This window comes from Hemicordylus capensis, chromosome 3 (assembly GCF_027244095.1).
Source record: "Hemicordylus capensis ecotype Gifberg chromosome 3, rHemCap1.1.pri, whole genome shotgun sequence".
Lineage (NCBI taxonomy): Eukaryota > Metazoa > Chordata > Lepidosauria > Squamata > Cordylidae > Hemicordylus > Hemicordylus capensis.
The window spans coordinates 225,888,789-225,960,877 of NC_069659.1; the positions used below are offsets into that span (position 1 = coordinate 225,888,789).

Here is a 72,089-nt window from a genome sequence, read left to right on the forward strand (position 1 = left end):
CATTAACCCAGTTAACCAAATATGGCTACATGAGATGTCATCATTAGTAGGAAGAAAAAGAACATAAGAACAGCCCTGGTGGATCAGGCCCAAGGCCCATCTAGTCCAGCATCCTGTTTCACACAGTGGCTCATAAAACAAAATGACAGATCCTAATAATGTAACCAAAAACAACAACAAAGCACTAACTATATAAATGTAAATTTTATTGAAAGTGAAACAATCAAATGTATATGGTGATCTGGATGAATAAAATGTAATAACCAAACATCTACAGCACTAAATACATAGGAACAACAGAGCAGTGTAATATCATGAACTATGGAAACACAACAGCTCCCCAGTAATGTTTGCTGTTTTGATGTGCTTTTTCAAGTGTCCAAAAACAGTTTGTTATAAACCTTCGAGGAGGCAGAATGGACATATGATGGGAAAAGACTGATGGATTCCCATTGAGAAGGACTTATCATTCAACATAAGAATAGGAAGACAACACTACTGATATTTATCGAAGAACAACTGAACTTTTTTGGACACTTGAAAAAGAAGGTTCCAAGTTCCCTCCCTGGCATCTCCAAGATAGGGCTGAGAGAGACTCCTGCTTGCAGCCTTGGAGAAGCTGCTGCCAGTCTGTGTAAACAATACTGAACTAGATGGACCTATGGTCTGACTCAGTATATGGCAGCTTCTTATGTTCCTAAAAACCCCTTTCACAGCAAAAATGTTGGCTGGAGAACATTCTGTGAATTTTTGCTGTGAAAAGGGGCAAGTCCCCAAATGCTTTTCTGCCCTAATTCGAACATATGATTCCTTATCTACACTCTGAAATAGTAGAGTCTAAGGGACTTTGCATTATGTGATGAACTGCATGCGTAGATGAGCTGTCAGATGCAAGATTGTTTTGGCTCCTGAGGCACCTTGAACATGGTCTGCCTTTTGCATTCTGAATAGTGTGCTTATAAGATATCGCCTGCTTTCTGGAACCACACTTGTACATGTCTCTCATCCTTTCCTTCCTCTTTATGTCTGAGTGTGTGCCAGATTCACCACTGTTGCAATGTGACCATGCCAACATTTCTTTTTGTGAATAATGCACCCACTTAGAATGGTGATGTGCAAACAGAGGTACTTTTTCACACAACAAATAATCAACATGTGGAATTCTCTGCCACAAGATGTGGTGACAGACAACAACCTGGATGGCTTTAAGATGGGTTTAGATAACTTCATGGAGGAGAGGTCTATCAATGGCTACTAGCTGGAGGGCTACAGGCCACCTCCAGCCTCAAAGGCAGGATGCCTCTGAGTACCAGTTGCAGGGGAGTATCAGCAGGAGAGAGGGCATGCCCTCAACTACTGCCTGTAGGCTTCCAGCGGCATCTGGTGGGCCACTGTGTGAAACAGGATGCTGGACTAGATGGGCCTGATCCAGCAGGGCTGTTCCTATAGCTTTGCACAATGTTTCATTTTTAGATTGTGAGCCCTTTGGGGACAGGGATCCATAGATAGATAGATAGATAGATAGATAGATAGATGAAAGTTCCCCAAATGCTATATATGTATGTATGTATGTATGTATACTGCTTTGGGAATTTTTGTTGAAAAGTGATATATAAATATTCATCATCATAGTAGTAGAAAAGAAGCAACTGCAAAAGGTTTTTTAATCATCATAACAGTAAGCACATGTTTACTGCTTTTGAATGTTTAATGTTCTTCATTTTATATATTATCTCAATAATCCTTAAATATATACAGAATAGCTGAGATTGTATTATCTCTATATTGGACCAAAAGGTCTCCAAAGTCTCTTTGGACTCTAAAATTCAAACGGAGTATCTAGTACACCACTCTGGGCTCCTTGGAGGAAGAACGGGATATAACTATAAAAATAAATAAATAAAATAAAATTATGGGATTCTTTGAGTAGCTCATTCATTACTACAGCGGCTCTTTGAATGTGTAAGCCAACCAAAAAACTCAGTAATTTTCCACCCTGGTTTGCTCAAAGGACACGTCTGTTCACTTTATCAAATCAATCCTCTGATTTCTATTCCATTTCATCAAGCAGACATTTTGTACTTGACATGTTACTTGAGGAAGCTGTTTACCAGCTCCTTTACTACTCAGCATTGTAGATACCACCTTTCCTTTAAAGACTGCTGAGCTTCGCTCCAGCTTTGAGCATTAACTGGGCCAGCCTCCTATCATCTTAGGTGCTTTACCTGCCTTCAGTCTATGATTCTGGTAAGATAATATCATTGAAATGAAATGTCTCCTCATTTCTTTATGCACCATAATTGAAAGATGTGCGTACCTTAACAGAAAGTGATATGCTTTGTATGCTAGCATTGCACAAGCACTCAACGACTCACTTGAAGAATCATGAAGAAACTCCTTAACAGTGTGGCTGCTGTCGTTTGAGACATTTAAGTGCACTGCAGATGGCAATAACACGTCTGTCTTTATATCACAGCATAATAGGGGATGAATGGTGCTGAGGAAGTAGATAAAGGGAGTGCAGCTACTGGAGAAATAATTTAGTCGAAAGGAATAGGTTTAGCTCAAGCTTCAATTTAAGTCACGTAGGCCTGAGCCAAAGTGTGGAGGCAGAGGCGTGGTTAGCAAAAATGTTTGGAGTCTTTGAAAATGCATCCCTTCTCGGGGTGAGGTGGGGTGGGGGGGGTGGGCAGCAAACAATAGTTGCTGGGGATACTGCGCTGGGGATGGTTAGGGCCAGTTGCTCTCCCCTGTTAAATAAAGAGAATCCCCAAATTAAAAAGGTGCCTCTTTGTTCAGTTAGCAAATCGTAACCCACCCGTCTCCCAGTTTAAGAGCTAGGTATTTTGCAGGTGTCAACCACCCTACTCCACACCTCCTTCCACTTCCCATTCGCTGCCCTCTGCCTTTTCAAGAGCTTGCAAGCACGGGCAAAATGAGGAAAAGGCAGATCAGCAGTGGCAGTGCCGCCACATGGAAAAGGGAGGCACTGAGGTGGGATGGCACAGGCAGCAACCAGCAAGTGTAAGGACATCCCCCCAACAGCCTCTGCCAATATGCTGTCTGAGGCAGTTGCCTTATTGTGCCTCATGGGAGGGCTGGCCCTGGGTCTTGGGGAAAAAATGTCCAAGGCCAGTCCTCCAAGGTGGGCCGATGCGCCAAGTCTGGGGCAGAGGCCTGGTCTGCCTACTGACCCCAATCAGTAGACCAGCTCTCACCAGAAAAACAGCCCTCCAAAATGGCGCTCAGAATACTTGGAACACTCAAAACATTCTGAGCTTGTTCCATTGGAACAACCGGCTTGCTTGGTTGTTCCAACGTAACGTTCTGGTGATTTGCTTTTTGTTTTGAGCTTGAAACGAAAGATAAAATCTGTTTTGTGCACATTCTTAGTCACCTTCAGCAGAAAGATTCAAGGTGGGGCACAACATTCTTAAAAACAAATAAAATGTACTCATATAAAATTTTTAAAATGCAGTCAGAAAGAAATGTACAGTTCACTTCAGATATTCCAACCTCATCCAGAAAGCCTGGCAAAATAACCATATATTGGGAAGCCAGAAAAAGGTCAAAAGGGATGGGTTCCTTCTCTGCCTCTTCCTCTGCATCTGAACTATTCCGACCTTTTCCGCACATTGTTCCAAAATATTTTGATACTGTAATGTGTTTGCTGAGATTTCCATTAACTGATAAATCTATGTTCACAGAACTTAAAATGTGCAAACAATGTAATAAGCCCCAATTAAAGTATATATCTTGGCAAAAAGTATATATTAACCAGGTAAAGCCTTTTTGCAGTTCAGGGTTAAAGGTAAAACCTTACCTTTCATTAGATCAATGTATGAATCCAACAGACAACAGACTAAAGGAGCCCCTGGTGGTGCAGTGGTAAAACTGCCGCCCTGTAACCAGAAGGTTACAAGTTCGATCCTGACCAGGGGCTCAAGGTTGACTCAGCCTTCCATCCTTCCGAGGTCGGTAAAATGAGTACCCAGAATGTTGGGGGCAATATGCTAAATCATTGTAAACCGCTTAGAGAGCTCCGGCTATAGAGCGGTATATAAATGTAAGTGCTATTGCTATTGCTATTGCTAAACAAAGAGCAAGATTTATCTGTGCTAAAACCTTATGATATGAATCAGGATATAAATCCAACCAGAAGTGTTAATTATGCAGTCTTTAAGCAATTCCTTTTAGAAGGAAAGAGTAAGGAGTCTTTTTTTAATTTCGTATCTACAAACTAAACTATAAATTTAAACAAGGAGCAAGACTTAACTTCACAGAGCCATGTGATATATCACAATATAAATCCAAAAAGGAGTTGTTTCTCTTAGAAAAGTATTTTATAATTGCTTCCCTTATAGACAAGAAGAAATATTATCCTGGTTTAACTAAGGCTTTATTCAGAAGCAACTCCATTTTTTCTCCTTCCCCTCCCTTTTCTTTCTGATTCCACCTTCCACACTCTCTACAGAATTTGCACTGTGACAAATGTCCAAACAACAAAACACAAAAGATTACTAGATAGAATACAACAAAAAGAAAAAGGAATGTCAAGTCTCTTGATTCTGTGTGCTTGAAATAAATCTAAATCTAAATGGGGAACAAGAATTAACTAGACAGTCTTACTATAAATCAAAATAAAAATCAAGCTAAAAAGAGTTAACGTTACAAAATCTTGAAATAATTCCAACTGGGGATAGGAAATGAGAGTATACAGTTCCTTGATTCTGTGTGTCCAAAATAAATCTGAACAAGAAACAAGAGTTAATTAGGGTGGAGACTACTATAAATCAAAATACACATTCCCCCTAAATATTGAGAATTAACTATTCAGAGTCCTGAAGACACACATAATCCTTATGGTGGAAGAGAGAGGATATATGGATTTCTTAATTCTTTATTAAAGTATAAATCTCAACAAGGAGTGAAAGTTAGCGGGGCAAGGTTTTGCAATAAAACAAAATGGCAGTCCAACCAAAGAGCAATGGCTAATGATGCCAAATAATCAGTTGTACCTTCCAGGAGGAGAAGGGTAGTGGATACAAAATCTTCAACAAATCAGACCACATGGTCAAAGAACATGTGAGCGTTCTCAATTTCTATCTACAAAATGGATCATCAAAAGCCCTCACTGAATAACTAACCACCCAGCTATATCATTCCCAATTTAAAGTATGGGGCCACACGGTGAATATAGGGTAGCTAGGTGAAATCTTTGAGCTGTACCAGCTGATGGGTACAAAGACATATAATGAAGTCTCTTTTGTTAAACCATTCAAGTCATTAAAATGTTCATACAAGATGCATGATTCAAAATTCTGTCAACCTACATTGAAATAGGCTGGGGCCATGCCACTCAGGGGCAGAGCAAGTTTGGAGTGGGCCCCGGGACAAAAAGTGAAGATGCCCCCCTCCCCGCCTTCTTCTTTGGACAGGCAGGAAGGGGGAGAGTGAAGAGCAAGCTGTCAGTTAGCTGCAGGGCCTCCTAGGAGGGCTCCCTTTCCCCGTGGCCCAGGAACATTGGGGCCACTTCCGGTTTAGGTGCTGAAATGGCGACAGCTTTCTCTTAGCGTTCTGCTAGAGAGGGGCTGAGGAAGGTTTTATGGAGGCTATTCATCACCATAAACCTCCAAATTGCATCTGGATTAAATAAATAAAGGCTATAATCCTGATTTAGTTACAGAAAAGCCCCTGATGCCATGGCCATGTCCATCTCTAAGGACAATAACAAAGACATCCTTTGCCTTTGGCACATGCCTTCAGACACCCTTAGAGAGGTCTTCTAGAGAGGAGGGAAAGAAACTGCTTCCCTGATGGGGAGCCTAGTGAAAGGGCCCTGCTTTCCCCAAAATTTGGAAGATAAGGTCTTTCCTGCTATGGTCTCGCAGCCAGAAAGTTTGGAAAAGGCCTAGGAAAGGTTTGGATGATCCAGCAGGCTGTTGGTCTTTCCAGAATGTTGGATACATATTTTGGCTGGAATGTTGCACTCTTCAGATCTACAATTTCAGATTTTTGACACTACAGCCATCTTCTTGAAACTATCTTTCTGAAAGAATTAGAACAGAAATTAATATCACAATATACAGTACATGTCTGTGGCTTCAGTTTACCTTACTCTTATGACTATCCTTTCATGAGGACATTTCCAGTCTCCCCTCCCCCTGAAACCTTTTATCAATCACAATTTCTTTAAAAAATATATTATGGTTTTTGTGTATTATGGCAGATGTCTTAGGTGCCTATTTCCAGAGAGAAAAACAGTGTGTGTGTGTGTGTGTGTGTGTGTGTATAACACAAAAATACTGCAAATCAGATCAAGAAAGGTTAAAAAAATGGCAGAACAACATTAAAGATTATACAACATAAATGGAAGAGATGTTGATTTTTGAAACATACACAGGCAAATTCTGCCCTTGCTTCAGCTCTGTCCACTCAAAACTTTTAAACTTAACAAGTGAGATTTCAAAGTGCCTGGAAAACATTTTTTTTTTAAATGAGAACTGGACAAAGGGAAAGGAAGGGTGAGATTTGGGTGTAGATCATTGGATTTCTGGGATTTGGTAGAATCAAGTGCTGGAAGGTCTACTCTAATTCGTTGTCTCTGACTCCTCCCACAGCCTAAGGAAGCCTATAGCTAATTTCCACCTATTTAATTTCTTTCACAAGCTTCCTGGCATCATTTCGCCTATTATTTTCATGGTACAGCTTCTACGGGCAGTAGAAATTAAAATGGTTTCCCTGGCTTAGGCTTATGGAGAGGCAACAGACAACACCAGGGGGTTATTCGCACGTGGCTTCATGCTTCGGGGTAAATGTTGAGCGAAGCCACTTCGAACTACACTTGCGGCATTGAGGGAAGCAGCCCCTCCCCTCTGCTCTTGGATTTTGTTTTGAAACAAGTACACATGGCATGCTCCATATTTTTCTTCTAGCCAATGGCGAGGAGAGAGAGACAGAGCTTCCTAATGAGCGATATCTGCATTTCTAAAGAGAACATCCCTCTTATCATGCTAATGGTTCAATGTAAGTGACTCTCCCTATTTGCTCTGGTGTTTTCAGAAAAGTAGCTTAAAACCAGCATTTTAAAAATCCGGAAATACATCGAGATAAGCTAAAATTCACATCACAAAGCCCAATTTGTGTGTGGAATGGGTCCAAGAATCCCGATGGGACTTCGGGGTAAGTTTGGCTGGTGTGTGAATGCACACACTCTTTTCTGAAGTCGATTTGGGGTAGAAGTCCTTTGTGTAAAGCTTCCAGTGGGCGGGAGCGGAGGTGATCCAAATCCTCAAGAAAATATTTTGTTTTGTAAACAGGGGTGGAGATCCCTGCTAAGCATCAAACCTAATAATGATATTTTCATCCCGAAAATACATTTTCTCTTCCAATAGCATATTTCCTCTCCCCTCAAAAAATTTGTGGAGTTCCTTCTCAAGCTTTACCTGTCTGCACCCTGTTTATAAATATTTTATTTATTTATTTATTTATTTATTTATTACATTTATAAATAAGCTCAGGAATTAATATCCTAGGCCTGCTTCACACCTGTTCAAATCGTACGGGGTGCTACACAAACAGGCCCATTAAAATATTTCGCTGCAAACCCACCTGAACTGTTTTCTTTAACTGTGGACTTACCACATCTTCAGCAGCTGGCACAGACACTAACAACTTTCTGCTGGTATCAGCATTTTCTAAATGGAATAAACACAAAGCAAGGGCGGCTGGCCAGTAAGGCTTGGTGAGAGAGAGAGAAATGAAATAACAATGGTTGAAGAGAGAGAGAGAGAGAGAGAAAAGAAAGGATTGGAGGAGGGGAGCACAATTGGCTCCACCTCTCACTATCCCTGGCTCTGTCCATCACCTGCCCGGCCTAGTGCCCCCCTCATCTCAGGAGCCACCAGCTGCCACTGATACAGAGTATAACTACAGTGTTGGAGCCTAGTTTAGTAAGAGCCAAGCCAAGCCAGAATATTTTGCCTCCACTCAAGAGGCATATTTTGAGGAGGTATATTTAAAAAGTCCCTACTGTAGAATTAGACCCATTTCAATTAGCATCAAAACATGCAAAAACCTAGTATGTATTTCATAGAACCAGAGATGAACAGATGGCTTGCCTTTAAGTAATACCCGCCCATATGGGAACAACTTCATATATGAATAATCATGCTAATAATAATAGTTCTGCACCCACCACCAAAATAAGCAGTGGACGGTCCAAGGGCCACAGGTAGTCATTGATGTCCTCTCCTCTGGCCTTGGAAGTGAGTATGAACCTTTTTTTAAAAAAGTGTTTTAATTGTATGGTTTATTCAATTGTTTTATTGTTTTACTTTGTGATCTGCCAGAGACAATTGTTGGGATGGCCAACAAATAAAGAAGTAGTAGTTGTTAACAGCAGAAAATAGTTGCCATGGGCTACATGGCATGTTGCTAACCAGGATTGCCAACTTTCCTTTAAAAAAAATAATTGGGCCCCTGTGTGGGGCCAGGAGTGGAGCCAAGGAGACAGAACCTAGTATTTTGCGGGTGGAGCCAACCATAGCACAGCCCACCATAACAGGGATGGAAGCAAGACAGATCCAGGTAGATTTGGGAGGAGCCTGCTCTAAAGAGCAGCCTAATGCATTGCATAGTTTGGTTGCTTCTGTCTTGTTGCCAAGCTGGAGGAGCTCAGAACTGGGCCTGTAGGACTTCTCACAATACGTTTTAAAGGCAGAGGATGATTATGACACAACTGCAAAGTTAAACAGATGTTTCTGAATGAGTCATGCATATGACTGGCTCCTCCTAACCAGCCTAATTAACTGCAGCCCTCCAAGAGTGATTCACAATTGATATTTTGAACTGGGAATCTGGCATGTGTGGGGTCCATCTTAATAAGGCAACTGCTTGCCTTGGTCGACTTGGGACTGACTCTTGGGGATTGGCTGTCTCTTTAGATCAGACTGTGAGGATAGGCCTGGATTAACCAATAGGCTACATGAGCTAAAACAGAGGTTGCTGATCTAAAGCATGTGCAGAGAGAAAAAACCTAGGCTGTTTCATCTGCTTTAAACCCCCTCCCCCCACATTTCAAGAAAGGGTGGAATTTTGAGAGATAATTAGCTCACAATAATTGTGCATGGGATTCCTCAGTCTTGGGAAAGCAGTATATAAATACTCATATCTGTAGAGCAGGGCTGCACAACATTGATTCTCCAGCTGTTGTTGGACTACAACTTCCACTATCCCTGACTATTGGCCACTGTGGCTGAGGATCATGGGAGTTGCAGTCCAACAGCTTCTGGAGGCTGAAGCTCTGCAGCTCTGTCACAGAGGAAGGGAAAGACACCCGAGTGCTTGGGTACAGAACAGCATCGGCAGCACCAGGTCTGGGGGGCAAATGCTCCCCCAGGCAAGTAGCTTGCCTCTGCAACTATCCTGAAGTTGGACCCTTATGGTAACTTGAAGGAAAGGCACTTTTGACATTCTCAGAGTACTTTTCTTTATTATCTTCATTTTATATAAAGAGCAGTACCTCCACAGGCTCATTTCCATTTATGTTTAGGATGGGAGCATTCCTATGAAATGCACCCTATTTTTTAATTTCAGAAATCCAATATGTGGGACAGCATCATACTCCTCACCTCAAAATGTACTTTTCCCCTTTCTAGGTGTCCCTCCCCGCTGATATTTTTTCTGGTACTGTCACTGGAGGAAGGGCATTCAGTATTATAACTCCAAGGCAAAGCTTCCTGCACTCTGAAAGCATATTTATATCACATGCACAGGTTACTGAAAATCTCGGCTTTTCTTTTTAAAAAAGCTACTAGCCATTATGGTTGGATCTTAACCATACTAGAATGCAACCCTCTTGAGTGCTAGAAAATGTGAGGGCAATGTCTGCAGAAATCTTGGAAACCAGAGGGGATGCTAAATAAGATTTTCAGAGGTTGGGGATGAGAGTTTAGAGCCTTGCATAGTTCCTTGTCCCTCCCTTTGACCAGTAAAATCAGAATAAATTATGCAATGCAGTAACAATAGCAGAATAAATTATGCAAAATAAGACAATGAGGTTGTTTACATGACCAAAGTGGGGTCAGCTGGGAGGAAGGCAGGCTCCTACCTGCCTTCCCCCAGACCATTGGAGCCTCCTCTGGGCTCTGCTGCTTGTGCGTCCACACAATAGATGGCAGGGGCGTAGCAAGGTTGGAGTGGGCCCAGAGACAAGATTTTAAAATGGGCCCCCAGCACCTCAAAGTCCAGGGCCTCCGCACACCCCAGGCCCCCAAGGATTTAAGTCTGATATTCCAAAATAAGTATGCTGCCTGCAAATACATTTCACTGAATACACACACACGTCACAATATATAGTGATAGACATTGAGTACTATACATTTGTATTACTTTTAATGCCTAGAACACACTAGAAAGATGAATTATTAAAATGGGCCCCTCGCTGCAGATTAGCAAAGGAGACTTTCAACCATGCAGGGTGAACCTATGTTTGTTTTCTCAGAATTCTGAACCAATTCAGTCAAGTTTGATTGCAGGAGGTTTTTCACAGGAGGCTTTTAAAGCCCTTTAAGACACATCTCCTCTGGAATGGAGGTGCTGCATTCACATGTTGGCCAGATTTACCCTGAAGTCCCTGCAAGTTATTGGGGAGCAGTTCACACACAAGAAAAATAAAATAAAAGCACCACACATGCTTCACAGTTCTCACTCAGACCTTCTGGGTTGCAAAACAACTTGAACATAAGTGCATTTATAAATGAATGACTGAATAAATAAAATTAATAAAATACTGTTCCAGAAGTTTTTGCAATTTTCTGCCATGAAACAAGCCACTTATAGGACTTTTTAGATAGCTTTTTTTAAGTCAGCAAATTTTCCAAGCTGTTTCAAAATAAATATTCAGAGACTTCTCGGTCCCTCCCCCCCCCATATCCAAGCCCTATGGCAAGCAGATCCCTATATATGGGGGGGGCGGGAAAGGTAACCACAAAAAGGAGTTCACACTCTACCTGGCAAATGCTGGTCTGGGTGAAGCAGGGCAGCAAGGGGTCTTCTGCTGCAGAGAACACTCTGGCTGCCTCCTCCTTCCTGGCTGGCTTGGGCCCTACTCGAGTTCAGGCTTCACTGCTGCCTACACGGAGGCCTCCGTGGAAGCCCCGCCCACCCGCTGATCAGCTGAGAGGCGGGAGAAAAGGAGCTCTTGGCAGCTTGCCTGCTGCTTCGATTGCGGCCAGCAGAACAAGCAGGAGAGACGGCGAAGAGGGCAAGTGGCTGAGAGGCTATGGGGCTGGGCTGGGCAGGGGGCAATGGGGAGTCACATGAGGTGCCTCTGGGGTGCCCCTCCAGGTAGTGGGGCCCCCAGACAACTGTCTCCCCTTGCCCTATCATTGTTACGGGCCTGATAGATGTGGTGGTAGACTCCCAAAGTGGGATCAGAAGTCCTCCCATATCTCACAGTGCACCACATGAGTAGCAGAGAGGTAGCCTGTGGCAGTACAGCAGTGTTCCTCTCCCTAGCCTCTCTTTCCCTAGCACTCTATGGCCACACTCCTGGAAGCCATTTTTACTACCATGGTGTCTAGATGACCACAAAGTGAGGTAGGATGGGCTCCGTTTTCCTCCTACCTCACCTTTTACCTGAGTTGCCAATCTGGGCTGCCCAGGTCTGGAGCATCTGGGTTGGGAGGCCTCTTGATGGCCCAGACAACAGAAGCTGCCTGGGTTTACTGTCTCCTACCCAGACTGCTCGTGTTGTGAGAATGAGCTCAATATATGCAAAATGGTTTCATCTGTAGAACACAGGTTGCAGAATTTTGCTTTTCTTGGTGCAGAATTTTAGGGTTGGGTTTATTTGTTTGTTTTTAGCACACACAACACAGGCAGCACTTGCCAGTATAACCACAACATTAAAAAAAACAAAAACCATTGACAGACAATTTACCATCTCATTGGATAATACTTGTACCATTTTCATATGCTTTTATGTTGTTACTGTTTCCCGCACACTGAAAACCTGCTTGCAAGAAAGTGGATGATTGGGGCTATGTTTCACTTTTGGATGGTTGATCACTAACAAGGAATTTTTTTGGAGAGAACTGTTAAGGGGGAGGTTGCCTGGAACTGTATTCTGCAGACTGTGCTTTTGTTGGCTAGTGCCCAGTGAGCACAATTTAGCCCAATTTGGTTAGCTTTTGTAGAACTAAAGCCAATGTATTAAGCATAAATGACTGCCAAACTTAGTTGGAATAATGTAACAGTCTTGCCAGCCAATAGCCTGATCATCTGCAGAGTTAGGCAGGCCTAAGCCCATTGAAATCAATTAGCATGGTCACTCCTAACTCTGCATAGGATCAGAATGTTGAGCTTTCCCAGATCTGCAGCCACTTTCTGGCTGCATTTCTAATGTTATTGGGAATAAAAGCAAATATATTAATTACTCTGGCAAACAGGCATCATTTACATTTGGCAGATTAAGGAGACTAAAACGGGCTGTGGAAGTGATTACCAAGGCTGGCGGGGGGAGAGGGAACCTTTGCGGACACACCCCCCCCGCAGCCTTAGGAAGCCCCCTGAAGGGGCTAGAGGTAAATCAATATATTTTTAATTTTTTAAAAAAATCATGAACTGGCGAACTAAGCCCCTTTTAAAGCCATCCAAGCTAGTGGCCATCACCACATCCCATGGCAAAACATTCCATAGATTAATTATGGGCTGTGTGAAAAAGTACTTCCTTTTGTCAATCCTAAATTCCCCAGCCTTCAGTTTAATGGTTGACCCTTGGTTCTAGTGTTGTGAGAGAGGGAGTGTCGGGCTCCCCCACCATTGTTTAAGAGGAAGGCCCTCCCAGAGGCCAAGGTGGCAGGATGACAGCCTGGCTGAAGAGGGAGTAGCTGGGGGGAAGTAAACATGACTGCCCTGATTGTAACTGACCTCCACATCCTTGGCTGCCTGACCCTTAAATTCTATCTATCACATTTATATACCGCCCCATCTAAACAGCTCTGGGTGGTGCCAAGGATGAGGTCAGTTGGGCAAAGGGCTGTCAGATCTAAAAGGCTCCCAGGGAGCAGCAAGACCACCACTGGCAGTTGGAGGAGGACAACGGTGAAAGTTAACTGAGTCAGTACTTTCAACAAACTGTGCAGCATGACCCCAGGATCTCTCCTGGTGAGACATTGACAGCTCAGACCCAATCAGTGTATATGTGAAGTTGGGGCTTTTTGCCCCAGTATGCATCACTTTACACTTGCTTACACTGAACCATTTTCCATTTTGTTGCCCACTTACTCAGTTTGAAGATATCCTTTTGGAGCTCCACACAATCGGTTGTGGATTTCAATACCCTAAATAGTTTAGTGCCATCTGCAAATATAGCCGCTTTGCTGATTACCCCAACTTCTAGATCACAGTATGTACAAGTTAAAGAGCATAGGTACAGATCCTCGGGGGACCCCACTTCTTACTTCCCTCCATTGTGAGAACTGTCTATTTATTCTTACCCTCTCTTTCCTGTCCTTCCCCCAGTTACCAATCCATAACTGAACCTGTCCCATTATCCCATGACTGCTAAGTTTACTCAAGAGCCTTTGGCGGGGAAGATCATCAATTTCACATTTGAATTCCTTCAGAACTCTTGGATGGGTACTATTTGGTCCTGGCGATTTGTTAAATTTTATTTTTTCAAAACAGTTTACATCTTCCCTCGTAATCTCAAATTGGCCCAGTTCTTCAGCCTCTAAACCTAAGAAGTTCAGTTCAGGAGAGGGTATATGGTCAGTTTCCTTCGCCATGAAGACAGATGCAAAGAACTCATTCAGCTTCTCTGCAATCTCCTTATCCTCCTTAATAATCCTTTCATACCCTCATCATCTAAGGGTCCAACGTCCCCTGCTTCTGATATAGTTAAAGAAGTTTTTGTTATTCCCCTAGACACTTCTAGCTATGTGCTTCTCAAACTGTCTTTTTGCATCCCTTATTGTTTCCTTGCATTACGTTTGCTAGAGTTTAAGTTCCTTTCTGTTCTCTTCATTTGGGCAGGACTTCCATTTTCTGAAGGAAGTCTCCCTTTTATAGCTTCCCTGACTCTACTTGTTAGCCATGCTGGCGTCATCCTGAACTTGGTGGTACCTTTCCTCCTTGGTATACATTCCAACTGAGCTTCTACTATTGTGGTTTTGAATGAGTTCCATGCTTTCTGGTGTGATTTGACCCTCCTGGCTTTCTCTTCAGCTTCCTTTTCACCAGTCCCCTCATTTCTGAGAAGTTTCTTCTTCTGAAGTCCAACACACTTCTGAAGTCCAACACACTATGGTCACTGTTAACCAGTGGTTCTGCAACTCTGACATCTTTCACCAGGTCCTGAGCAGCACTCAAGATTAAGTCCAAGTTTGCCTTCTTTCTGGTTAGTCCTGTGACCAACTGTTCCAAGGCACAGGAATTTAGCATGTCTAGAAGCTTGGCCTCTCTGTCAATACCTGCATGTGAATTTGCTCAGTCTATGTGATGTAATTGAAGTCACCCATTATTACAGCTCTGTCTCTCTTTGAAACCTCTCTGATTTGTTTCTCCAGTTCTAGGTCACTCTCAGCATTTTGATCTGGAGGGAGATAGAATGTTCCTAGTAACACATTTCCTTTCAGTCCCTGTATTGTTAACCCTAGTGATTCTGTGAAGAACTCTGGTCCCCCTAGGTTTTCTAGCTTGTTGGATTGTCATCCCTTCTATAATATAATGCTACACCACCCCTAGTCCTCCCCTCCTTGTCTTTTCTGTAGAATTTATATCCAGGAATAACAGTGTCCCACCACTGTTCCACCAGGTTTCCGTTATGCCCACTATATCTATGTTTGCTTTAGCAACCAAGCACTCCAGCTTGCCCATCTTGGCTCAGAGGCTTCTGGCATTAGTATATAAATGTTTATATGCCAAGTCTTTAACCTGGCATTGGCTTGTCCTATCTCTCTTACTGTCTGTCAGGAACGCACCCTGACATCCCTCTCAAGTCGAGGGAGGTGATTTATTTTTCCATTGTTTTATAACAACTTTAGTCTCCATGTTCTAGGCATTTATTCAGTTTTTACTTTCTTTTGCTGCTACCATATGATTACTTATTATCCTGCTCTCAATACTCAATAACTTGGTTATGTAGCCTTGCGAGCGCAGGATAGGTGTATATGTTCAGTGTACAAATGAAACAAAACATGAGGTATAGAACAAAAATGAGAATAAGCTTATTGTTTACAACTGATTGGAATAAAGATCTCTGCAAGGCAGGGATCATAAAATTCTCTACAAAGTCACTAAGTACATCAGCTGTTTAACTATTTTTCTTCCTTAATAAAATGTAATGTTTGGGGAGGTGCAATAACTGGGACAGAGGTAAATAAAACATGGTTTGTAGTGAGTTTCCCCAGGCCTCTTGTCTGTTACTGGGAGGTTTCACCACTGGGCACCTTTTACATTCAAGGTTTCTTTCCCAGGCTTAACACTCTCCCACTTTTCGAGTACTGCCTCAGTATACCGCTGGTTCCACAGTCTCCACACTTTTACCAATCAAGTCTCACACAAACCCCCGAATAATCTCTCTGCTATGCTCTGTCCAAACTCTCACTCCTAACTATCAACTCCAACTCCCTCCAACTCCAACTGTTGTCTCCTAATCAACTGTCCTTATATAAATCCCTCCCTTTGAACATTCTGTGCCTGGTTACTATGGCAACACACACTTTCACATACCCAGTCTCCAGTTCCTATGTGTATGTTCCATCACACTGTCATTTGACCTTTTTGACCAGCTGTCATGTGTTTCCATCTGCTCTACTCCTGGTTCTACACTGAAACATTTGCACCCTCGAACCTTAGGTGATGCTTGCCAAACCACAGACTACCCAGTTCCCAGTAGCAGCTGATCTCTCTGTGCTAGGAAAGCTGGAGCCACCTTTTATTTCCCCCATAATGCCCCTGATATAGAATAGGCAAATTAAATGGCAACTCCAACCAGTGCTTTAGTGCCAGGTGGGGCGAATGTAAGGGGGGGAGGGGAATTAAAGCCTCCATGTGTTGACACCAGGCCTGGGAACTGCATATATACATGCTGCCATCTTACAGAAAACAGCATGCAAAATGGTATGCTAAGGGAATGCTCAGCAAGCTGCTGTTCTAACATGCAGGCATGAGCTATGCAGCTCAAGTATGCTCATTAAGAGCAAAGGTTGTGGTGGGTTTTTATTTTTAAAAATACTAAGAAATTTTGGCAACTAGCCCCAATTTCTGGCTTTGATACAAAAAATTCTGGCAAGTGGCCCAATAGGCAAGGAAGGAGTTGGATAATTTTTTCCCCATAGCAAGTTGACAACCCTTACATCATATGTTCTGAGACTATTCTCTGCTCTCACAGGAGAGATTTCATATCTAAGCAAAGGTACTCCAACAAAAATGACTATAGGATAGTTGCTCCAGTTTTTAATGTAAAATCAGTTTTCAAATTATGTAGGAAAAGGGGTGTGTGTGTGATTGTGGGGAGGGGGTGCTTAAATCTGTATGCCCCACCACCTGGCTCCCCCCTCCCATTTAGCCATATCTTGCCCCCCCCCACCATTGTTCTTTTAAAATGGTAGCTAAGAGGGCTGTATAAAAGGCAAGGGGCCTGCCCCATCCCATAACTCAAGCTCTATGCAAACCAACCTCACAAAACTTGAACTTCTTGAAGCTGATCCATAGTGTTTCATTAAATGAAATGTCTGTTCTAAGATTCTATTTTCAGCTGAAGACAACATCCCTTAAGCTAAAATGGGAAATGAAGCAGACCTTCATTAATAAGACTTTAAAAAAAATGTTTACATGATGTCTTCATTGCATATTATCATAGCACCTAAGGCCTTCCCTTTTAGAGCAGAATTATCAGTTTACTCTCAAGTATATTGTGCAAGAACAGAGGCCTGGGAGAACTGAATGAAAGGAATTCGACATTATGGGAACCCTTTATGTAAAAAAGAGACATTAGAATTATCTGCCTGGTACATTTAAAGGTTGTTCTTATGACCAAACAGTGGGGAGCAGAAGGCAAGGCTGGCTCCTGCCTTCCTGCTCGCACCCAACACAAGCCTCCTCTGGACTCTGGCACTCACACGCCTACATCAGCAGTGTGGCAGTGAGCTCCAGAGCTCCAAAGGGAGGGGGGAAATTCGCACTGGGTCCTCCAGGATCCCACAATGCAGCAGCTCCACGCTGCCTGGCCCCTCCTTCCCCCTGACTTTTTGAAGAACATGACCACCAGCTGCCTGCGAGCAGTGCTGGAAGTGGTGGTGGCACAGACGACCAGAAATGAGGTAGGAAGGGGTTTGTTCAGTTGTTCAGAGTATGATCCGGTGGTAAAGAAGTTCAGCCCAAGTGATTATCTGAAGACAGTAGGTTGAGTTCAGGAAACAAAAGACTTATTAAGAAATTAAAACATCCCAAACTGAGAGAGACATAGAACAACATATACCCAAACAGGCACTAGCCTTCAACAACAATTGAACAGTTCTAAGTGACTTGTAACTGACCAAGAGAGACCTATTAACATAACTCCTCATGCCTCTAGTGGCCAGAAGAGGTTACTACAGTGCTAAGAGCAATGCTTTAGAATTCTCACTTCGAATGTGTTCTCCTCCTACCTTACTTTTAACTTAGGTAGCTGATCTGGGCACCCAGGAATGAAGCTTCTAGCTCGGGAGGGCTCCTGCTGCTGCAGATGACCAGAGCTACCTGGTAAAAGAGGGTTAACCCAGGTAAGACTGGTCCTGAGAATGGCATTTTAGTGTTGGTTTCTGGCTTAAGGGGAGAAAGGGTTAATTTGATGGTCATGGTGATGCTTTTAAAAATGATGATAAATTGACTTTTTATGTCTAACTGAATGGGCAGTTTGGGTCTGTCCATGAGATATATGATGCCTCCTACTGCAATTTCTACTATGTTTCCCACCCCCATCAGATCTGAATCTTATTTTAAGCATCTTCAAATCCAGATAAACTACTCTAAGAGCTTGTTCCATAGTACCTGACTGGAGCTATTCTTGGATATTTATTTTCAATATTTCCCTCAACATTTTTCACAATATCAAGCCCCTAAAGTCTCCAGATTTTTTTCAGTAGTCACCTGGAGATTAATGCCAATTCATGGAGACTCCAGGCCAGTCCTGGAAGGCTTTCAACACTATTCTACGACAGAAGTATTTTACATTTGGAAAAGCTTTGTCCCAGATTTGCCCAACACAATAATTTTCAGAACTAAGTTTAATAAGCATAAAATCAATTTCCTCTTAAGGAACATAAGGTGAAAGTGCAACCATATGTGGATGGGTGTGAGCAGCTTTGGATGTACATCTATCGCCTTTGAAGATGTGCTTTTCATATGCACAATTCTCAGAACCACACATACAAAGTCAGTTCTAAAGGTGATGCTTGGCAATCAACCAAAAGATAATGTGCCACTGAAGGATTAAGCAGTGTTTTAGCTATATATAGTGCCTAATATATTTTAGGCTAAGGGGTTAGCAACTGGTGGCACCTAGGGTAAATTTGATCTCCTGAGAGGTGATTTAGGCCCTACATGCCAGCCCAAAAGTGAAAGAGACTATAGAAGGTCAAGTGTCTTTGGTAACAAGATGCCGGCAGGCCATTTTGACCCCTGCATTTTAAATCCATTGTTCAATGTAGGTCTTCAGCAAAGTTTATTGTAATCCAAGGTTTGGGGTATTCTAGTAACAGATGATGATGACATCATAGTCATCAACAACAGTAAGTAGTCTTCTGATAGATGCCAGGATGAAATTATTCGGGTTCAGAAGTTGTGTGTGCATGTTTGATTTTCCTTTGATCCTACTGCTGCTTCATCAATAGAATGCCACACTCTGGAGCCATTTGTGCATGACACACCTGCCTCTGCTTGTGGCGTGGGCAGGAACATATGTCAAGTCAAGTCCTGATAGGAGCACAAGGTCATAAGCTGTGGCTTTCTTTCAACAATAAAATAATTATAATACTGACCCTTTGTATAAAGTAGTTCATTATTATTATTCCCATGTTTGGAGATGGTGAAGGGATTGAGGCTGATGCTTGTCTAAGTTGATATATCCAGCAAGTTCATAGCTAAGGATGGATATGACAGTTTTAAAGGTTTCTGAGCTCCAGAGATCTCATCAGGAGAGATCTAATAGCATCCACCCCTCCAAAAATTGATGACACAATACTGATGAGACCTTCCTTGTCTTGCACTTACTTACTACACTACTTACATCTTGTTTGTTATTTCTCTTTGTAAACCACCCTGAGCCATTTTTGGAAGGGCGGTATAGAAATCGAATTATTATTATTATTATTATTAGAGAAGGAGGTGGCAGTGTGGAAGGTCTCCGGTTTGCGGTCTTATGATATAATCTATGGTAGTGCTAGATGTCTCCATGAACGTTTAATTAATCCACAAAAAGATTCCATTTTGAACACCTTGCAGCCCTCCTCTTAGCTATTATTTTAACAATGATGTGTGCATGGGGGGGGGCACTTCACCCATCACGGGAGGACTGACTTTGAAATCCCTTTATTGTGGTAAACTGCCAATTACATGAGTCAAAAGACTCCTGCAGGAAAGAATAAAAAAGATAATTGTTCAATTGTTATTACATGGCAAGCCATTTGTAATTACAGAGCTAGCTGTATCTAACTTCCATTTCTCATTTCATGGTGCAAAAATACATGGACCACATTTTTAAGAAGTAAAAAATATACAACCTACAACATCATGTGGGTACATCTGTTATGTTTCCTTTTGACAATTAAATAGCTTAGTTTTGTTTTGGGAGTTTTTGGTGTGTTTTTTTACAGGAAAGGGTCTGGCCTCACTTTCCCTATTTTTGTCTGTGAATGTGATTAATTACTCATCTTCCAGCATAGCTATGGAACTGTAATATGTGTCCCTGAGCAAGAATCTTTCCTGTTGATTATTGCACAATTTCAGTTCACATCCCCTTTAGAAAGATTTCCTTAGATGCAAAATTGTCTTTGTTTTATCACACTAGAAAAAATTAAACACTAAGTTCTTTCAGAATGTAGGAATGTCTCCAAAGATGTAGAGAACAGAATGAAACAAATACCCAACTGAAGCATTTCTGAATCTATGCAGAATGTTTGAAAGAAAAGGATCAAACAATCTTTTAAAAGTTCAGATCCTGGAACTGATACATTTCATCAGCCTCCTCCCAAGCCCCATAAACCCTCCCCTCACTCCACTCCATATGCCTAATGATTTTGATCAGTAGTGCCTGTATAGTAAAGGTGAAGTCTAAAAGCTGCATTCCACCACTATAAGTCCTGAATAGCATATTGGTCATAAAATCCAAACCATTTGTCCAATCTATCAAAATCTGGCACAAGGAACTAGGTGACACAAATTGCCACTTGTTCAAATGTAGTGCAGATCAGCTGAGAAATGAATGAGATACAGTAGATTGCTAATGAACCCATACGAGGCTATCCCCCCTGCCACAAGTAAGCACCTCAGTGCTGAGCTAAAAGACCAAGGCAAAGTGCAGCAACATGGAGCCTAATTTGTAAAGCAAGTATAGTATATGAAACTCTACAGAGTCATACAGTTTGCAGAGCACAGAATTTACAGTAACTAACTTGCAACCACCATTATTTTTGGAACATGAATAAGAACTGAAACACTTTAACCCGCATCTTAAACTGAAAATGTTTCGACATTTTAATATCTAAACAATGCAGATGCAAGTACTGTAGTAGACGGGACTGACTTGATTTGCTGTTAAAGAAGCATTGTTTGTGGGTTGGGGGGTGGGGGCAGAGGAAAGCCACAAGAAGATAATAACAGAAATCCCAAGGTGATTCTGCACACTGGACTTGTGAGATAGTACAATACATCATATTTAAATAGATTAAGGATGCATGAGTATTCTGACACAAGATCCATGTGGCATAGTGGGTGGAGTTCTCAACTTGGAACAGGAAGATCTAGCAAGACCCTTTCCACACCAACCATATCCCTATGCTGAATTACTTCCCAAGTGGCTTTTCTTTCCCATAAGGTTTCAAAATGTATGTTTGGTGGGAAATCCACATATTTGAAGCCTCACAGGAGGAAAAGTCAATTAATTTGGAGGAGGCAAATGGCACTTGGGAAAGAGATCAAGCGCTCCTCCTCCTGTTATTTCTCCACTCCCAATCACCCCCTCCAGATGCAACTTTTCCTGTTAAAAAAGGAGAGGCGGTCACCGGAGTACCATTACGTGCATCTGCATGTAGCATGTAGTTTGGCCCTCAGCCACAAAACTCAATTTTGCAGTCTGGCCTACCTTACATGACAAGTGTGAAAATAAAAGCAGAAAAGACTTACACACACACACACACACACACACACACACACACACACACACACTTTTGGACAGTTACTATTTACATTCTAACTCTTAGTTTTCTCTTCCAAAAGCGTCTGCCTCATTAAAGAAATGCAAACCTTCCCGTAAGTGGCCTGGACAGAAGTATCATGCCATCTCTGGTGATTATCCTGCCTCTCTAATATCTCCAAATTTTCTCTTCTGTTCATATGCTGTTCTTATTTGTGCCTTTGCATTGTACAAACATTCACCTAGCCTGTAGCAACTCAAGGTATTCTGGGATACTGGCTGCTGCTAAGCAAATTGATCCATCAGTGACAGCATGCATACCCCTTGCTGCTCAGCTTGTCAGTCAGGCTGAGCGAGGGGTACGCTGAGCTTGTCATATAGACAGCCAGTCATGAGGAAAGGAGGAGGAGGGAATACTGCCTGGCATTTCTCCTCCTCCCCTTCTGGAGACAAGTCATTGTCAGCTTGTGAGATGAGTCTTCCAGTTGGGAGTCACAGATGGGGCATGCCAGTGATTTGGGGAGGGAGGAGGATCTGTGTACCCCCTGTGAGGTTTTTATCCTCACAACAACCCTGGGAGGTAGATTAGGCTGAGAGATACATGGCTGGTTCAGAGTCACCCAGTGAGTTTCATAGTTGAATGAGGATTCGAACTTGGGTCTTCCCGGTCCTAGTCCAACAATCTAACCACTATGCTATGCTGACCTACCTCTCAGAGCTGTTGTGAGAATAAACAAGTATGAACCCCTAAACACAATAAGGTTGTTCATATGACCCTGTAAGTGGGGGGAGGCAGGATCGCAACTACCTTCCCCCAGAAGTTTCCTTTGGCTGTCTGTTTGTTCCTTTGGCTGCGTGCACTCACAGGAGCAGTGCTGCCAGGAGCCATGTGGCCATTTGGAGCTGGGAAAACACAGTCTAGCCTCCAGAAATCCCACAATGCACTGCCCATGGAGTGCGGTGCATTCAGGGTTTTCCCACTGCTGGGTGCTCTAGCTGCCCAACTCTGTGGCTACTTCTACCTTGGTAATAGCTCACACCTTCTACTTCAGAAATAACCTAGGTAAAATACGCATGCTACCTGGCGGGGCAGTGCTGGGAACAGGCTCCATTCTGGTGCTCCACACAAGCAGCCCTACCTGAGTAGGACCGAACAGCCTCAATAAGTGCAATGAGAAACAAAAACCCTTGGGAAATATTTAATACAAAATGTAATATAATGTACACATGTAAATGTATTATGAACTATAAATGCATGAGATGTGCCAAGCTAAGCAAAAAATCAATACAAGAAAGCAAAAATTGAAAGACACATGTAATGCTATAGATTTCATGTTTCATTGCACTTCAATGAAATCTTTATCAGAAGGCATCCAAAAAGGTACGGTTTGTATTGATAAATACCTTAAGGCATGTGATGCTGTAGCGGTTGAAACCAGCGGTCGTGTTCTAAACAAATTCTCATCAAGATGGGGTCCCTGTTTCATTCTTTTCCCAACTCAGCACCTCATAGGAACATAGGAAGCTGCTATTTACTGCCATTGGTCCATCTAGCTCAGTATTGTCTACTACACAGACTGGATGCGGCTTTTCCAAGGTTGCAGGCAGGAATTTCTCTCAGCCCTATCTTGGAGATGCCAGAGAGGGAACTTGGAATCTAGATGCTCTTCCCAGAGTGGCCCCACCCCCTAAGGGGAATATCTTACATTGCTCTCACATGTAGTCTCCCATTAATATGCAACCAGGGTGGACCCTGGTCAGCTAAGGGAACAAGTCATGCTTGCTTTCACAAGACTAGCTCTCCTCACCTCAACTGTGGTGAGGCAGAAATGGTGGGGTGTTTTTTTGTTTTTGTTTTCCATGGCTTCACACAATTGTTGAATGCATTACCAGAAGGAGTGCATTGAGGAAGAGGGTGCAGTTTATCCCAACAGAAATATGGTAATCTATGGTCGGTAGGCTCTATCTGCTGCCTCTTGTTTTCTCAACTCAGGTGTATTGTATATACACAAACAGCCTTTCTGCCCTATAAGGGTTCCCAGGGCAATTCACAACATTAAAACCAATGCCAACAAGAAATACAAGAGCAAGAAGAAGAAGAAAAACCAGCAAAGTCAAAACTATAATAACAGTAGTACCATTAAAAAAACATCAACACCATTTCACCACTTTGCACCCTGTGGGGAAAAAAGATCTTTATCGCCGTTCGAAAAGTTTGAATCCAGCTACCCTGACGAGTTTCTTTTGGGAAAGCCCAAAGGAATGGGTGCTGCTGCAAAAGTAAAGGCTCCCTTGTTATATGACTGTAAGTCTAAGACTACCATACATCCTCATTTTCCCTGGAAATGTCCTCATTTCCATGAAAAAGAGGAATGTCCTTGAGGAAAGGCAATCTTTATGGTATTTAGCCCACATCCCATATGTGAACCAATTCCTTCAAGCCAATGGCCAACTTCCTTCAAGCCAATGGCCAACTCTACCAGTTCACGGAGGGCAGGGCTACCAGTCCAAGAGAGAGAGAAACTGGCAAGTAGACCTGGCTGCCTTTGTGCCAGTGGCCAGGGTTACCACAGCATGGGAGGCCAGGTCTATACACAGGAGACTCTGATAGACCTGGCCGCTGCTGTTACAGAAATCAGATCCAGAGGTTTACTGCTGCCACTAGCCTACTCAAATTGACTGGTAGACCTGACCTCTATCACACCAGTGGCCAGGTCTACTGTGGCCACTACAGCTGCCCCATTCAAGTCACTTGGTAGACCTGATCTCCATACTTTTTGTTTTTGTTTTAAAGGCATGGAAGGGCTTCTTAAAAGTTGAAAATATGGAAAGCCTATGTGAATCATCTTGTTTACTTCTTTGAAAGGCAATGGCATTAACATGATTCAAGCAAGGAAATGTGTATAAGGAAACTGCTGCTAGGTTAACTATAGCCAAACACAAACTCAAACCATGTCGTCAGACATCTAGTACAAGAACTTATGGGATATCATGATCTCAGAAACAAAGAAAGAGTTGGTCTGACCCTGACAAACTTAAGGTTGTATTTTGATGCTGTTTGTTTGATGTGGTTAAAAGAATGAATAACATTAAGAAATCCTAGAATACTTGATTTGGAAGGATTTGATAGAAGGTTCGGATAGCATTCATATTTGTGGTATGACAAAAGAAAAATACATAAAGATCTAATGAGAGTGTGGGTAAAATATAAAAAATGGCTGGAACCTAAAACTCCGTTATGGTTATCCCCGATTGAAGCTTTAGTACATAAAGAGATAAATATGCAACCGCAATGGGGTACCTGTAGGGATCTGTTGTGTTTTCAAGAAAAAGGCTGTAAGTTAAAAAATCTAATTGAAGTACAAAATTTGGTCAGTAATTGGTTTCAGTACCATCAGTTAAATGAAGTTTTTAAGAAGGATTTCAAACTTGTATTTGAGGATCAAATGTCGAGATTTGAGAAGCAGCTATGTGAAAATGATGAAAAATTAGTGTCCAAGATGTATAGGCTGTTGTTTTTGGAGGAGACAAGAGATGAAGTGGTTAGAACGACTATGATAAAATGGGCTCAAGACGTGGGTCATAATATAGATATGGCAGCTTGGGAAAAATTATGGAAAACTGATTTAAAGTTCACTGCATGTTACACTTTAAAAGAAAATTATTATAAGATGATGTACAGGTGGTATTTGACGCCTAAAAAACTGGTGATAATGTATAAAAATGTTTCAAACAAATGTTGGAAATGTGGACATTGTGAAGGAACTTTTTTTCATATGTGGTGGTCTTGTAGGAAGGCAAAGGCCTTTTGGGACATGATATATAATGAGTTAAAAAAAATTTTTTTAATGGCATTTCCTAAGAGCCCAGAATCCTTCCTGCTGGGAATAACGCAAGGAGAGTTTTCCACAAGAAATTTAACATTCTTCATATATGCAACCACGGCGGCCAGAATAGTATATGCACAGAAATGGAAGGACAATGAACTGCCCTCAAAAGAAGATTGGCTGATAAAAATTTTGGAATATGCGGAGATGGCAAAACTTACAGTACTGATAAGATATCAAAATTTGGAAGGTTTTAAAGAAGATTGGAAACCATTCTTACTGTACCTAAAGAACTATTTCCCTAATATTGATTTTTCAACAGGGTTTGAAATTTGAGTAGACTAAAATCAAGTTTGGTAAGGTATAGGATATATGTTTTGAATTATTATAGCAAGGGTTAATTGTATAGTTAGTGATTTGCGCTGACTGGTGAGCTGGAAGTCATTTTTTGTTTAATGTTTGATGTAATGAGATTTTCAAGATATTGTTAAAATCAATAAAAATTTAAAGCAAAAAAGAAAAGAAAAAGAAAAAAAGAAAAACTAACCCATATTATTTGGTCCCATTCAAACCTGACTACAAATAATTCTTTTATGTAATTTGGTCAGATTTTATTCTTTACAGTAATCAGGAAAATTATGGTTGTTTTCCTACCCCAGACAATAGTAGAGTGTGGGTGGATTGATGATCACGGTTTGCCATATTATGTTTTGCTGTTTGTGTTTGGATCAATATTGTTTAGCATTATAAATTTGTTTTAATCAAGTTTTTTTTTAAAGAAAGAAACGTGTCTTAATTAAAATATGTTCAGCACTATTCTTCTATAAGTGACCAAAGAGAAGATAATATTGCATATTCCTGTGCTGTCAACCCTTTGATTTTTGCCACCCTTCAAATGCGTCACTTACACTTCCCTCCATAAACTTCCTGCAAAGCAGACAGTGAGCTCTGAGCATTGTTTATACAAGCAAAGGAAGGAAGTCACTCTATACATTTCTCACTGGTTACCAGATGACAGCTCTGAAAAGTGGGAAGATACCGACAGAATTGGGTAACTCTCTATATACAAACAATCCAACTGAGACAGAAAGAGGAGCAATCATAACTAGATACCATTACCTTCAATGTAGGTCTCAAGGGTCAAAAGCCGTGGAGACTTCAAAATCTCACTTTTATAAGTGAGATAAAAGCCTACCTTAAAGGGCCATGATAAGGTTACTTAAGATAATATGTTTAATGTTTTGAACTGTGATGCACAAATGCTAATAATGATGATAATAATTAATAATAAGTAATCAACTTAAAATAACTTCTGGAACAAGTGGCTTGTAGGCAGCAGCCAATGAATGCAAAAGATTATATTCATTTCTTAGATAAAAGGTCTACACACATTCATTTTCAGGAACTTTTTCATCTCAGGTGCAAAACATGCAGTACTGGCATTTGAAACATGACAAGATGTCACCAGTCATGGTTGTGTACCATTTTCTTGTTTCTCCTAGAGTCCATACACAAAAATGTACTAGTATATTAAAAAACCATTTAAACGTGTGTGTGTGTGTGTGAGAGAGAGAGAGAGAGAGAGAGAAAGTCAGTCAGTCAGTCAGTCGTGAATGTATGAGTGACTATACAAAGAAAAACACAAAGTGCAATCCCTTTAAAATGATTTCCCAAAGTCTCATGAATGCAGTAAGTCTTTTCAGTGCCTGATATATATTTTGGACAAATATCCACAAGTGTCAATCAAAGTCCTTTCTAATTCCACAGCATCGTTGTTGGCACAACAGAGATACCAAAGCTAGTCTCTTGCCTTCCTCAAGAAACAAGGTAGGGTGGAAGAAAATGAATACGATGAATATTTATATACTGCTTTTCAAAAAAAAACTTTCCCAAAGTGATTTACATAGATATAAATAAATAAAATGGTTCATAAAATGGAAGAAAAACCCTGCAACAAATTGAAGAAAAAATATCTTTGCCAAAATGTGTCTATGCAACAGCCAGAGGAGAATATTTATTTGTTTTATTTATCATTAAATTTGTATACCACCTTCCATTAAAAAAAAACAAAAACATCTCAAGGTGGTTTACAACATATTTAAAACAATATAAGACCACAAAAGCTACACAATAAAAATAGTAAATTAGAATATAAAAATACAAATGTAATTAAAAGTAGGAAAAAAAAATACATAATAGGACCATAAAATATAGAGTAGCAGCAACAAAAACAACACTCCTAAAAAGCCTTGTTAAAAAGTCTTGCTTTCTAACAACTGTGATGGAAACTGAGGAGCGGATGCCTACCTAGAGAGCATTCCAAAGGGTGGGGGCAATAACTGAGAAGGCCCTGTCCCACGTGCACGACAGCTGAACCTCCCTCATTGTCGGCATGTGGAGCAGAGCCCCCTCCGATGACCTCGTCAAGCGGGCAGAAACCTATGGGAGCAGGTGTTCCCTCAGATATCCAGGGCCCAAACCGTTAAGGGCTTTAAAGGTGAAAAACAGAAACTTGAACTGGACACGGAAACCATTTGGCAGCCAATGTAGCTCTTTCAGAATGGGTGTAATATGATCCCAGTGGGTAGCTCTGGATAAAATCCTAGCAGTCACTTCTCTCTTAGCCTAACCTACTTCACAGGGTTGTTGTGAGGAGAAATTCGAGTATGTAGTACACCGCTCTGGGCTCCTTGGAGGAGGAGTGGGATATAAATGTAAAAATAAATAAATAAATAAATAAAAGGACAAAGTTCAGAAGTAGAAATTTTACCTAGCTGCATTTTGCACTAGTTGCAGTTTCTGAATATTCTTCAAGGGCAGCCTAACATAGAGCATATTACAGTAATCCAGCTGTGTTGTGACTAAGGCATGGGCAACTGTGGCCAGACCGCGGAACCAGTATGGCCAGTTGGGTTTGAATTCAAACCAAATTCGACCCACCCTGGTCTCCTTCCAGCCGTATCAGGCCTGGTGCAGTTTGACCTTCTCAAGGAAGGGGCACAGCTGGCACACAGGCTGAAGTGGTGCAAAGGCACCCCTGGCTACTGCCTCCACCTGAGCAGGGATGTGTACAGAACCAGTGTAGCCAGTTGGGTTTGAATTCAAACCGAATTCGACCCACCCTGGTCTCCTTCCAGCCGTATCAGACCTGGTGCAGTTTGACCTTCTCAAGGAAGGGGCACAGCTGGCACACAGGCTGAAGTTGTGCAAAGGCACCCCTGGCTACTGCCTCCACCTGAGTAGGGATGTGTACAGAACCAGTGTAGCCAGTTGGGTTTGAATTCAAACTGAATTCGACCCACCCTGGTCCGCTTCCAGACGAATCAGGCCTGGTGCAGTTCGACGGCTGAACTGGTTTGCAGACCAGTTTGGGTCAATGCTTGTAAAGGAGAATTAGCTGAGGATTGCCCTTTACCAGCAAAGGGGGATTCCCTAAGGACAGGGGGTGGGGGTGGGGGAGAAGGGAATTTATTTTCCCACCAGTGGTGGGACAGCAGCAGTGGGACTGCAGGGGACCTTTAAACCTCCCCATGGCAGCCTCCCCAATAGCAGCCCAGGCCTGTGTTTGAGGCTTGCTTCGAGCCTTCACACAGAGTGTGCAGCAGCCCTCCATGCCACCCAGAGACGTAAGTTTGGGCAAGGTATTAAATAAATAAATAAATAAATAAAATAAAATAAAATGTGTGGAGGCTAGTAGAACAGATAGCCCAGTGCTCTTGTGCAAGAGCACCAGGTTATCTATTCTAATGGCCTCCGCGTATGCGCTGCAGTTACTGCATAGAGGCCCAAACCGGGACGCAGTTGCCAGCTGGGCTGCTATTAGGGAGACTGGTGGGGGGTTTAGAGGATCCCCTGCCAAAGCCATCCCGCCACCGGCAGGAAGGTAAGTTCTCCTCTCACCCCCTGCCCTTTGGAAATCCCTCTTTGCTTGTAAAAGGTAATCCTCAGCGGATTCCCCTTTACAAGGATTGCCCCGAATGGCTACACCTGAGCTTCCAAAAGCAGGGCCAGATGTTAGTTTATTAGGCCACATCCAATCCATCTCTGCCTCCAGGCCCCAATTCAGGACATCCAATGCCTCCCTAGGATCAGATGATAAGAAGAGATAGAACTGAGTGTCATCTGCATATTGCTGACAGCTCAGTCCAAGTCCCCAGATGACCTCTCCCAACAGCTTCATGTAGATATTATAAAGGGGATAAAACTGAACCCTGTGGGATGCCACAGGCCAATGGCCAAGAATCCAAACAGTAGTCCCCTAGCACCACCTTCTGGATCCTCCCCCCCCCCCCCGAGAAAAGACCAAAGCCACTCCAAAGCAATACTTCCAATCCCTATACTTGAGAGGTGGTCATAAGAACAGCCCTGCTGAATCAGGCCCAAGGCCCATCTAGTCCAGCATCCTGTTACACACAGTGGCCCACCAGATGCCACTGGCAAACCCACTGGCAGGAGCTGAGGGCATGCCCTCTCTCCTGCTTTTACTCCCCTGCAACTGGTACTCAGAGGATACCATGGTCGATGGTATCGAATGGTCCAGAAGGATACCATGGTTGATGGTATCAAATGCCACTGAGAGGTCCAGAAGAACCAAGAGGGACACAGTCCCCCTGTCAGGCTCCCAGTGTAAGTCATCCACTAGACCAGCCAAGGCAGTTTCGGTCCTATATCCAGAACAGAAGCCAGATTGAAAAGGGTCTAGATAATCTGTATTATCCAAGACCCTCTGCAGCCAGGATGCCACCACACGCTCTATTACCTTGTCCCCAAAGGGAAGGTTAGAAACAGGTCTATAGTTGTCCAGGTTGGAGGGATCTAGGGAGGGCTTTTGAAATAATGTTCTTACCATCTCCAACTTGAGGCATGGTGATATCTTGCCCTCCCCTGATGAAGCAATGATTATAGCCTCCAACCATCTGCCTTTATTCTCCCTAGCAGATTTTATTAACCATGGAGGGCAAGGGTCAAGGGCACGCGCTATTGCCCACACACTGCACAGGATCACATCCTCAGGCTGCACTAACTGAAAAGAATCCAACAGAATAGGATCAGCTGGTCCCAAGGCATGTCTGCCAGAACTGCCAAAACCCTGGAATCCAGATCAGCACAGATGTGAGCGACTTTATCTGCAAAGTGAAATGCAAACTGATCACAACAGGCTGTAGATGGTTCCTCCCCCATTACCTAGGGTGTGTGTGTGTGTGTGTAGCAGTGCCTTTTCTGCATGTAACAGCTCTGCTTTTCTGCACTGAGCAGTTGCAATGGAGGCAGGGGGAAAAAGCATCCCTGCTAATTGGGCAAAGAGGCACCTTTTACCGTGGTGATTCTCTTTATTTAGCAGGGGGAGAGTAACTGGCCCTATCCACCCCCAGCACAGCATCCCTCCAGTGGCTGTTGCTGGTGTGTGTCATGTTTCTTTTTAGAATGTGAGCCCTTCGGGGACAGGAATCCATCTTATTTGTTTTATTTCTCTTTGTAAACCGCCCTGAGCCATTTTTGGAAGGGCGGTATAGAAATCAAATTAATAACAACAACAACAACAACAACAATATTTTTGTCACCATGGAGTATACCTAAAATGGGTACATGTTTGGTCAGATTCATCCTGACTCTTCCTTCAGCATTGCTTCAGCCAACCGAGTTGTTTCATTGCCCTAAGCTCGGAGAACAGGCTCCATCAAGCCAGAGAAGAATGACCTTGTCAATAGCCCCGGCTGTCTCCACGTTCCAGAGATTCACCAGGGCCTTGACAGAGTTGCCAGCTCTCTGGACACAGGTCACTCTCCGAAGGAAACTGAGCAGTTCCATAAGCCTGTGAGGACAACATTCTAATTGGTCCACCACCCCTGCAAAGAGATAGTCAATATGCAGTCACTCAGAGACTTGTGCTTTGGGCTGTCTATAAATGTCTTAAATAAATAAAATAAATAAATCATCCTCCATGATGATAACTCACCCGAACTGAGTTGTTCAAGTTATTGTTCAAGGTGTACAACAAAACAATGCTTTTTAAAAAATCCCTCCAAACCAGTCCTGTAGTCCTCAACAGCGACTCTGGATGTTGAGGTAATTCAGAAAACCCCAACCGCACAAAAACACCTCACGGAGCATGTGCTCCTTCCAGTAGCTGCCAGTGAGGGCAGCGGGGGTGGGGTGGGGGCAGCAAGAGGTGCCTTTAGAAATAAATTAACAGGTGCTTACCAATGTTAGGGCAGCACCTGCAAGCTGCCTTAAATAGTGGCACTCCACCTGGGATCCCATGCAGGGTGACAGGGCCCCACCCAGCATCCCTGTGGGGCGCTGGCATGGCTCTGGTGTCTGCACATGTGCGAAGACTCTGCACGTGCAGAGGCAAAGCCATACTGCCTTGCTAGATAGGCGGGGCACCACTGCTTGAGGCAGTTTGCAGGTGCTACCCAACATCGATAAGCACCTGTTAAATGATTTTGAAAGGCGCCTCTCACTAATCCCCCCCCCACTGCCCTCACTGGTTGCTACTGGTTCCTTCATAGCTAAAAGGGCCACACACACTGTGGTTACAGTTGCACAGTTGCTCTGTTCATTCATGGAAAGTCAGATTTTTGAGCAAAAACCCACCATGGAATTAACATGGGGCGGGGGACAGGTTAACAGTTATTGAAGAACAGCATGCGCTGTTAAAAGTGAATTAACAAATAGTGTAAATCTCGGACTAAATACTTTGTCTTGGAACACCCTTCACATCCTTCTTGCCCATCCTTTAAACTTGATCTACCATCTCATACAAATGGGGAAAATATGCTCTTATGCTACAATGAAATATTCTTGATATTATTTTTAGAAAGAAGATGTGGAAATGAAAACAAGACATCCAGTGAGATGACAGCAGAATTCTTGTCTTGCTGTGTGTTCTGTTAAGAGTTGAGTTATGTACTAATGATTTTTAACATCTCCATTTCCCCTACCATCAATTATTTGCTGAAAGCAATCCAGATTAGCTTGTAGATGCCATTGTGTGTATAGCATGGAAACATGAATTAAATCTGTCACTCTTTTGATCTTCATGCCAGCCCAACAGTGTAAGCACTTATTGTAAGTACTTATAAAGACCCCTTCTGTGTTCTACAGGGAACAATTTTTGCCCCTGTGTTCGTTATCATTCTTTTTCTAACACTTCTTTTTAAAAAATGACATTTATTTGTCAGCAGGAGAAATAATCTTGTCAGATGTAGTTCTTAATTATAGATTCTGAGGTATGTGTTTTATTCTTCACTTCAGTGTACAATCATACAGAAAAGAAACATGTAATATTAAGTAACTATTAGCATTGGCATCTTTTAAATCCTCTTCAATTACCACTAAAGCTCTTTTTCACTTTAGTGGCTGTGGTGGCATGCTAAATTTTGTGGTTGTGATTTCTGCTTAGATGACCACTTGTTTTTAAAGAGAAAAGGTATTTGATTATGATAACACTTTTACTGTATTCCCCCAAATTCCTTCCCAGTCTTATATAAGGTTGCCAACCGAAGCTATTAGCAAAGATAGTTTTTTCAATGTTTTCCCAATATCAAGCTATTAAAATATCCAGGATTGCTTTCCATAGTCACCTGGAGATTCATGCCAATTCCGAGAGGCTCAAGTCCAATCCTGCTGCATTGGCAACCCTAGTCTTATATTTATTATTACACAAAGTATTTCAGTACACAGACTACATGGAAACCATTTTTCAGCAAGTTCCGTGGACACACCCATGCCATTTTTAAAACACATTTTATCTGTCAACTTCTCCATCTCAGTGATATTCAGAACTGTCATTATCCTCCCCCACCACATCACCCATGATGTGCTAATCCAAAATTTGGCAGTAATGAAAAGATTTCACAACAATAATTTAACAGGCCTTTGAAAGGCATCAACCCAATAATTCAAAAGTAAAGCTACCGCAGCATCAAAGTTTAGCCTTAACGGTGCTCAGATTATGAGGTGGGGGGAGTCTAATGAGTATGAATGTAATGAAATCTACAAGCCTAACTCCTCCAAATTTTAGGCTTCTAGAAAGAGTAGTTAGCTAAATGGGCTGGACGTTCTCTGGCATCCCTGTAATTTGTGCATTGGTCTTCCATCATTTATTGAAACAAGACCCTTTCAATGTGTATCCAATAAATCTGAACAAAAGGACACCCCACCATACATGATAAAATCTGCTTGATCAGTATAACATTTCCAGCATATAAAAGTAAATCTTCTAAATGCCTAATTTAAATTTATACAGAGAGCGTTCCAGATTACCCGCTAACAACAGCAGTAAAGTGCTTTGGTTTTGTAGATTGCACTGAAAATGTAAATAAAGGGAATTATTCTGCAACATTATCCTGAAATGGGAAAATACAGTGTTTTTTTTTTTTTTTGCAGTGCACATGCAACGTTATAGGACTGTAACACAGCAATAAAACTTGAAAGAAAGCATGTAAATGTGGACGGCACCTTGCTGACAGTGCAGGGACTGCGATGTTGAAACACAGGCAGTCTGGAAGCATACTTGGGGGTCACGTGGCAACACTGTTGTAATGGGTAATATGGAAAGCACCCCAGGTAATGTGCCATCGGCACATGTATTTGTATTGACTCTGAACCTCTCTTAGAGATGAGCATCAGGACATCTGTCTAACTGATATGTAGATATTCCCCATAATTAGGGGGGGTGTAGAAAGGGCAGTCCACCCCCTTGAGTTAGTCCCATTGAATTCAATGGCTTGCTCCCAGGAAAGTGAGTATAGGATTGCTGATTTCTGCAACACCACCTCCGGCCAGGAAAGGTTCTGGGGATGCCTATGCACAGACCTCCTGTTGATACAATAATTACCAAGTCTCTTTGAATACAGGGAGTCCCCAAATTACAAATAGGTTGTGTTCCAAAAGTTCATTTGTAAGTGCATGTTCATAACTTGGAACACATATAGTTCTTAAGAGCGATGACTTGTTTGTATTAGGGATATGCAAGCCGGGTCAAGGTTGAGCTGGCTCACATTCAAACTATCCCGGCTCTAGGGCTTGCCCTCGAGCCGGACCAGGCCTGGTGGAGCTAAACCCACTGGTCAAGTCCAGGGCCAGTTGGGGTTTTTCTGTTTGTCTTTTAAATGGTGGATTTACCACCATTGCCAAGCTCTAAGGAGTGCTGTTACAGCCACGGAGGAGTCTCCTTATGTCCCACCTTCCCCCACCAGCCCCCTTGGTCATTTCCAGCCTAATAAAGGTTATTATTGGCCGATTTTGTGCTGGTTTTGGCCCGTTATGGGCCTCTCTGCAGTGGCAGCAGCCATTTTGGAGGCTGCCGTGCATGCCCAATGATCATCTGCATAGCCGGGTCATGACCCAAGCCATGCAGATGGTCATTGGGCATGCACAGCAGCCTTCAAAATGGTCACCACCACCACCACCACCACCACCACCACCACCACGGAGAGGCCAGTAATGAGCCAAAAATGGCCCGTAGGGCTGAAAATGACTGGGGGGAGACTGGTGGGGAGAGAGGGAACATCAGGAGATCCTCCCTGAGGCTGTGACAGCACCCACCCCCCAGAGCCTGGCAATGGTGGTAAGTCCACCATTTCCCAACCAAATTGTTTTGTCAACCCCCCTCCATCCAAGCTGGGCTCGAACTGGTTCGGACTAGAGCCAGACTAGGCCTGGCTCTAGTGTGCGCAGAACTGGACTGGACCCGGTTCAGTTTGAGTCCAGTTCCACTCAAACTGAACCAGGTTTTCCAGTTTTGTGCATGCCCCTAGTTTGTATTTGTGGGTTGGCGTTTGTAAGTTGGGGATTTTCTTAATGTAATATGTGAATATGTAATATGTTTGTAAGTCTAGATGTTTGTAGGTCAGATGTTTGTAAGTCAGGGAGTGCCTGTTCTTATAAGAGATTCTCTTAATCTCTAGGGCTGCAATACTATACACACTTACTATGTAGTAAGCCCCACCAAAATCACTGAGACTTACTTTGAGAAAAACATGCATTGGATTGTGCTGTAAATCTGAGATTGGTTTAGACAGTTTGGCAGTTGGCCTTTCCTTCGGTGATTGCCACAAGAACACTAGAATTCAGGTCCAGATGGACAAAAGTCATTTGTCCAGATAGAAAATAAGTGTCTTCCATAGAACTCATGGGAAGAATTTTATTTCTCATCCAAGGAGATCCAAGTGGCAAATACAGTGTTATCTAATGTTATCACAGTAATCCTATGGGATAGGTTAGGCTGAGAGCCAGTGATTGGCCCAGGGTGACTTAGTGGCTTACATTCTGCACAGGATACTGTAGATCCAGATGAAATGCACGCACACTTCTGCAAAGCATGCCCTCAAAACCTGCAGAAGTGGGGCTGTTCAGTAGCTCCTAAGCACTGTACATTTGCTCTTCTGACGCCGCTCCCAGCATTCCTAACTGGAGCTGTGTCAGAACAGGGACTGTGCAGTGCTTAGGAGCCACAGCTCAGCCCCACCCCTGCAAGCTACATGACTGTGCTGTTGGGGAGACCTGAGCAGCAGGTGTGCATCTCATTTGGAACTGTGGTGTCCTATGCCAAATGCAGGTCAGTGAGCTTCATGGCTATTGAGAGGTTTCCCAAAGTGAAAACTCAGAACTGAATGTTCTTCAAGAGAGTTCATGACTCGTAAATGCATGATGTAGTCCAGCACACTGTCTGGGAGCTTTTAGTTGTTTATCTCACCATTACAATAATCACACGCTTGTGCTTTCCTGATAACAGAAGAATGCAATATGATAAGATGAAACTGTATTTTCTGCAATTTAAGGGATTTATATTCCATTATTTTCTTCACAGAGTTCAAAGTAACTTACAGCGAATTAAACTAAAACACAAACAGCCCCAATGTATGCATACATAAATAAACATAGGAAGCTGCCTTCTACCGAGTCAGACCCTTGGTCCTTCCAGCTCAGTATTGTCTACACAGACTGGCAGCGGCTTCTCCAAGGTTGCAGGCAGGAGTCTCTCTCAGCCCTATCATGGAGATGCTGCCAGGGAGGAAACTTGGAACCTTCTGCATGCAAGTGCTCTTCCCAGACTCTTAGAATAACCTATATATCATCATATACACAAACACACATACACACACAATATACTGAACAGCCAAATAACGAAAACCAACCAGTTTGAAGAGTCTGCGTAAAGAAACTGGATTTGCACAACGTTCTAAAAGGAGGAACAGTGGCAGAACAGACATTTGAACATTTCAGGACCATTACGATAAAAGTCTTACTCCTATACCTCCATGTGCTTACTTCCTCATCTGGGGTGCTTTACCACTTATTGTGGGGCTGAGTTACTTTGCAAAGTGGATTTGTATTTCACCAAAAAAAAAATACGGAAACAGAGTGCAAACGTGTTAATTTGCTGATGCAATACTGTTCAATTGGTATTTGCCACCAAGATTGATGTTCTGCTCCTGCATGCACTGATGGCAATGCGCATGTTACTACACTAGATGCAATCTGGAGTTCTGTGGGTTTCCATTGTGCACTTGCTTTGAACAAGCAAGGGAAACCCAATTCTAATCTTTAAGGCTAATGTCATTATCCATGCAGGCATCTTCACTGCACATTGAGTTTTGCACCGAGACCCAAGGAGACATGGACACATGATTCTTTGGTGAAATTGACCACATTTATTGAGACATAATTCTTTGTGTCCTGACAAGGCACTCAGCTGGGATTGGCACTCCACCCACCACAGTGCGGTTCCTAGAAGGCCAGCCGTGGAGTGGCCAACTTGGCCTAGAGACGAATGGCGATAGCACCTTGGCTTGGACTTGGCGGCTCTGTCACTCAAAAGCAGGCACCTCTGTCACTCAAAAGCAGGCACATCGAACCAACCTAGGTCAGGTCTCTAGTTCTAATGACACCCCTCCGACGCCGTACAGCCATACAGAAAGATGTCGCTTTACAGAGTAGAAGGGCTCAGCGGCATCCCTGATCTGTCAAGCCTCAAGGGATCACCTTCTCCTTCTTGAAGCCAAATGCTTACCTAAGGTGCATCACCCGTTTTTAAGCTGTTCTTTCCCTCCGCACTGTACCTGCCAAATGTGACCGGGAATTTACAGTGCTAACTGACTACCGGGCATGCAGATATAGACGAAGGCAGGCGAAAAAAGGTGCACACCGACGGCCAATTAGGTGTGGACCTCAAAAATTCCTGCGCGGCCACAAACAGTGACCAGCAAAGAACAGCCTATATCTGAGGGGTGGGAGGCGGGTGCCTTCGAGAGCCGGACTGAGCGGGCTCCTGCATGCTCCCTAGCTTGTTGCCCTAGCCCCGCCCCTGAGCACCCGGGGAGCCAATGGGAAGTGCTCACCCAGTGTTCCGTGCTCCTTGTGGGAAGGGGGATGGGGGGGGGAAGCCATGCCGCTCATTTGGGCAGCGGGCGGCTGGATTCTCCACTGTTAAATAGAATAATGCAGCCTTTTTTTGCATGAAGCTCTTTGAATACACTGGAGCCACTTCATCCCCATTGACTCAGAAGCCCAGTTCATATCCTTTGTTCAATGCACATACAAGCTGTGTACAGGATACATACATACAGATCTGTTTCATTCATTCATTCATTCATTCATTCCGTTTTTATACCGCCCTTCCAAAAAGGCTCAGGGCGGTTACATTAAAACAAAATAATTAAAATTAGTTAACAATTTAAACAGAAATTATAAAACAGTGTAAAACAACAATAATTAACAATTAAAACATCACATTATTCACATGTGATGTTAACTGTATTCACATTCAGTTATTCATTCAGTTCACCAAGCATGTCTACACTTTTGGTCTGTACCTTCATTTCAAGGGGCATGTACTTAGGTTCACTTTAAAAATGAATGCATGTACAGTAATTCACACATAAACATGTACACGCAACATACTTCTCTATTGTTTTGATACGATATCTTCTACCAGATCAACAAATAATAAATTTTAACAATCCTCTCCTGGGACACAGTGCTATGTTGCCTTTTATAGGCAAAATAGAAGAAAAGAAATGTAGTCCAAACTTAGTTAACAAACTTATGTCTCCTCCTCAGTTTATTGCAGATAAATAATGTCTCCTAGCTTTGTATAATACAAAACTCTCTTGTCATTCTGTCTGCCAATTTCTTTTGATCCCAAAGACATTTTGTTCCAGGAAGTTCCAGAGCTAAACGAAAAAGGGAAAATGGCTCCCTTACAAAAAGTCAAAATCGAAACAGAAATCTGCATGTACAGTATATACATATACACATACATACCCCAGCAGATTCATTTTTATCCCCCTGTCACAGTAGGCCATGATTCATTTTGGCTTATAATGTGTGAATGAGTCACAACATAACATCCTCTTTATAGTAAACTAAGCTGTCATTACGGTGTAATATTTCTTGCCCAGATTTAAACAAAGATGATAGAAGAAGTCTCCAAAGATCTGGAGTGTATAATTGCATGACCGCTTCATATCTTGAGTGTTCTATGTTTAAGGGTTTTATAAGTTTGCAGAATCTTTAACTGTTTAGAATCCATGGCTGAGATCCAAAGAGCTTTTTATGCACACCAAAGGACTCAGGCACTCTGAGACCTTTGACTTTTTCTCTTCGAATGGTAGGCTCCCACATCATATCACAAGTTGATTTTGAAAGGTTCAGAAGAGGTTTGCCATGCAGCATGAGGAACTTGAACATGAGTTCGAAGCTTTCTTGGGTATATTGAACTAGTCACATGGTTCTTTGGATCGAGGCCAGTAAACTGACAAGGTCTCTAGATCATGGCAAAACCACGAGAATAGAATGTCTAATTAGGGTATTTGAAAATGGACCTTTGGTGAAGTAATGGCAGCCTGGTACAGTGAACTTCTAGTAATGTGTGTTGGGGAGGGGACCTCACAATGAGTATCCTACACATCAGTCTGAGGGAGGACTGCTGCTGCATAATAGGAGGCTGTGCCACTGGTCAAATGGCCTAACAATATCCAGAATATCTCAGCAGTAGAGCTGAGGCTGAAGCCAGCTGAAAGAGACAGCCAAGACAACAGGGAGGAACAGGCAATGTCCAAGGACAGGCAATTCCCTCTTGCCAGGAAGCCCTGATGCTTAAGGGGGTGTGGTTGGGAAAGCAGGGCTGCTGACAAGTTGCTAACTGGCTGTTCATAAGCCAGCCTATGTCGGCATCAGCCAGAGATAATCAGCTTCAGAACGCTCCAGCATCCTAGAGAGAGTGGGAGATGGAGCCTGGGGGAAAGGGAGGAAGGTTCAGGGTGACTTAATCCCCTTTCTTCTCATGACTAAGGCTGGAATTGGGAGTCATGGTCATGGAGAAAGGTGAGCTAGCTACTCCGCTACTACCACAGTGTATTACTCTCCATTCTCAGATGATGAAAGGACTTCCTTTAGCAGGAGTGTAAACAAAGACTGCTGTCTCTGGTGGAAGTTCGTCCATAGGAACCAAGTCTCTTTAGGATGCATTTCATGGATTGTCTCTAATTAGATGACTTTTAACACCTCAGTATTTAGATTAGCTGTAACCTATCTCAGGAAACTGCATGGTGTGCAAAACTCCAGTTTAGGAAATACACCCACAAGCTTGAGCTCAGATCTCATTTAGGGTACTGTATTTGACAATTATTAATATATGAAAAGAGCTCAAGAGAAAAAGCTTCTACAAAGTCCTAGTTTATTTATATAGCTTCTAGTACAGCATACAAATAGGCATAAACATAGACAAAGCAGAAGACATCGAAACACAGCTGATTACGAAGGGCTTTACAAGAAAAATAATTTCAAAGAGCATGAGTTGAAGGAGCATAGTACTTACAGATTTACAAAGAAGAGTTGAGTATGGTGCCAGAAGGCAACCTAGCACTGACAATATAAAAATCATAATGTGAAGAAAATGTCAGCATTCCAAGCCTCTCGTAACAGAAAACTCTCTGTCATTTCCTCTTCCTCTTTGATTGTTACTTTAACTCAAATTTATGATTAACCCCGTTCATTTGAGATTTAAATCCCCTCCCTAATCCTTACATTTGAGGAGCAAGAGCACTAATTAACCCAGAAAGCCATCCTGAAAAACACAAGCATAAAGTTTCAAGTGAAAAGGTTACAGGTAGAAGGCCATCATTTCTAGGCTTAGTTGAATCCAAATGATGGAAAAGAAAAAAGGAGGAACTTTATTTCAGTATCCAAAACATGAGGACCTAGCAGCAAGAGACTTGGTGCCTGATGTGTGCTGCCACAGGGTTTAGCATGCATGAAACAGGTTCAACGTTGAACCTGTTTGCACATCCCTACACACCCCTACTAAATACTGTAGACAACAAAATAGATTTGTGGTAAGACCAACACAATAACACTGCATTTCTAGTTTTGGGGTGGTAGCTTCCACCCACTGGGCACTACTACCCACCCCACTCTTTTGCCCCCAGAATCCCCTTTTTGCCCCGAATCAATTTGGAATCGTATTTGGATCCAAACTGAATCTGGGGTGATTTGGGGAAACAGATTCAGACTCAAAACAAATCAGAGGTGATTCGATTCGGGTTCAAATTGAATCAAAAACATCAATTCATGGACATTCCTATTTTTCTTTCTCCACTAATCAAAAGCAGGCAGCTATGCCCTTTCTCTTACTTTAATTCCTGGATATGCTGCTATGGGATGGAAATTGAAGTTTTCTGGAATCAGCTTTTGTAGTTAATTGTGAAGCCACAGATTTCTTATTTAATGATGCATCAGTTGACATTCATCATCTCTAATGATGCATCTACTGGGTCTGTAATCTCCATTCTGAACCACCACCAACCCTCTGCAACTTCCTGTGTCCAAGTGAGTTGTTGCATGTCTTGGAAGTTTAATAATGCCTCTTAAACTAGTTAGAAATTGATACTTTGAGTTGAATGCTGCCTGCAGGACACAATGGGTAGACACTTCCTTAAGGGACAGACCTGTTTAAGAAACTATGTCACAAGTCATGGAGGGAGGACACTCCCTAAGAGAGAGTGTTTATTTGGTCTTCTAGCTCAGAACAATTACATCACATTAGGTAGGAGTTAGCAGGATAAGAATATTAGACAGTTCCCTGGAAGAGCTTCAGTGGGTACTTGAGTTGCTGCTGAAATAAGTTGGTTGATAAAGAGTCACTGCTGCTACATCTCTGATTGGCTCAACTCTTCTAGTGCTTCTTTCACTTCCTCTGTCTTGTGGAGTCATACATCCAAAGTTGAGCCCATCTGCTTTTTTAGGCCCTGCCTCTTCTGTCCAAACTACTTATGCTTCATCCATGTTTAGGATGAACCGCCTCTGGCCACATTTGCATGTAATGGATCCACAGTTCCATTCCCCCTCCCCCCGCTCTCCTGTCCAAATTCGGGGGTTCAGGAGAGTTCCCTTTCTGCAGTTTTGCTGACTGCAGAGAGGTGGGGGAACTGGCTGCTTGGGCTTCCTTCTTTACTGAAGGACAGCCCCAGCAGCCAATAGCAGCCAGAGTGAGGGAGGAGTTTCCTCAACTTCGGTTGCAAAGCAACCAGACTACAGGGCCAGCGTTTGAAGGTAACACTAGCACTACAGAACCAGAGGTCCAGGTGGTGGACTTCACTACAAACCAAAGGTACAAATCACAGTCCAGGGAGGGAAACAGCAGGTTCATTTTCTGGCAAAACTTCAGTTGTCTGCATTCAGATGTACAGTTTTTGAAACAGGAGATCCTTTCGTGTTACATGTGACAATGCAGCCTTTGTGTCCTTTATGCTGATTACTGGGGTTTTGGCTCCCCTTGTCAGACTTTTGTCAATGTGCAGTAGTTAGTTAGTTAGTTATTTGATTTCTATGCTGCCCTTCCAATAATGGCTCAGGGTGGTTTACACAGAGAAATAATAAATAAAAATAAGATGGAACCCTGTCCCCAAAGGGCTCACAATCTAAAAGAAACATAAGACAGACACCAGCAACAGTCACTGGAAGTACTGTGCTAGGGGTCAATAGGGCCAGTTACTCTCCCCCAGTAGACCTGGATAAACAGGGAACAGCAACTGTTGACTAAGATTAATATGCATCAATGTAACTATTAGACACTCAGAATCTGAGGCCCCAGTTCAACTGTGTACATGTACATAGCAACTAGGAATATGTGTTATATATATATATATATATATAGAGAGAGAGAGAGAGAGAGAGAGAGAGAGAGCAAGGAAACCAAATCCAGCCCTTGGCTCCGCCTGCTGACCATAGCAGTATGGTCACCAATATATTCAACAGCACAGTGTGCATAAAGCCCTAGCCTAGCAGCATGAGCAGGGGAGTAACTTCACAAACAGCACTTGCCTGTGAAGTTACTCATCCAGCCAAGAATATGTGCTTGGAAACTGTAACCAGTTGCATACCTAGAGATCATTTTCTCCAATATGAGCTTCATCCGCATTAATCATTTAGAGAGGTCTTGCTCCACGTTCCTTCCTTTACACAGGTAAGAACCGAAAAGATACAGAGCAGGGACTTTCCTGTGTTAACACCCATTCTCTGGAACTTCCTCCTCTCAGAGATCAGATTGTTTCCCTCCTTGAAATAGCTTTTACCTTGTCAAGGCATTTGCTAGGGTCTGAGAAGCATGTTGGTTGCGTTTTTATTTTAACGTGGCTGAAATTTGGTTTTAGTTTATTGTATGAATTTTTAGATGTTGACTATATGTCAATTTGAGTGACATTCTAGTTTGCTGGAAAGGTGACTGGGATGTTTTAATAAATAAATAAAAAGCTAGAGTGGGGCAATAATGTTTAAAATGCATTCCACATATTTGTTTCTCATCCCTTATAACATTTTAAAATAGATTTATGCCACCATAGATGATCCTGGATCTGGTAGAGTTTTTTAATTCTTTGTAGCAGTTAATCTTGATGAGAGAGTGTTGGCATAGAAATGGGGGCATATTACATATTCAGTTGAGAATTATATTGTATTGAACCTGGTGTCTTATCCAGAATTCATTAAAATCTACAGGAAGCAAGTAATGGGAGGGGAATTAATCCTCCATCAGCCTTTGCTTGCTTTTCTCATAGCAACAGTATTGTTCCCCTTCAGAACTTTATATGGCCATAAATATTGCACTTTAATTTTTAGAATTCATTGACTTTTGAATTGCATTTATGATTCAAAATGACCAATGTTCTGTTAATAGCTGTTGCATTTTAATCATGATGGCCACAGTCCTGCACAGTCAGGCATACAAAGTCAATTGAAATCAATTAAAATGTGTTAGGTTTATTAAGGCAAATGTACCATTTTAAATATAACATGTTTCTTAAGGAAAGAGGTCATCAAATAATAGTTTTAATATCTTGCTTCATTTGTAGGAACAACTTATAATTAAACTCTCTTCCATCTGCTTTTGTATACGTTTTCCTCATTTCAAACACCTCTTTAGTAGGAATGATGGAGGTGTATTATTTTTAAGCACATTCCTGTATTTTCAGTCATAACCTTGACAGGTAGTTTTGATCCCATTTGGTAATGACTTGTATTTTTCTGATGCCAAATACATTCATGACTATTAATATTTGTAAAAGCAGATGAACTACTTTATGTGTCTTACCCATCCAGAGCCTGATGATGTTACTGCTCTAAGGCTAAGAGACAGAGGCTACGCAGTCCTAGCCTTCAAAATCTCCCATGAGCTTTGCCACAGCATAACTTGGCCACTACCAATGAATGTTGATTAATAGACAATTGAAGCCAGCAAGAGATGCCACATCGAGCTTCTCAGATGGAAAGTGATACAGCTTTCAACTTGGATCAGGGGTGGAGGGGGCGATAGGCATAATCAATTTAGCCAGAGAAAAAGAAAATAATGCAAGCTTCTTGTTGGCAAGAAGCAGCTTCAGGAAGCTGCCAAGGTATGCTGTTGTTTTGAGGGGTCTGATGCTGCTGTAGGCCTAACACTGCCTCTCTGCTGGGTACCTGTTTCCTTTCCATCTGCTCTACTTGTCTATTTCAAAACAAGCACATACCACAAAGCGTGGCTGCATTTGCACATCATGTGAAACTGGAGGTTGCTGAACCCGCAGTTAGTTTTTCTAACCATGAATTACCTTGCAGACATACACCCAATTGTGTTTTGGCAGCCTCCAGTTTCAGGGCAGGGTGCCCCATCACTCCCTCCTCGGCTACCAAGGCCACATCCTGGGCAGCCATGCGCCACTTGCATTGCCAGACTGTGGGCAAGGCGTTGGCACATCATCAAGGCAGCTGCCATTGGCCATGATACCCAAGGGTGTGTGTAGGTCACATTAGGGCCATTCTGGCTGCCATCTGACTTTGTCAGAGCCGTGACAATTTAACCCCTTCCTCACTGTATTCGCAGCAATGTCCTTGCTATAAATCAGCAGCAATGCATTGGAGCATGCTAAATCTTAGATAGGCAGGACTGCCAAGGGACACATCCACATGGGGGGGGGCACTCATCATGGTGGGCACTTATTTATGGAGACCGCTAGGCATTTAACTGGATGCAGGTGGCATGGGGAAGCCAGTTTGCCATTCTCCTGGCAATGGTTGCCATATATCCTGCAAAAGGATTGTGGCTGTTGTTTGGAGAGGGTCCCCTTTGTGGGGGTCTTCTCTTGATCGCCCTGGGGAATGGAGGAATGCCTTCACAAATCCGCGAGGACAGGGCTTTCGGCCCCCTTCTTCCAACCCATCTGCAAGAGCAGGGCGTTCTCTCTCTCCCCGCCTCATGGTCAGAGTTGGAGACTGGATGCACTTTGCTTAAGAATCAACATCTACCAGCAGGGGCGTAACGATAGGGGGGCAGGCAGGGCACGTGCCCTGGGCGCCACTCTGGTGGGTCACATGGGGGGCGCCAAAAAGTGGCATGCCCCCCGACCCCCCTGGATCGCGTGTCGGTGGTGGGCGGCGGCAGGAGTGAGCGTGGTGGTGGTGGGCGGCGGCGGATCGCCGAGTGCGGCGGTGGCGGGTGGCGGCGGATCGCCAAGTGCAGCAGAGCGACGCAGAGGCCTGCCGTCTGGCCCGGCGTTGCTTCCCAACTGCACAGGCGCGCCTCGTTCATAGAATGAACTGCGCAGGCGTGCCTCGCAGTTGGGAAGCGACGCTGGGCCAGACGGCAGGCCTCTGCGTCGCTCTGTTGCACTCGGCGATCCGCCGCCGCCCGCCACCACTGCACTCGGCGATCTGCCGCCGCCCGCTGCCGCCACGCTCACTCCTGCCGCCGCCCGCCACTGATGTGTGATCTGCCGCCACCTGCCGCCGCCACGCTCACTCCGGCCAGGGGGGCGCAGGTATGGGGGGCAGGGGGAGGGCGCAACTTCAGGGGCAGAGCTTGTCCTGGGCGCCGTTTCCCCCCGTTATGCCTCTGTCTACCAGTGAAGACAATGGTACCTGTCTTCACCCACACACACTGCGTGACACACTCCACTCTTTCTGTGCTGGGGGTATGTTTTGTCTTTCATGGGGCTGTCAAGGAGATGGCATGCTTGCACCCCGGGGCACAAACTGCAGCTGTCTGAAGGCAGGCAGCTGGATCCCTCACAACATGTGCTCCCCTCTGCACCCCTGAATGTTCCCTCTGCTTCCATGACTGCTATCCTGCAACTTGATCAGGGACAACAGAAAAATAGCATTAGACCCATTGCCATGGCAGCAGAGCCTCCCACGTTACCCTTTGGTTTCTGACCCAACGATCCATGAACTGACACACCTCCTGGTTCATGTCAAGCAAGTTCTCCTCACCCCATGGGCCAGCAATGCTGTCCATTCTGAATGCCGTGAGAGGAGGGGTGGGGGAATATATCCTCCCCAGCTGCATCCAACCACCTAAACCAAACATCGCCTTCCCCACCACTGGCCTGGTCATAAGGGGACACTTAGCATTTACACTGAGAAAGGAACACCCAGTTTTATTGCAGACAGCAAAAAATAAAATAAAATTAACAACAATAAACTGGCAGCCTTTAAACTGGCACAGTGGCTATGGGCGTTTCCTAACTCTGATCCTGCTGATGCTGCAGCTGCAGGTGATGACCCCCTGCTACCATCAATGTGTTTAAGAGTGGCATGCCCTTCCAACAAAACGCACCTTCCTGCCTTGGTGGTGGGCCAGAGGGAGATGCTCCCAAGTGCAACTTGCAAAGGCTGCTCTTACTGCCTGCTCCTCCCTACTGCTACGAACAATCCTCTGGAGCAGGGCTGCGGGGTCCACTGGCACAACATCCCTGTATATGCTGGGCACCCATCCACCACCGCTCTTGCCCTCTGGGTGTACTGGCAGATCCATGTGCTCCTCTAGCAGCACATCTCCCCTAGACACGCATATGTTGTGCAGGATGCAGCAGTCCATGATAACCTTTGGCACAAGATCTTCTTCCACATCCAGCAAAGTGTAGAGGGCATGCCACCAGGCTTTCAGCCTCCCAAACACCTGCTTGACCACGATTCTCACACTGCTGTGCCTGAAGTTAAAGTTCCTCTTGAAAGGCCCTCTGTGTCCACAATAGGGAGTGACCTGCCACTCCTGGAGGCTGTATCCCTGGTCCTCAAATATCTCTGGTTTCACCTGTTGCCCATCCACAGGTGCAATAGTCACCAAGGTCCTGGAACGCAGCTTTGAAGTGAAGAGAGAGGTCCAGAAGACTGCTGTCTGTGTCATGGTTTCTATCTGGCACTCCAGTGTAGACATCTACAAATTGCTCCATTCAGTCTCTTACAGCTTGCAGGATCATGGTGTAGTAGTGCTTCTGCCCATAGTACTCCTCGTGGCATCAAGGTGGTGCTAAAATCTCCATGTGTGTGCCATCTATACACCCAATGATGCACAGGAACTTCTTCTGCAGGAACCCCAATATCACCTCCAGCCGGTAATCCATGTGGATCACATCCTCCAGGAACATTTCATTTTCAACAAGCAGGTTGACCACTTCCTTGACCATCTCACAGACTGTTGATGTGCCTGGCTCATACAAGTCGCTCAGTGCCAGGTAGTTGGAGGCCAGCTTGTAAATTGTTATGGTGAGCAGCTTGTGTGCTGGCATCACATCACATCACTGTGTCCTCCCAGCAGAGCAGCTCCACCTCGCTTGCAAAAAAGTCAAAGTTCCCTCAAGACATCCTGAAGCTGCCCTGGAAATGTTCATTGTCCCATTCATCCACATCCTCCATAGACCTCCAGGTGCTTTCACAACTTGGCAGCACCCACCTCCTGTCTGATGTACAGTCTTCCTGCAGAAGGTGGGGAACTGAGGAGAGGGCTGCTGCATTTCTCTGTGCAGTCTGGACAGCAGCCCTGGAGTGTGCAATCAGTTCATTGAATCTCCTTGAGACCCTTGCTGACTCATCATGGGCAGCTGTTATCCCCATGAGCCCTAAATGTCCCAGTGCCCTCAGCAACCACCTCTTCTGCCAGCCTCTTATCTGGCTTCCTCCTCCATAGTGTTCAGGACCTTCTCCAGTGCACTATGGACCGTGAGGGTGGGTGCTGTGTTCCCCATTGCAAAACTATTCCTCTCTTGCTGGATGGGAAGTGGGGTGACAAAATACAAACATACAATACAAAGCAATTTTTAAAGCTCTTATAAAATCAGTTAAAAATCAAATTTGGGGATCTGGGTGGGAGTAAGGATGGGGCTGTCTGTTGTGTGCATGCTCGTGCAGTCCTGGACTCATATAGCACCCCTGCTAACTTGGCAAAGAGGCACCTTTTAATGTGGTGATTCGCTTTATTGAGCAGGGGGAGAGTAACTGACCCTATCCACCCTCAGCACTGTACCTCCAGTGACTGTTGCTAGTGTCAATCTTGTGCTTCTTTTTAGATTGTGAGCCCTTTGGGGACAGAGATCCATCTTATTTGTTTATTATTTCTCTGTGTAAACTGTCCTGAGCCATTTTTGGAGGGGCGGTAGAGAAACAGAATAAATCATCATCATCATCATCATCATCATCATCATCATCATCATCTCCCAATGGGGCACTACGTTGGCATGGTTGTGGGGCTTGCGTGCTCTGAGGAAGGTGAGAGCTATGCCAGAGGTCCAACCATACTGGACAGATCTCACCAGAGGAGCCAGAAAAAGAGTGCCTCTCCCACCAACAATATGGTGAGACACAACTTTAATAAATCTATATCAGATTGGTCGTTGCCCAGGTCAACAAGGACATCGTCAGGTGCCGGAGTCCCTGGACATCTGGTGGCAAGTGGGCTACAGGACTCAGGATCTTCAGTTGAGCAACCAGGGCTGGAGACTGCAGGGTTAAAGGAAGAAACATTGCTTAACCGGGGGAAAATACGAAAAATGCCAACAAGGAAATAATGATCTGCTATTACAAGTCTAGTCCAACTAAAAAGAATGTACCAAATTTGGAAAGAGAAGCATCCAGATACAGAAATAACAGAACAAAGGCTAGCAGACCAGAGAAGATTCATAAGAAGAAATAAAGTATTCACAGAAGTTGAGCCGGAAGAACTGCAAAGAGCAACACAGGCTCAAGACATGGAAGAAGAATTACCACCAACTGAAGAAGTTGCTCAAGCACAGGTGGAGGAGGTGTTGTAAATAGAGGATGCCGCTGTTCCTGAACAGTTTCAAAATCAAAACCAGGCAACCTCCCCTTTGCCTTCACCTCAAAAACCTGAATGCCATTTAACAGAAAAGCAACAAGAACTAAGGCAAAAAATAACTGAGCACATGAACCAAACAACCACCAGGGTTCGACTTCCAGCTCTAAAAACAGTTGCCAAAAAACAACTTGTTCAGGCATTAAAAGATGTCAATGCTGCACTTGCAGAAATAATAATCAATAATTTGAAAGAAATAAACCAAATAATGTACAGTGCAGCAACAATAACAATACAAGAGCTCAGATATAAGATCAATGGACCTGTAAAAAAAAGAAAGTAGTACATCATCTAAATGGAAGATTAGATTAGAAAATAAAATTGCCAGGCTTAGATCAGATGCTAGTAAATTGAAAGATATGAAAGACACAGGGGCGTAACGATAGGGGGGGCATGGGGGGCACGTGCCCCAGGCACCACTTGGTAGGGGGCGCCAAAAAAGTGCCCCTGCCCATCCCCTTCCTTTCCCCAAATTTTTTTTTGCAAAAAAAAAAAATTATTTATTTTTTAAATTTGAGTCGGGCGGCGGCCCTCCCCCCCCTCGGCGCAGGCGCGACTTGCCAGATGAGATCTTTCCGGGTGGGGTGGGCGCTCTCCCACCATTGGCTCCTGGCAGCGGAAGAGTGGAGCCATGTCTTAATCATTCCACATGAGTAACAAGCAGAGGGCTGGGTGCAAGTGCCTCTCAGACCCCTCCCCTCGCTCCTTCTCGGCTTCTAAGTTCCTAGCAGTCCTCCTCTCCCCTTCCGCTTTTGGCTGCGGGGCCCCCTCCCGCTTTGCTTGATGCTCCGCTGATGGTTAACTAGGGGTGCGCGGCACAACAACACCAGGGCTGGCTTGCTGCTGAACTGCCTCCTCCTCCTGCTGGCTGGAGCGAAGCAGAGCTGGGATCCCGCTGCAACTAGCTGCGAGCTCCAAAGGAAAGTAAGTGCACTTCCCCGGAGAGGCGAGCGAGGGAAGGGAAGGGCAGGGAGCATGGGCTGGGGCTGGGAGGGAAAAGAGCCCCCCGAGGAGTTTGCCCTGTAGGCTGTGGAGGGCGGCAGAGGGGCGGGAGCAGGAGGTTCCCGTCAAAGCAGGCGGCCCCCACCGTTTTCCCTTGTTACGCCTCTGGGTGGGGGGCTCAGCTTTCCAGCACCCCCTTGGACTGCAGTAAGAGCGCACCACCTTCCGCTTGCAAGGGCTCCTAAGTCCTAGCCCTTCACACCCGCCGCTCTTCTCGGTGTCTGCCCCTCTGCAGTGGTGCTTGCAAATTCCCGCCAAGCACTGGCCACGTGTTTGGAGCCAACTACAGTTTGTTCTGTCCAAACACTTAACGTGACCAACCTTTGCATTTTGCGCCCGCGCAGCCCACCGTGTTCCCTGCTAGGAAAAAAAACTACCTGGAGGGATGGTGAGATTGACATTTTTGGTTCTGATGGGTCCCCCCCGCCCCATTGTTTGAGGGAATAGATGCGTGCGACATTCTTTCTCCATCATACAACTTGTTCCCATGTGTATGTGGAGGGATGAGGTTTGGATCTTGGCGGGAAAGAGGGGTTTGGAGCTTTATTCCGCGGCCTTTTGATTTGATTTTCGGTGGGGAGCTGGCCGTATTTTCGACCCTCTCGGGCTTTAATCAAGGAGGCGGGTGGAAATCACGCCTCCTCTTGCTGGCAGCCGGGATTCTGACTAGTTATGGGGGCAGGGGTGACACAGGGCTATTCTTGCCATGGGCTCCCCGCGTAGGCTCCATCGTCCCCGGCTGGAGGTTCAGTGGGGACCTCCAAACCGCGCAGCGACTAGGCAGGAGTGGCGACCTGTCCTTTCCCTGCGGGATTCCCATGGGGTAATTCTGTACACGAGACAACAGCAGCACTCCAAAACCTTGGGATGTTAAAAAGGGAAATAGCAAAACATCACCCGTGCGTAAACCAGCCAATTTAAGCACTTTGAAGCACCATTGGTTTCAAGCTGAGTAATGTAAGGATGTGCTTCACTTCGCCATCGACATCTATGGAACTGAGCCGTGCTCAGCTTGGCTGGATCGTGCCCTGGATATAGAACTATAGAACTGGTGGTGTATGTGTGAGTGAATGAGAGAGAGATTGCTTGTCCCGGGTTGATCTTGATCTCCTTTTGCCATAAACTGCGTCTCCCCCAACACCACCCAGGTCAGCCTGCTGCGCTACCTCCGGGTTAAGGCAAGCGGGATAAGGTCAACCTCCTAAGCCGCTCTCAGCTCACACTTGGCTCCCTTCCTCCTGTTCAGCTTCCTGCGCCCATTTCCCATCTGCGAGCCTCGGAAGCACTGAAGCAAACACTTACCTTCGGTAAGCGCAATTAGAATCTAAGAGCTGGGAAACGGGAAGCCAGTCCCTTTGGAAATACTCATCTCCCAAACAGCTCCCCACGATCCAGCCAAGCCCCCTCCCTCCCACCCCCGCGGATCCTTCCTTGAGCCCCCCCTTGATGGGATTTAAAGTGCCTTTAATGAGATCCAGCTGGGAGAGGAGATAAGGTTCAGTGAAGGTGCCAGCCTCCTGTTTATTTGGGTCCCCTTCTTTTTTCTTTTGTTTACTTTTAACACTTCTCACCCCTTTGCCATTCTCTCTAGTCCCTCCTTGGACTTTCAGCATCCTGCCAGGGCGGAGGGGAGAGACAGGCAGGAGGTTCCTGCATTCCAAATACACCTCATCAGTGCTTCATTTGTTCTGTTTGTTTTATCTCCTGTTCCTATTAAGAGAGGTGTTTGCTTTGGCATGCCTTACAGTGATTAGACTTAACAGCACTAAGCTCTGCCTTTCTTTCCCCCCACCTTTTCCTTCTTTTGAGATATCTTGATAGTTAGAGGTCTACTAACAGGCTGGCTATCAAGGTAAAGCAGCTTCTGTCAGTTTTTCTCTCTCTCTCTTACTCTTAAAGAGAGCTCGATTGATTCAGTCAGTGTAAAAACATGTAGAAAACTGTATGGTGGGGTGGGTGTCTCACTCTTGGCACCTCTGGCCGGGCTGCCCCCCTCCTTGCGGGAGGTGTCCCTAGAAGCAAGCAAGCAAAAGTATGCCAGGTCTCCCTCAGAGGCATGCTTTGTCCCCTTCGGCTCTTCTCAAGCCCAAGGCAAGCCCTCCCCCCACCAGCCTTCGGCAGGCAGAGGAATCCCATCTCCTCCTCCTGTGTGTGTGTGTTTTCCCCTCCACAGTTGCTTTCCCCAGCGCCTTTCTAGTCGTGTGTGTGTGTGTGTGTTTTCCCCTCCACCGTTGCTTTCCCCAGCCGCCGGCGGCGGCGGGGGGGCGCAATTTCAGTGCTTGCCCCGGGTGCCGTTTTCCCTAGTTACGCCTCTGGAAAGACAAGAAGCTGAAGAATGAAAACACCAAACAGTATCTGATCCAAAAATACCACCTAGATTTAAGGAAAATTAGAGAAGTCCTGGAAATAATAAAGCAGCAAATAACAGCAGTGTCAAAGAAGATTAGCAGATACGAAGCCAGAATTACACAACACAGGCAGAATCTCAAATTCTAGTCGAATCAGAGACGTTTCTACCAAAGCATAGAAGGAGAAACTGCAAGAAACATAGAAACACCAAATAAAGAAGAAACAGTGCAATTCTGTGGGAAATTATGGGACAATCCAATAGATTATAATAAAAAAGCAGGCTGGATGAAAGAGGTTGAAAAATGTAACCAACAATGCAAGATCTAATAACAACACCAGAATTAATAAGTTGAAAGAGCAAAGAAAATGAAAAATTGGACTGCACCAGGCAATGACGAAATGCATGGCTTTTGGCTTAAACATCTAACAAGCCTTCATAAACAACTATCAAAACAGTACAATCACATTTTGTAAGGAGTTGATATTGAACAATGGCTAACAACTGGGAAAACTCATCTCATAATGAAAGACCCAGCAAAAGGTGCAGTTCCAAGTAATTCTAGACCAATAACCTGCCTGCCAACAATGTTCAAATTATTAACTGGAATAATAGCAGATGAAGTGATGCAACACTTATTAACTAACAAACAGCTTCCAGTTGAACAGAAAGGAAATTGCCCGAACACCAGAGGCACAAAAGACCAGCTGCTGATTGACAACATGATTTTAGAAAATTGCAAGAGAAGAAAAACAAATCTAAGTGTTGCATGGATTGACTACAAGAAAGCCTTCAACTCATTGCCTCACACATGGATACTAAAATGTTTAGAAATAACTGGTGTCAGCAAAAACATTCAGATATTTATTTAAAAAGCAATGAGCATGTGGAGTACACAGTAAACAATAAATGGTGAGGCACTTGGACAGGTTAGCATTAGAAGAGGCATTTTCCAAGGGGACTCACTATCCCCTCTGTTGTTTGTAATCACCATGACTCCACTTTCACAAATACTCAACAAAACAGGCCTCGGATCCAAACATCTAAAACATCCAGTAAAATCAACCATCTGCTGTACATGGACGATCTGAAGTTGTATGGAAAGTCCCAGTCAGAAATTGAATCACTGCTAAACACTGTCTGTATATTCAGTAGCGATATAGCAATGGAGTTTGGACTAGACAAGTGTGCTGCATTAATAATGAACAGAGGGAAAATAAGAAAAACAGAAGGAATAGAACTGCCCAATGGAAGCAACGTCAAGAACCTGGAAGAGAAAGAACATTACAAATACAGTGGTCCCTCGACTTACGAACTACTCGACATCCGAAGTTTTCGACTTACGAACGACAAAAATGACCGGAAGTCATTGCCGGTTTAGATGCGGCTTCCTCGACTTACGAATTTTTAGATGCGGTTTCCTCGACTTACAAATGTTTCCAGACCTCCGTGGTGCGCTTTTCGACTTACGAAAATTTCGACCTACGAACGTGCGTTCGGAACGGATTAACTTCGTAAGTCGAGGGACCACTGTACTTGGGGATTCTCCAGGCTGATAACATTGCATACACTGAAGTTAAAAGAAAAATGAGAAGTGAATACATCAGGAGAGTTAGAAAAATCCTCAAGTCTAAACTCAATGGCGGGAATACCATACACGCCATAAACACCTGGGCTATATCTGTTATCAGATACACTGCAGGAATAATAGACTGGACCCAGGCAGAGCTAGAGACGCTAGATCCTAAGACCAGGAAAATCATGACCATCAATCATGCTCTGCACCCCCGCAGTGATATAGATAGGCTATACCTCCCTCGCAGCTCAGGTGGAAGAGGAATGCTGCAAATCCATCAAACAGTAGGAGGAGGAGAAAAGAGGCCTTGAAGAATATATCAAGGACAGTGAAGAAGATGCACTTAAAATGGTCAATAATGAGAAACTATTCAACACCAATGAAACAAAGCAGGCCTACAAGAAAGAACAAGTCAAAAACCGAGCAGAAAAATGGAAAAATAAGCCACTGCATGGTCAATATTTGCATAATATAACTGGAAAATCAAACATCACCAAGACCTGGCAATGGCTTAAGAATGGCAACTTGAAGAAAGAAACAGAGAGTTTAATACTGGCTGCACAAGAACAAGCACTAAGAACAAATGCAATAAGAGCAAAAGTCAAAAAATCCACAACAAACAGCAAGTGCCGCCTTTGTAAAGAAGGAGATGTTTAGAACAACCTAATCAGCTGTTGTAAAAAGATCGCACAGACTGACTATAAAGAAAGGCATGACAAGGTAGCAGGGATAATACACTGGAACATCTGCAAAAAATATATGCTACCTATAGCCAAAAATTGGTGGGACTATAACATTGAAAAAGTTGTCGAAAATGAAGATGCAAAAATATTATGGGACTTCCAACTACAAACAGACAAACATCTGCCACACAATACACCAGATATCACTGTAGTCGAGAAGAAAGAAAAACAAGTTAAAATAATCGACATAGCAATACCAGGGGATAACAGAATAGAAGAAAAAGAAATAGAAAAAATAACAAAATACAAAGATCTACAAATTGAAATTGAAAGGCTGTGGCAGAAGAAGACCAAAATAATCCCAGTGGTAATTGGTATCCTAGGTGCAATTCCAAAACAACTTGAAGAGCGCCTCAACACCATAGGGCCAAAGAAATAACCATCAACCACTTACAAAAAACAACTTTACTGGGAACAGCCTATATTCTGCGACAATATCTATAATAATAACAGGAACAACTCTGATAATAAAATTCAGCCATCCCAGCTCCTTGGGAAGGACTCGATGTCCGGAGAAAACAAACCAGTCAATAACACCTGTCTGGCTGTGTAAACAACAACAACAACAATAATATAGGTGTGTTCAGGGAACTAGCCCATGCACAGCGGACCAGGTGCAGGAACATGCTTCCAAGGCCTCAGCAAAATATCTATTGTGGGCAGGTTGTGATAGTGCCATAGAGAGCTTCAACCCAATGGGCAGCTGCAGGGGAATAAATACCTCCCAGGACAACCTGAGTGGGCATTGATGACAGATTCATAGAATGCTGCTAGGGAGGAACAAGGTGGTTTGTGTGTGTGTGTTGGGGGTAGGGGTCAGCATGCCAACAAGTAGCCTTGGAAGCCCCCTGGTCAACATATGTGCCCTATCATTGAACCAGGACAAGATTCCTCTCATGTACTAACCCCCCATCCCACCATACCCGCGGGTGCTGAAGTTAATAATTAACCTTTCCTACACTGCAAAGCTGCTGTTGAGTGAGGACAATAGGAGGTGCACCAGCGAGCAAGTGGAGGCCTTCTCCCCCCATTACAGTCTTACCACCCCAGCCCAGCTAATCTTGAATGCAGAATGGATCTGCGAAAGGGTTTGCAATGTTCAATGGGCACCCCTCCAGTAGTTGCCCACAGCAATTCTGCTTTCTCACATCAACCAGGCCATGTGACTGTAAAAAACCACTTTTAATATTTTGTAGGGTGAGCACAGCAATGACAAGCTGTGCCCCCGGCTTGTAAGACCAAGAAAATCTTACATGCAGCATCCGGAGAAGAGTGCCCTAGCTGTGGGTGCATTGGCATCCCATGCCCATCACCGTTCATCTGTGTGGGACCTCAAAAGTGAGAATTGAGCCAGGTGCACACTTTTTGTGCAGGTGTCACTTTTCCTATGCTTGCCCCCTTAGGTTGGCAGTACACAGGATGGGAGCACAGGTTGTGCGGCATGGGGCATTGGTGTGTGATGGCCTGACTCCCACACAAAACTTCATTTGAGGTGCCGCAATCCCAAGGGGGCCCGGTAGAGGTGCAGTGCTTTCATAGTGTCCAGTGGTGTGTTGTGCACACAACTGTTTCTTCAGAAACGACCACTAGTATGGCTTAAACAGTGTGACATTTGTAGTGCCGTGTAGGTATGCCTCCCCAGTTGTCACCGTCCCCGTCTTACTTCTCTGTATTAGTAGATGGTCACCCATTTCTCATGAAAAGTGACAGAAAGCCGGCAAACCATTAAAGATTGTGCCACTTTAAGTACTCCAACTGTGGGACCACTGTTGCCAGGCAGAAGCTGGAAGGGAAAGGAGGATTGAATGGGCATGGTGCTTTCACCGAGAAACGGTCGAGAACCCCGCTGTGCATAGAGCTACTGCGTTCCTGGGTGCGTCTGGGTTGCCCTCTTTATTATTACGGTTCCAAAAGCAGCACAAAACCATGGTTATGGCAGTATCAGTGTTCTGAAATAATGCTGCCGCCCCCAAACCTCAGGTTCGGGCAGTGAAACTCACTTCAAATTAGAGAGGGAAACTGCAGGTCACTTTTGCCTCAAAACCAAATTCCAACCTCTGCCCCATTTAACTGCAGTTTCGCGTTACATGCGAATGAGTCCAGTGCTTCCTTAGTAGGCATTTACTGTGGAATTGTCTCATCTCCCTTAACTTTACACTGACCTCAGTCTTCTGGGTTGGTGGTGATTATGGCAGTGTTATTACTGTTTTTAGAAACATTAAGGCCCTTGAGATGATTTGAGGTCTATAGCCTCCATTTCTCCATCAAACATTGTAAAAAAGAAAAGAAAAGAAAGAAATGCTGAAGGTAACTGAAAATTGAACACTTTTGTGGACCACCATTTGTTACCGCCCCATTTGATAGCAGTCCATTAAGAGCTACAGCATGTCTCTGTAACAGCACTGCTGGATGCACCATTTTCTGTTTTTAACTAGCTACTAAGTCACCTTAAGTGGTGCAGTGGGGAAATGCTTGACTAACAAGCAGAAGGTTGCTGGTTTGAATCTCCACTGCACCTATATTGGGCGGCAGCAATATAGGAAGATGCTGAAAGGCATCATCTCATACTGCGCAGGAGGAGGCAATGGTAAACCCCTCCTGTATTCTATCAAAGAGAACCACAGGGCTCTGTGGCCACCAGGAGTCGAAATCGACTTGACAGCACACTTTACCTTTCTAAGGGGACTCTTGAGTTGTACAGTTACAACCTTCTGATAAAGATGCTGAGATAGCTGGTCAGTGCTATTATGCTCACAAAAATGTATGCAAAGGAAATGCACTCTCCCAAATAATTCAAAATTATGTGGCTAGAGATAACACTTCTATGCCATTGTAATATCTTTCCAGACCATTAAGTAGTATAATACAGATCTTCCCATTTCTTGATAGGATGGCTGATTACAAAAATATTGAGCAACTATATACATTGAAAATGTGATATCCTTTATTTGCTATTCACAGGTATCTTTTTACTGTAGAGAATTATTTATCCCAAATATAAACAGGAAACTGTTCAATCATAACATATGTCCTAGAGGAACATTTTTCTAGTTCATCTTCTATTTGTGAGTATAATTCAATAGCAGAATATCACAGCCTATCTTCCATAGTAGATTATCTCATTAATTTTATAACTAGATGTGTTGATTCTTATTAGATCTATGTGGCACCATTCTAATGACTTTTAATAACTATCTTGAAAAAGACGTCACTTTCTCAACTTGCTAATATGATTCAGATATCAAGTTTAGTTTTAACTGACTGAAATATTTTCTTGGTAGAAACTCCCCCAAAGTTTCCCTTTCCACTTTTGCATTTATAAGTATTTTAAAAGGAGTCTGTACCTGTATTCCTACCTTACTGTAATTCCTTTCTTGAGCCCAGTCCAAACAAGCTCCCAATGATGTAGTAGCCACCCCAAATCATTTCCAGGTAGCAAGGTTCTGCATAGTTGTGTGAAATGAATGTTTGAATCTACTGGGCCTTATGGGACTAGAGCAGGGATTCTCAGCCTTGGGTCTCCAGATGTTGTTGGGTTACAGCTCCCAGCATGCCTAGCCACAATGACCAAAGAGGAAGATGGAAGTTGGAGTCCACCATCTGGGGACCCAAGGTTGGGAACTCCTGGACTAGAGGATAAGGACATTAGATTGTCTTATCCTGCTAGAATTTCTAGTCAAGCGTTCTGTTTCCAACATCAAGCCAATCAAAAGGATGTCCCTGGAAGCTCACAAATGGAGCATTAACCTGTTGTCTGCCCCCCAGAAACTGGTATTCATTTGTGACTGTGGCACTGATGCAGGTGTCTGGTTCTTGCCAGTTGATTTCTCAGTCCCAAATGGAAAATGTATCCAAATATCCTCAGAGCCGTGCGAAGCCTGAACTACACAGAAGCACTTTTGAATTCACTTTTAAGGAAAATGATGTGCTTCCCTCAGGGTACCCCTGCTGCTTACTGAAGAATGGAGGTAGGCCTCCCTTCTTTATCAGTTAGAGTACATCTTGCCTTGATAAATTATTTTAAGGAGTTGGACAACCTCGCGGATCACCCCCTAGTTAAATTTGGCCATAATTACTGTTTGGAAAAGAACTTATGGCCTGTGTTGTTGTCTCACATGATAGGGTCATACTGTTTGCCTCCAATTGCAGAGTTACGGCTTTGGAGTAGAGAAAGAAATTAGAGATTGGCTTTTTGCACGAGATGCTGGCCGGGATGCTGCAATGGTTCAATTTCCTGGCTTTTACTCCTGGTTTCAAAACTATTAAAAACATAAAATCTTTTTGCAATAGTTGACTAATTGCTATTCTCCCTCTTTGAGGAAGGCCTTTACTGCCATGCACTATCAAACCATGCCTTCGGCCTATCTCGATGGAAGATATCACAAATTACCTGTGGAACAATGACTCTGCCCCTGTGGGTCTGGTCATGTGGAGGATATTATTCATTACTAGCTGAACCTGCACAGAGCATCTGTGCACGAAGACTTTGTTGCTCTCCTTGACCCTGCCACATCCCCAGCTTTACTGCTCAGTGTCAGCCACCCCCTCTCAGCCACCTTCTCGCCGTCACTCGTCACTCGCTCGCCTCCACCCCACTGCTTGCTCGCCCACTCCTCCCATCGCTCACTTGCTCACTTGCCCCCTCCCCATCACTCACTCGCCCCTCCCTGACACTGGCTCACTCACCCACACCACTCGCTGGCTCACTCAACACCCCACCACACTCTCACTCATGTGCCCCTGCCACTCGCTGGCTCACTTGCCCCCCCCGGTGGCTCGCTGGCTCACTTGATCCCCTGCCGCTCGCTGGCTCACTCACCCCCCACCGTTTGTTGGCTCACTCGACCCCCCCCCCCCGCCACTTGCTGGCTCACTTGCCGCATCCCCACCACTCTCTCTCGCGCCCCCTCCCTGCTGCTCCCTCCCTCCCTCCCACTTGCTCGTTTGCCCCCTCCCCACCACTCACTCTTTCACTTGCCCCCTGCATGCCACTCACTTGCTCACTTGCCCCCTCCCCACCGCTCACTTGCTCCCCCATCCTCACAACTAATTCGCCCTCTCCCCACCTCTCGCTCACCCTCTTCCCGCCTCCTGCTTGCTCGCTCACCCCTCCCCGCCACACACCCTGTTCACTTGCTCATTCACACCCTGTTCACTCGCTCATTTGCCGCTCCCCACCATTCGTTCACTCCCCGACGCTTGCTTGCTCGCCCCCTCTCCATCTGCTTGCTCGATTGCCCCCTCCATGCCCACTCACTTGCCCCCTCCCTGCCCGCCTGCTCTCTTGTCCCCTCCCCACTCACTCGCCTCTCCACACTCACCCCTCCCCACCCACTTGCTCGCCCCTCCCCGCTCATTCATTCCCCCCCTCCCCGCTACTCACTCACTTACCTGCCCCCTCCCCATTCCTCTTCCCTATCTAAATATGAAACTCACACTGCCCAATCACCACAGTGCTTTTGCTCTGTTACCTCTGATTGGTAAAGCACTATGTGGGCAGGGCTTGCCATGTACGTCCTTAGCGTATTTTACATATAGATGTATTCTACTGCCTTTGGTATGAGTCAGTTAGATATAAGACCTTAAAACAGATTATTAACAACTCTGTTATGGAATGTTTGATATTTCTTTTGGTAGATGTATTCCCCTATGTCACCCACCAGGTTGCTATCTTTGCCTTCTTATCCATGAAAACAAGGGGGGGAATTACCAGCAGTAGGCATTATCCTGAACTTTCTAACTATATAATTCTCCTAAACATAGCTGTCGCTAATCCCATGCGTGGTAGCTCTCACGAGAGTTCGCAAACAAGCTGCCGATTAGCGCCGGAGACGGGCAGAAAGAAACTGCTGGCCAGGAGAACAGTCAGCCGCCAAGGGAGAAGTGGAGGCCCGGCCAGCTGGCTGCCAAGGGAGCACGAAATGGAGCGGGGGGGGGAGCATGAAATGAAGATGGGGGAAGATAGGGAGAAGTAGGTCAGCTAGTAATTTCTGTTCTAGTCAGCTAGAACAGGTCAGCTAGTAATTTCTGTTTCATTAGGATGATGAACTTGTGGTATGTGGTGATTGTGGTATGTACTTTCCCTTTTTTCTTTGTTATGACCTGCAGTTACAACAATAAAGTTATGACTGACTGACTGACTGACACTTTTGGCAGCATTGGAATTGGTAATCAGAGTGAAGAGAACTAGCATTAAAGAATGTTTGGGACATCCAGAGCATTTGCTAAACTAAAGTCAATGTTCATATAAATGTGACTCCCATCTTATTTCAAATCAGAATTAAGTTGTCAGTGCACAATGTGAAGGAGGGGGAGGAAGAGGGGAAGGAATTTGCTTTATTAAAATTTACCCAAGGTCATTCTATCCACTAGGCAGACCTAGGCGGTCACCAAGAGCACCAATTCTTGGGGGCTCACAGCTCCCTGGGTGGAATTCAAGAGGGCAGGGTCCACATTCTAGCTGGTCTCTAGCTTGTTTTCCAACCCCACCCCACTCCAGCCTTGCTGAACTCTGTGACAGTGGTTGCTCAGGCTGGAGCCTCCATCCTGGTTTCTCAAGTGCCCAGACCCCCAAACAGGAAGTAAGTGGTGCGTGTGGTGGCTGGCTTGACTGTGGTCAGGCTTGGTTAATTATGGAGCAAAGCTCCTCACAGCGTCCTAAGAAACTGCCTCTTAAGGAGACAAAGAGGTTGATTGGCCCAGAGGATTGCAGGGCCTGTACTGCTGAGGAGGGGAAAGCAATGGCAATAGAGGAAATGTGGGCATTGGGTGGGCTCTGCATTCTTCAGATTCTTTCCCCTCTTCCTCTATATTCTCAAACCAATATGGGCTAGTCATTTGCTGGTCATCCACACAGGCTAGTCATTCCACCTTGCAAATGAACAGCCTGTGTGGCCCAAGTTAAAGCACATTTCTCGGCTAAGGGGAGAGGGGTACCAAAGCACTCTAAAGTACAAAAATTTTGCCTAGGGCACCAAAAACCTTAGGGCTGGTCTCTGTATCAAAAACTAGGAGAAAAACGTGAAGTAATGACCCTGATGATGAAAATGGCTTACTTTGTTTCAGTGATAGACAGTTTGCCCTAGAGGCACAGTACCCTGCTTTCAGCAGTGGATTAATGTTATATGATATCCTGTCTAGTTACATCAAATAAATAATAATTACCTGACACTGAAGATATTTACAGCAGCCATGACTCTCTCCCTGCAATTCTCCCTGACAAACTTTATCTAAGTATGTTTGTCATATACAAGCATCTTTGGCACTTAAATGATGTATTCTAAACTATCCATCGAATATCTCAATTGGCCTTCGTGTTTTTACCCAGCAGATGAGTTTGATCCTGTGGCAGCAAAGCGCTAAATCAGAATCCACATTAGACAGATGATTGTTACAAGAGAAAGAACTTACACTAATTGATAATGACATCATTCCACTCTAGATCAAAATTATTCCTTCTAGCTTCATTTTATAGCCAGCTTACTTCCTTGAACAGTCAGTATTGTTCCTTTATGAACTATCTTCATCACTGATGATCCATCAAGGGAAATGTTAGTAAGAGCATGACTTTCCTTTTTACTTTGGTGGATGCTGCCATTTTCTTATAAGTGTACCATTTAACTGTTTTGGTTTTTTAAACTTTTAAGTTTGTATTTTTAATAGGTGGCATCCAGGCTAAATTAGTCATGACTACACCCCATTGATGCCACCTAATGGTGCAGCAGTGAAGTAACTTGCCTAGGGAGCAAGAGGTTGCTGGTTTGAATCCTTGCTGGTATGTTTCCCAGACTATGGGAAACACCTATATCCGACTATGGGAAACTCCTATATCGGGCAGCAGTGATATAGGAAGGTGCTGAAAGGCATCATCCCATACTGCGCAGGAGGAGGCAATGGTAAACCCCTCCTATAATCTACCAAAGACAACCACAGGGCTCTGTGGTCACCAGGAGTCGACACTGACTCAACAGCACAACTTTACCTTACTTTACATCTCACTGAAATTATTTGAACTTAAATTAATAATGACTAATGTCTCATTGATTGCAATGGTGTTTGGTCATGACAAAGGCACCCAACTCTCTCTCCTTGCCTGGCACTTTGGCAAAACCTTTGCAGCTGGGATCCTTGAGTCTCGCCCAGTGAGAGCCATCCCTTTTTACACTGCACACAAAACAGCAGATTGAGGTCAGATATCAAAGCTACTCTTGATTCCCTCTTTTCTCTTCAGTCTCTCCCCCTCCTCTTTTGGCCAATATTCCAATACTTGCCGCCAACCAGCCAATTAGAGTCTTCGCTTCCGCACACTCTCCTCCTCTCCTCGTTATCTCATCCTGGGAATTGCCTTCACTCCCTAGATAACCATGATTGTACCAAGGTTGCTAACTGTCAAATTTTACATTGTGCCTCTGCATTTTATAAATACATTTTATCTCTTTGCTTTCAAAAGCCTTGCCTCTGCTCCTCTGTGGCACCCTTAAGTGGTCTTGCCATTGTCCAAGTTGCAGTCTTGTTTGTTATTCGTGCTTGCAAGTTCGATTTTTGAGTAAAATTCCCCTAAGTTGGGCCAAAAGCAGTAATAGACATCTGTGTGAGCAGAGCAAGTGTGGCAACAAACTGCATAATCAGCTGACTCTATGGCTGGGACATAGTTGACCATATGACTGCTGCATCACATTCAGTTATGTATGTCTACTTGAAGTGAGAAAATGAGAGCCCAGACTTTTCATTAAAGCTGTATTTTTACCTGAACATGTGTTAGGCCTTCTACGGTAATCAAACATTTCATTTTTTTTTTTTGCTGCTAGCAAACTACCACAGGCACTCAGCATCTGTGAACAGCTGTATTCCTGATTTCCATTATTGTCCACATCACTATACTTGAATTTATTGAACTACCTGTTTGTTTGTTTGTTTAGTTAGTTGGTTATTACATTTCTACACTGCCCCATCCAATGGCTCTGGGCGGTTTATAAAACAAACAAAGATCATTCAAAAATCAAACTTAAAACCATAAAATCTAAGCAATTCAAATAATTTAAAACAGCTAAAACAATTTAAAACAATTTTTAAAACATGGAAGGCCAGACCAGACAAATAAGGGTTACGGGCTCTCTAAAGGCCAGTAATGTATTTAAACCACAAATTTCTGTGGGAAGTACATTCCACAACCCAGGAGAGAAAGCCCAGTCCCGAGTCACCACCAGCTGCACTGGTGGCAGCTGGAGATGGACCTCTCTAGAGGACTTCAACATGCAGTGGGGATCACACAGAATTTAAGCTATAAAGCATCCATCTAACAAGCAACACCTTAGAACAAGCACTTGTGTATATTTCCAAAATGGAAGAAGAAGAAGAAGAAGAAGAAGAAGAAGAAGAAGAAGAAGAAGAAGAAGAAGAAGAAGAAGAAGAAGAAGAAGAAGAAAGAGAGAAATGTACAAAGAAGTGACATTATGTCTTTTCTTCCAATGGAACGTAATTAAGGTTGGGCTCTTACATTGTCTCAGCACAGCAGCACGGAAGAACCTCTGTAGCACTCTTCCTTCCCAAACCCTGGAGGTAACACAAGAAACCCTGGGCCGTGTGAGAAAAGCCACTGCGGTGGCTTCTTCCCACACCAGTATCAACCCTCTACAAATTTGATTAATGCTGTTGTGGAGAAAGGTCACAGCACAGGCTTGACTCATGTGGTCAAGGCTTCTTACATTACATGGGAGGTAGAGAAAGGGATAACGCTGTGACAGCTCCCTCGCTACCAGGACAGCATGAGTGCCAGGCCTAAAGTGGCATATCTGAGCATTGCATTTGTGGGAAGTGTTGTACATAACATCTGTTAATAAGCACAGTGAGATGAAAACTTGGCTCTAACTATTATTCCAAAAAAATGTTGACGTTACATCATGAAGAGCAAAGGCTAGCAAGATTTAAGTTGCAAAACAGCCAAATATTGTCAATGTAATGTCATATTGCTAATATTTTTCATTCCTGTCTACTTCACTGAAAATATCACATGGCCTGCAGGAGCAACAAAGAACAAGTCTTCTCTTTCTTCTATAAGATGGCTCTTCAGATATTTGAAGATAGCCATCATATCTTCCTGCAGCCTTTTTCCTTCAGGAGGTATGTTTAGCCTCCTTCATCCCCAGGCTAAACATACCATCTCCTTCATGTTCAATTCTCTCTGGTAGAGAAACCCTTTTTCATTATAGCAGAATGCACAGAGGCACAACACAGTGGAAATTTAGTTAGGCATGCGTGTATGCTGAGAGTAAAGTAACTTGGAGCCAGTTCATAGTTTCAAATCAATATATAAGGCATTTATTAGAGAACTCCATTCTAGATAGGAAAGTGAGGAGTTAGGATCTCTAATCTAGCTAGCTAGCTGGATGCAGATGGATTCTGCATCTTCTCTGCAAACATGGTGCAGGGAGAGGAGCTTGCTTGCATGTTACAAGGTAGAAGGAAGAGGAAGAGAAGGGAGGAAGGAAGTTAGTCCCTAAGAGTAGCAATCTACATTCCAAAGGGATAGTGTCAGAGCAGTAGAGAAGGGATGACCAATGTCTTGACCCTCTAGCCCTCTGACTCACTAGTCTGTCCTCCACTGTCTTTGAGACAAGAGACAGCACAAAGTCCTTAACTTAGAACACTTCAGCCATTCCACATAGGATATGGTTTCCAGATTCCTCACTACATTTGTTGTCCTCCTCCATCTGTGCCAGTTTATCAATGTCCTTCTTAAAATATGGGGCCCAGAACTGGACACTCAGTTCTAACTGAAGTTTGAGCAGTGCAGAACAGAATAGTGCTGTCACTTCCTGTGATCTGGACACTATGACTCTGTTAATGCAGCCCAATATTGCATTCACCTTTTAAGCAGCTGCATCATGCCGCTGGCCCATGTTCAAGCTGTGGTCCACGAAAAGATCTAGATCCTTTTCACATGCAGTGCTGCCAAGCCAGATCTTCACTATGCTATACCTGCACATTTCATTTTTCTTACTCAAATGCAGGACTTACATTCGTTTTTCCTGAACTTCTTGTTGATTCTGGCTTAGTGTAAACTTGTCCAGATGATTTTGAATCTTGATTTGTAAGGTATTCTCTTTCTCCTCCAGCTTTGTGTGGTCTGAATATTTGATAAGCACCTCTCATTTAAGTCATTATAAAAATGTGGAAATGCAGAGGGCCAAGGATAGAACCCTGTGGGATTCCACTTAGTACCTTCCTCCGGGCTGATATGGAGTCATTAATGAGCACACATTGGATATGTTGTTCAACCAGCTTTGAATCCACCTAACATCATCCAGGATAAGAATCACATCTTTTGAAACTACTCTAAAAGAACTTTATTTTTTATCACAGATTGCCTGCAATGGCAATTGCCTACAATTGCCCAGATGGCACAGAGGTCCCCACTGGCCTTATGACCAGCCTGAAAGCTTATGCTGGGGAAGAAGATGTGAGCCTGCAGGAGCACTTGGAGGCTGAGTAAATTCTCATTTCTAACTTTTGGGCAAGCTCTTCAGGTCCTGCACTTAATCATGTTTCCTCAGAAATAAGTGCCATGGAACTCACCTGAGATTACAATCTAGTAAGTGTCGTTAATATTACCCCTGCTAACTTGGCAGAGAGGCACCTTTTAACGTGGTGATTCTCTTTATTGAGCAGGGGGAGAGTAACCGGCCCTATCCACCCCCAGCACAGTACCTCCAGTGACTGTTGCTAGTGTCTATCGTATGTTTCTTTTAGATTGTGAGCCCTTTGGGGACAGGGATCCATCTTATTTATTTATTATTTCTCTGTGTAACCCACCCTGAGCCATTTTTGGAAGTGCGGTATAGAAATTGAATAAACAAACAAACTGCTACTCTTTTATTCTGATTCTGCTACTATCCACTGATTTTATTGGCCAACATCCAGACTAACATCACCCTTGTGGAAGAGTGTGTTTTGTTGTAGAAGCGGAGGGGGGATTTATGCCAATCCCCCCTCTCTCTGCAGCCACCTGTGCTTCCCAAAATATGTCCCTGAGCATCCCACAACCCTCAGGGACATCTTTTTGGGAGGGACAGGGAGCTGTAGCAGGAAGGGGGGAAATCGCCCCAAATCGCCTCTTCTCCCGTATGTGATGGAAAACGCTTTTTCACAAATGTGATGTTGGTCTGGATGTTGATCATTATTTTTACTGTGTTCTGCTGTTTTAGCATTCACACACACACATTTTACAATTTAAGGTGTCTTGGATTTTTAAAATTTGGTTGACACATAGAGCCATACATTAAAACCCATCAATCAGAAATGCTAGCAAAACAGAAAATTCACTCTCTTTCCCCTCAAAGTTTAGTTATTTTCTGTAATTTTGTGTAAAATTGTCTGCAATTTTGTCCTTAGCACCCTAGATAAACCTCTTGGGATCTTTGTGACTCCTTCACTGGTTGCCATTGTTTCCAAACAGTAGGTTGCCTTTTGAAAGGTATCATCAAAGGCTCTATCCTGTGCAATATCCTAAGGATTGTATGCAGTCTCCAATTCATGCCACCGAATGAGCAGAAGCCTGTGATTTATGGTTTGAAAATTATTCTGTGAGCATTGTACATCTTCCTTTGCTGCTCCAGAGCTTCTCTGACCTTCCTGCCTACATATTCACCAGTTAGTTTGCCCAAAAAGTAAGTTGTCCATTAGAACAGGACGCAGGGTACTGGCTCCTGTGGTCTTTTTTAGAATTAGTCACAGCATTTTACAGAACTTTTTAGATGGTGTAGACGATATCCTGTGAATTTCTATATAAATTCCCTGCAACGTTTTGCAGCTGATACTGGCATCACTGCAGTTACTTCCTCTACAGCTAAATACACATATATTATTGTCAATTAAAGATACTATTTTGAGCTGCAGATACAGCTTGCTGTGAGGCTAAAGAAAAATGTGTTGAATTAAATTTGTCTGTTGGAGGATCTCCCAACATTCTCTATCTTTTTTCCTGCTAAATATATTAATATGATATTCATCTGGGAATGTTTATGGATTCCAAAAAGGCATCTGGGGTATGCATTGTGCACACTCAGGGCATGTGGGAGTTGTATGTTGATGTCCTGTGAGCACATACGTAGGATTATCGATGCAGGTAAATGACCCTAAAAGCATTTTAACCACCTGTTCATACAACCAGCCTCTTTAAAGGTAAAGGATAATAGCAAAGGATTATAAGAGATAGCATGGTATAGTAGTCAGAGAGTATTGAATTAGAATTACAGAGGAAAGGAAAGGAAAGGAAAGGTTGTGCCGTTGAGTTGGTGTTGACTCCTGGTGACCACAGAGCCATGTGGTTTTCTTGGTAGAATACAGGAGGGGTTTACTATTGCCATCTCCTGCGTAGTATGAGATGATGATCCAGATTCACACCCTTGCTCAGCCATGAAGCTCCTTGAGTGAACTTGGACCAGTTGCTTTCTCTCAGCCTACTCTACCTCACAGGGTTGTTGTGCAGATAAAATGGGGCAGAGAGAAACATGCCCTGAGCTCTTTGGAAGAAGAGTGGGATACAATGTAATAAATTGAAAATATTCTTGTACTGGAGTAATGAAATGGGGTTGATCACATGTAGATTAAATATATTATATGATAGTGGAAGGGTGAGAGGGGGGATGAGGCTGTAGCTCGGTGGTAGAGCATCTGCTTTGCATGTAGAAGGTCCCAAGTTCAATCCCTGGCATCTCCAAATAGGGCTGGAGGAATGACTCATGCCTGAAATCTTGGAGAGCATCACATGTTGAAGACCATCTACATGGACTGAAAGACTTTACATCCTTAAGCACCCTGATAATCCCATTTAGAGTACTTAAATAATGTCAAAGGGGTGAATGTTCTTTTCCCTCTTGATGTATGTGGATGGTGAGCATGGTGGTTTTTTATTTATGGCAATGACTGTGTATATGGAACCAGGAAGGGTGATTACTCTGATTAATAACACGAACCACTCTGGGAAGAGCATCTAGGTTCCAGGTTCCCTCCGTGGCATCTCCAAGATAGGGCTGAGAGAGATTCCTGCCTGCAACCTTGGAGAAGCTGCTGCCAGTCTGTGAAGAATACTGCTTCCTATGTTCCTTTGTCTGTTTTATCTTGAGCCATTGGGATGATGGGATGTGATGAGGAGGACTGAAGGCAGCAAATATGGAGTTTTCAGGAGATAATCCATCCAGGCACTATCAGATCTATATGTGCTTAGCTTCATCAGGGTTGCTGTAGCTTGTGTCCTCAGACCATGCCTTGGGCCTCAAGTGTGTTTACACAGGTTTAAGAATGCAAATATGACATCTATGTGTTTGCTGCAAGAACAGTTTGGGCTCATTCTCCTCCTCTTAGGGAAGAGGAGGAGATCTTATGGTAGCAAGCATGACTTTTCCCCTTTGCTAAGCAGGGTCTGCCTTGCTTTGCATTTAAATGGGAGACTACATATGTGAGCACTGGAAGATATTCCCTTTAGGGGATGGGGCTACTCTGGGAAGAGCATCTTCATGCTTGCATGCAGAAACTTCCAAGCTCCCTCCCTGGCATCTCCAAGACAGGATTGAGAGAGATTCCTGCCTGCAACCTTGAACTACTAGACTGTGTACCAGGGATTCTCAACATTGGGTCCCCAGATGATATTGGACTTCAACTCCCATAATCCCCAGCCAAAGACTACTGGGCCTGGGGATTATGGGAGTTGAAGTCCAATAACATCTGGGGACCCAACGTTGAGAATCCCTGGTGTAGACAATACTAAGCTAGATGAACCAATGGTCTGACTCAGTATAAGGCAGCTTCCTATGTTTCTCATTCACATGACCATAAGGATTGGAGAAGCACCTGATCAGGACAGGAGTATAGGAAACTGCCATATACTGAGTCAGACCATTGGTCCATCTAGCTCAGTATTGTCTACACAGACTGGCAGCGGATTCTCCAAGGTTGCAGGCAGGAATCTTTCTCAGCCCTATCTTGGAGATGCCAGGCAGGGAACTTGGAACTTAGATGCTCTTCCCAGAGCAGCACCAATCCCTGAGGGGATTATATTACAGTGCTCACACATCTAGTCTCCCATTCATATACAAGCAGGGTGGGCCCTGCTTAGGTAAGGGGACAAGTCATGCTTGCTACCACAAGAGCCGTGTGTTCTCTCAATCAATGATTGGGTGAATGCAAAGATGGAGTTAGGAGGAGAGGAGAGTGATCATGTGGGAGTTGGAAATTGTATACTAGCTAGCATACTGAAGTCCAGGACCCCCAGGGTAGCGTCCTCTGAAGTGCTACCTGTCCCAAGTGCAGGGACAGTGAGACAGGCAGAGCTGAGGGCTCTCAATGCGTGGTGGTGCCAGGAGGAGGTGTTTTAGATTTGTTAGGCACTGGGATACATTTTGGAAGAAGCGAAGCCTGTACAAAAGGGATGGGCTCCACTTGAACCAAGATGGAAGCAAACTGCTGGTGCTTAAAATCAAAAGGGTAGCAGAGCAGCTTTTAAAATGATGCCTGGAGGATTGCCGTCCAGAACCGGGAGGTATCTGGTTTGGCCAGCAAAATCCCTTAAGTTGCGGGGGTTTACATGTTTCAGATAAACCAGAAGGGGACAGAGTAGAGTCAGGAGTTGAGCAGAAGGAAACACATGACAGCTTGCCAAAAAGGTCAAATGCTGATAAGGAGGATAGCACACACCAACACCAGGTGAGGGACTTGGCGTATAGGTCTTGATATACCAATGCCAGAAAGCTCTGAGTGAAGATGGGTGAGCTGGAGTGCTTGGTTACTTACTAATGAAAACATAGATATAATGGATGTAATGGAAACCTGGTGGAACAGTGAGAACCAGAGGGACATGGTTATTCCTGGATATAAACTCTACAGAAGGGACAGGTAAGGGAGGATTGTGGGAGGAGTAGCACTGTATATGAAAGAAGGGATAGATTCCAACAAGCTAGAGAACCTAGGTGGACCAGAGTCCTCCACAGAATCATTATGGGGAGCATTACGAGGACTGAAAGGAAATGTTTTACTAGAGATGTGCTATCGCCCTCCGTATCACAATGCTGAGAATGAACTGAAGTTAGAGAAGCAAATAAGAGATGCGTCAAAGAGAGACAGGGCAGTAATAATGGGTGACTTCAACTACCCACACATAGATTGGGCAATGAAAGAGAAGCCAAATTTCTAGACATGCTAAATGACTGTGCCTTAGAACTGTTAGTCATGGAACCAACCAGAGGGGTAGCGACCTTGGACTTAATCCTGAGTGGTGCCCAGGACCTGGTGTGAGATGTCAGAGTTGCAGAACAATTGGGCAACAGTGACCATAGTGTGATCCAATTCAGCATAAATGCAATTGGAGAATTGTCAAGGAAGTCCAACACAGATGCATTGGACTTCAGAAGAGGAAACTTCTTTAAAATGAAGGGACTGGTAAGAAGGAACTTGAAAGGGAATGTCAGGAGGGTCAAATCACTCCAGAAAAAATGGAACTTATTTAAATCCAAAATACTAGAAGCTCAGTTGGAATGAATACCAAGAAGGAAGAAGGGTACCACCAAATTCAAGAGGACGCCAGCGTGGCTAACAAGTAGAGTCAGGGACTCTATTAAAGGGAAGAAGACGTCCTTCAGAAAATGGAAGTCCTTTCCAAATGAAGAGAATAAAAAGGAGCATAAACTCTGGCAAAGGAAATGCAATAAGGGGTGTAAAAAGAGAGTTTGAGGAACATATAGCTAGCAGTGTCAAGGGGAATAACAAAAACTTGTTTAGATATATCAGAAGTAGAAAACCTGCCAGGGAGGTAGTTGGACCCTTAGATGATGAGGGCATGAAACGGATTATTAAGGAGGATAAGGAGATTGCAGAGAAGCTGGATGAGTTCTTTGCATCTGTCTTGGATGACGGTGGAGGATACTGACCATATACCCTTTCCAAAATTGAGCTTTTCAGGTTTAGCAGCTGAAGAACTGGGCCAATTTGAGGTGACAAGGGGAAATGTTCTAAAATGTACTGAAAAACTAAAAAATAACAAATTTCCAGGGCCAGATGGCATCCACCCAAGAGTTCTGAAGGAACTGAAGTGTGAAATTGCTGATCTCCTAGCAAAAATATGTAACTTGTTCAGTCCTTTCAATCAGGCTCTGTACCAGAGGACTGGAAAGTAGCCAATGTAACTCCAATTTTCAAAAAGGGATCCGGGGGGATCCTGGAAATTACAGGCCAGTCAGCTTAACTTTGGTGATGGGAAAATTGACGGAAGGCATACTTAAGGACAAAATTGTTAAACATCTATATAATTATTTCACTAAGCCAGTGCGTGGCGGGCGGAAATGCGGGGCCGGAAATGCATGAGGATGTGTGGGGATGTTTGGTGGAGCGGAAGCCGATTGGCTGGGCGGCAGAGACAGCAAGCAGTATATTGGTCAATGCGGCAGTGACAAAGAGGAGGGGGAGGAGGGAAGTGGGAAAGGATGAGAGAGGTGCTGGATCCAGGAGGCGAACAGCGGCTGGGAGATGTGGCGGTGGGGGGGAAGCGGAGTGGCCAGCCGGTGAAGGCTTTCCTGTGCA

General features: G+C 43.9%; 2 long non-coding RNA genes across 3 annotated transcripts; one reads left to right on the forward strand and one right to left on the reverse strand.

Moving 5' to 3' along the window:
• Nucleotides 1-4,088: 4,088 nt before the first annotated feature.
• Nucleotides 4,089-11,141, reverse strand: LOC128349237 (uncharacterized). Of its 2 annotated transcripts, none has more exons than XR_008318647.1 (3): nucleotides 11,013-11,141; nucleotides 7,642-7,697; nucleotides 4,089-6,049 (listed from the first exon to the last, which is right to left on the reverse strand). It is a non-coding gene; the product is annotated as an uncharacterized LOC128349237 (long non-coding RNA). The 2 variants fall into 2 exon arrangements; XR_008318646.1 differs by having other exon boundaries at nucleotides 7,612-7,697.
• Nucleotides 11,142-17,268: 6,127 nt separating this feature from the next.
• On the forward strand, nucleotides 17,269-32,666 carry LOC128351478 (uncharacterized). Its single transcript, XR_008319793.1, has 5 exons — nucleotides 17,269-17,330; nucleotides 17,674-17,771; nucleotides 21,484-21,552; nucleotides 26,995-27,054; nucleotides 32,048-32,666. It is a non-coding gene; the product is annotated as an uncharacterized LOC128351478 (long non-coding RNA).
• Nucleotides 32,667-72,089: the final 39,423 nt, after the last annotated feature.